This window comes from Bufo gargarizans, chromosome 3 (assembly GCF_014858855.1).
Source record: "Bufo gargarizans isolate SCDJY-AF-19 chromosome 3, ASM1485885v1, whole genome shotgun sequence".
NCBI classification, from domain to species: domain Eukaryota; kingdom Metazoa; phylum Chordata; class Amphibia; order Anura; family Bufonidae; genus Bufo; species Bufo gargarizans.
The window spans coordinates 27,107,430-27,168,377 of NC_058082.1; the positions used below are offsets into that span (position 1 = coordinate 27,107,430).

Below are 60,948 nucleotides of genomic sequence, written 5' to 3' on the forward strand. Positions count from 1 at the left end.
CGTGATAATTATGTTAACCATTGTGTACCATAATTATATCACAGGCAGAGGGGAGGATTCTATGTGGGTTGTAACCTTTGTGTTATTGGTTAATGTATATTTGTGGGTGTCTCCCTTGCATTGGAGCAGGGCATAAAATAAATTGTAGTTCTGAATGCCTTGTGTGGCTTCCAGTAAAGTCTTGTTCTAGCATAGCATTCAGCTTTGGCTCATGTATGGACTTATTTGGCGATACCAGCGATACTGGCGATACCGTAGATACCAGCGATACTAGCGATAATAGCGATTTATTGCTCTGTGGATTATTGGGCTGTGCTATTTCATGGGAAGAAGGGAATACTAGAAGGTGACACGGATGATACCGTCACAGCTCCAAAGGGAGAAGTGAAAAAATATCCACATACTTTCCTTGCCATATCCTATCCCTGACTCCTGCTTCAAATGCGCACCCAGGGGGCCCTCAAAACACACGTACACCTCCCCCCTCGCCGCATCATCCAACCATGGCCTGTCGCCTCCGCTGCCCGACTGCGTCTGCACCGACACCGAGCCCCCCGCCTCGACGCCCGAACTACCTGTCCCCCCACTACCTCCAGGCCCAATCCCCCATGCTTACAGGGGTGCTGCACCCGACACATCACCCCCAGACTCCACCCCAGCTAAACCACACAGTAACCGCCCCAACCCTCCAATCATTTCCTTCTGCCCCCTGCCAAAACCACTCAGCCCCGCACCTTGAGCCAGCGCAAGAAAGGCCCCCAATGCTGCCTCACCTGGCTGCCGGGTTGCTGTGAACCCCGCAGCTGAAACTCCGGAATCCTGACGCTGCGTCCCAGGTGTCATCGGAACGACCACTCCAGACGTCATCCTGCCGCTTGGCCCAGGCATCCCAGCATCCTCCATGCTGGACGCGCTGCGCGCCGAACCCCATTCGTCCTCCTCTTCCCCGTGGGCAGGTCCAGCTAGATGCAGTCCATCACTCTGCTGAGGCCTGTGCACCCTCCCCCTCTCCTGGTGCACAGCCTCGTGTCCTCTGCTGCTGCTGCCTCTCCCACGCCGAGCAGCCCTCCCCCCCCAACCGAGAGGGGGGAGCCTGCAGTACCTGCTCCTGCCACCAAACCGCCTGCTGCAGAGGACGGGCACTGGACACCCCGCCCCTCACTTGGCGCCGCCGAACCTTTGGATTCCTCCCGCGCCGGGAGGACCTGGAGGGAGTCTGCACACTGACCCCACGGCGCCGGACCCTGGGGGTTACATCCGGGCTCAGGCGCGCCGTGGCCATACCCCCCGCCCCCCCTGTAACAGGCTGGCTACCTGCTCCTGAAGCCAGTCCGGTCCCCTAGCGTCCGCTGTCGCCCTCAGCCACTGCAGCATCTCCTCCACAGCGTGGGACATCGCGCTGGTAAGTTCTTCTCCTCCTCAAAATGGCGCCGGCTCTCCCCTGGCCACCTCCTTTTAAAACCTAAATCCCGCTCCCCCTATCTCCCTAAACACCTCCTCTCCACCACTATTAACTCACTCCTGCCCTGGCCCTTCCTACCCAAACTTTTCATGTCGGCCTCCCCTTACCTTTCGTCGTCCAAGTCCGGTCTCTCTTAGTTGCTGCTCAAGTTCAGTAAACATGAGATGTTCTAGGAGACTGTTTAGACTGCAACCAAAATGCTGTGTGCCCTCACTGAGAGACTGCAACCAATACACTGTGTGTTCTTTAAGACAGGCTGTAACCAAAATGCTGTGTGCCCTATAATAGACTGTTCTGTTGCCACTAGTGACCAACAAGCTCTGTGCCTTTAATAGAATATGTAATTGCCAGGCCTTCCACCTATTTCGACTGTAACCATCAAGCACAGTGCCCTCTGTTTGAGTAAAGCTTGATCCGGCATTATGATCAAGGGCCACACACACACCTGACTCTCTTACAGAAGTCTTTTCTTTATATTTTCCATTCTTATGAATCTGCTATGTGCGACTCCAGCCTTAAAGGGGTTTGTTGTCCAACAAAATATGAGAGGGCGCTGGACAGTGTTTAAAACAAAAAGGCACTTACCATGTGACAGTCATACAGTTTTAGGCTCGTGACTCTCATCCCCATCGGATGACATTCCATATACAGTATACACACATGACTGGCCAATCAGTGGTCTCAGCAGTAAGGTGTACACGGGCCGCGCTTACTGCAGAGGCCATTGATTGTCCAGCAGCAGTACCACAAGAATGTCATCACTTCCGACGTGGCAGGATGAGGAGCCATGGTGGTGGAACCATCAAAAGGTGACCGCTTCTATGTTAGTGTTTTAAACCCTGTCCAGTCGCCCTCTCATTTTTTATGAATGACGGACAACCCCTTTAGACTTGGCTTAGCATAGAGCATGCATCAGAAAAGCACAATGTTTTTTGGAGGGGAAGAAAAAAAAAGCCCTTTTTTTTTTTGCCAAAGAGGCTCTTCGCTAAAAACAACAGAAAAAAACATATTTAAAAAAGTAATGAAGAGAAACTCCACAAACATAATACCAAGCAACCAGTTCTTCTACATCTTCATAATCTATATCTGGTATAAAGACTAGGGGAGACAGAAGTATGACTGCAGGATCATCCACTGAGGCGCAGGAGCATCAAGTTCCGACGCTCATCTTCGGTTTAGGCCTGTATTACACCAACAGATTATCTGATCAATATCCGAATAATCAGACCAAAAGATGTGTGTGTGTAATCGGCCATCTGACCAATGATTGGTTAAGAAATCTGTGAGATAAGGCTACAGGCGGGGATCAGCAAAAACGCTTCTGTCGTAATAATACAACCGTCTGCATCTGTTATGAACGGATCTGGTTCTATTATCTCTAAACTAGCCAAGACGGATCAGTCTCTAAAACCATTGTAAGTCAACGGATCCGTTTTATGGGGACGCAATCAAACTGAATAGAATGCATTATGGTGCACCCCGTTTCGTTCAGTTCTGTCCCCATTGACAATGAACAGGGACAAAACTGAAGCGTTCCCCCCTATTAAGACCCTATGAGAGATCTCAACAGCAGAAAGGGAAAGTGCAAGTGCCTCGGGGCTGCTTCACAAACAGTTATGTACCTGGCATTTTTGTCCAGACTTTGTCGGTCCCCCCCCCCCCCCCCCCCATATAGCGTGCTTTAGCACCTTGTGTTTGTTATTGGTGTTTTATGCACGCCTGTAACTTTTTTTTTTTTTTTTTTTTTTTTTTACTAGGAAAGTATGTGCCTCCCGTGAGGTCTGCTCATCTGTAGACCTATATTGGAAAAAAAAAAGCACTTAAAAAACACTGGACATGCCCTTGCTGAAGAAAAAAAAAAAAAAAACAACATTTGAGGTCTATAGGAGAAAAACACCATGCCCAGAAAATGCTGAGACTTGGCACAAAAGAAGGATCTCGAGGGTGAAAAAAAATGCCACTACAAACTATATGTTTCCGGGCAACATGCAAAGCTGGCTTTTTTGGGCTATAAAAATGCACCAAAAACCACAAAAAACAAAACAAAAAAAAAACATAGTGGTCGGTATTTCAGTAGGGGATGGTGGCTATCATACAGCCAGAACCCCACTGTGTATGGCGCAAGCTCAGCTTGTGAGCCTACTCCACACACTCCCCGATCGCGGACGTAGTACCTGCACGCCATTTTGAACAAAGGGGTTAAGACCTACTCCATTTCATTTTGGATTTTTTTAGGCTAAAGAAAACCCACCACTGACCATTATTTCAAAACTAATCTGGTCCACTGCCGAGGCTCCCATTCGTGGTCATGTCCCACTGCAGCAGCCATTCACTGGCCTCAGCAGTGACGTGTCCCCATGTGGCATGTGACCACAGAGGCTCAGTACTCCACATCAACATCACAACATGGACATCAGGAAACTGGAAGTGTTAATAGGATTGTGCAAGAATGAGGGGGATGTGGGGTGTTGGTAAACCCTCCCAGTTAACCAAGGGAAGCTTACTAACCTACTTCCTGGCGCTGACTCCCCGATCCTTCTCCTCCTGGCCTGCGATGCTCCTCTGGGCTCCCTTGCTTAAAACATCAGGTTTGACGAGGCTGCAGCAGTGACTGGATCCCCTTGTGTCATGTCCCCATTTGTCCTGATGTAAGGGGAGCCGGACACCTCTGCGGCCAGTGATTGACTGCAGCCATGTGAAACCCAATGTTTTCAACAAGGGAGCCCAGAGGAGCATCACAGCCCGGAAGGAGAAGGAGCGGGGAGCCAGCACCAAAACCCCTCATTCTTGCACAACCCTTTAAGGGTTGTTCAGGGTAATCATAAGGATCCCATTATAAAAGGGATGCAGGCAGGCGACATATTAGTCATCATGTATCATACGTGATGTATTGATGTGATTTTCTGCTGTGTGCAGCCCCCTGAAGTTTCCTCATACTCGTCATGATTCCCATACTATAGACACATATGCAATAAGCAGGACACCGGTACAGTGGGTCAGCTATGCAGTGGGTCAGTATATAAGTGTAGTAGTTTGTGACGCCAATTGCCGCTTGCGCAGGTACTGTAGCAGGGCCCTTTAAGATGTTATAACTCATATACCAGGTGAGGAATGCCAGAGGGGGATAATGTCTCTGTATAGCAGATATGGTAGTGTCAACGGTGTCTCCTACCTTGGTACGGCTGGACTTTATGGCAACAGATATCCATACGAGTTACAGCATAAGTCTTTTGGGTCCCAGCAGGTATTTGCAATATGTGGCAGGAATTTATATCTATTCTGCTTCTGATCATATGCCTAGTGAATCTGGCAGGTATTTGTCTTCTGCTCTGTCTGTCTTCTGCTTGTAATGGGCCTGACTAGCTGATGAGGAATTTGGCTTCTCCTGGACTCTGGATAAGTACTCACAGGACTGCTCGCATGGAATGGCATCCTGGAGATCTGAAGTTCTGGAGGTTGTTGCTTGCTCGTCACCAGCTGAGGTAGATGACTCAGGCTGGGAAGATGGATCTTTGGCCTCAGCCGAGGCTGGATCCTAGGTTGGGATCCCTGTAACTGGGAGCTCCTACTAACACAGTCTTCCCCAAGCAGGGGGCTGGTACACACTGACTAAACTTCCTCTCCTCCTCATGAGACAGGATATGGGAACATTCCACTTCTGCTTACACAGGGAAGGCTAGACTGGAATGGAATATTCCAGGCTAGATATACTAACTGGCTATGGTCTGCTACATATTGCTGCCACCTGCTGGCGGACAGGGAAATTACAGCAAATACATAATACAGGCCTGGAAAATACATATACAGGAAAATGCACAGTTTGACTACACAAGATGGCAATAAATACACTTGACATGTTGTAGCAGGGAGACAGAGTTTAGTAACATACTCTGGGATGTTACACACAGCATACAGAGGACCAGACATGTACACAGAAAGTGACAACTGCAAGGACGTTTATTACTGCCGGTGGATGGGGGCTAGGTCCAATAATCTGCTATTTCAAACAGGTAGTGGTACATGTCAGTGCGCCGGGCGATCTCATAAGCCGTCTCCCCCAACCTATTGGTCAGTTGGGGTTTGATGTAGAGATTCATGACGAGGTGCTCTAGGAGCCGGCAGCAGTCCCTGTTGGTGGCGGCCAGGTGCAGCGGTGTTAGGGAGCCCTTAGTCTGCGCGTTGATGTCTGCGCCGTGCTGGAGCAGGAAGGAGGCGACCACAGTGTTATTCCACTTGCAGGCGTTGTGCAGCGGGGTCCACCCATCTACTGTCACCGTGTGAACATCCGCCCCTTCGCGATCAGCTCCGGCACTATCGTCATGTGGCCGTTGTACGAGGCTCTGTGCAGCGGGGTGTAATGGTCTTCATCCGTCACGTTCACAAGATCTGGTTGGAGCAAAAGGATTCTTTGTGTGGTTTGTAGCTGTCAGGATAGAAGGACCAAAATATGAGTAAGGGTGCATTAACACGTCAGTATTTTTCTATATCCCGAATTTTGGTCCGTTTTTTGCGGATCCGTTGTTCCCGAAACTGTTTCCGTATGTCATCCGTTTTTTTCGGATCCATTGACTTTGTATTGTACCAGGAACCAATTTTTGCGGATAATAATAGGACAAGTTTTATATTTTATCGGACATGCGGAACGGAACAACGGAAATGGACAGCACACACTGTGCTGTCCGATTTTTTTCAGGACCCATTGAAAATGAATGGGTACGCAACTGGTCCGCATCCGTTCCACAAAAAAACGGAACGGATCCGGAAAGAAACAACGGACGTGTGAATGGACCCTAAGGGTGCATTCACACGACTGTAATTCTGGGTCTGCACCCATTCCGTAATTTTGCGGAATGGGTGCGGACCTATTCTTTTCAATGGGGCTGCAAAAGATGAGGACAGTACACCGTGCGCTGTCCGCATCCGTTGTTCCATTCCCACGCCAAAAAGATAGAGCATGTCCTATTCTTGTCTGCAATTGTGGACAAGAATAGGCATTTCCCACGAATCAGTCGGTCCTGTGTAAAGCATCCATGGCCTAACTGAAACATGGCATCAGTCATGTGACCCCAGGCAACAGTGTTACATGACATACATGTGCTGGGTCAGCACACGACACGTCCATGGGATACTACATAGGACTAAGGGAGTAACAACAACTACTTTACTGTATGCGTGATTACGTGGCTGCCTGTTTCCAGGTGATATGTAAAATGGCTGCCTGTCTCTAGGTAATGCTGTCATGTTGTTAATAAGTTAAGTTAACTATAAAAAAAAAAAACACAACACATACAGGGAGAACAATGTGAAATGTGCTTCTACATCGTCACTGACGGACATGATGAGAAGCTGCTGAAGGCAGTAATACTGAATGTATCTGTGCTCCATCTCAAATGGCTATTCACCTGTTAGATATCTGGACAGAATGCCAGCGGTCACATGACAGGATTGTGGGTCACATGACTGATGCCATTTTTAGTCCTATTCCTACAGTGCTTTTTAGAGGACTAAAATGGGCCGTACTGTTTTTTTAAATGATACAGTCCTGATCAAAAGTTGCTGACCACTTAAAAAGGGCAAAAAAATCATATTTAGCATGGCTGGATCTTAACAAGGTTCCAAGTGAAGCTTCAACATGCAACAAGAAGATATGGGAGTGAGACAAAACATTTTTTCAGCATTCAATGTGATGAAAACAACGAATAAACTGAAACAGGCTGTTTTTCAGCTGATCAAAAGTTTAGGACCACACCTCCACAAAAAAAAGAAACCCCCCCCAAAACAGAAATCCAACTTCCAAACATGAACTGAGTAGCCGTTATTGTTTATCACTTCAAAAAATTCGTTTCGGCATGCTTGATGCAAGCGTTTCCATGAGGTGAGTAGGAACATTTCTCCAAGTGGTGAAGACGGCCGCATGAAGGCAATCTACTGTCTGGAACTGTTGTCCATTTTTGTAAACTTCCCTTGCCATCCATCCCCAAGGGTTCTCAATTGCATTTAGATCAGGGGAACACGCAGGATGGGCCAAAAGAGTGATGCTATTCTCCTGGAAGAAGTCCCTTGTCCTGCGGGCATTGTGTACTGTAGCGTTGTCCTGTTGAAAAACCCAGTCGTTACCACACAGACGAGGGCCCTCAGTCATGAGGAATGCTCTCTGCAACATCTGGACATAGCCAGCGGCCGCTTGACGCCCCTGCACTTCCTGAAGCTCCATTGTTCCACTGAAGGAAAAAGCACCCCAGACCATTATGGCTGCAAAACTGTGCATTTTCCGATTTTTCCACGGACCAATTGAAAGTCAATGGGTCCGCGAAACAAAAACGGAAAACGGCCACGGATGCACACAACGGTCGTGTGCATGAGGCCTAACCCTCAGGATCATTTAAGAAATTCCAAATGACTGTCTTACTGCGTCCCACCTCAGCAGCGATGGCGCGCTGTGAGAGACCCTGCTTATGCAGTTCAACAACCCGGCCAGGTTCAAAAAGGGAGAGTTTTTTTGCCTTTGCCATCACATCGTGTGACTACCTGACAGAAAAGGACAATGAATCCACATGTTTGCACAGATTTGGCCTTTTAGAGGCATGTGGTCCTAAAATTTGGATCAGCTGAAAAACAGCCTGTTTCAGTTTAATTGTTATTTTCAATAATTGAATGCTCAAAAAATGTTTTGTCTCACTCCCATTTCTTCTTGTTGCATGTTGAAGCTCTACTTGGAACCTTGTTAAGATCCAACAATGTAAAATATGATTTTTTGCCATTTTTCAAGTGGTCTTAAACTTTTGATCAGGACTTATAATAAAGGCCCGAGAGCAAAAAGTTAACCCCTGCACAACAAGTCAGGTCTTTAAAAGATGGAGCCCATTCCGGAGTGGAGTGAGCGCCACAGCTAGTGGGTGCCTGCTGTTTCACACATGGCTGATGTCTGCAATGAGCGGTAATGCCGATCACGGCCATTTAACCTCTCAGATGCCGTGGTCAAATGTGACCACGGCATCTGAGAAGCTGAAAACCTGGAAGCGAACGCTTCACGTGCAGGAATGCCTAACGCCGGTGGATATCCCCCTAAAAATTAAATAAAAAAGTTATTTCCTACACTATATACCCCAAAATGGTTCCTAAAAAACCTACAACAAAAATCCCACAAAATAAAAAAAGAATTTAGAAGAAAAATGTCAAAGTTATGACTGCTGGAACACAAAGGGGGGAAATATTATTGGTCCTTAAAGGGCTCATCTCACTTCAGCAAATATAATTTATTATGTAGAGAAAGTTAATACAAGGCACTTCCTAATGTATTGTGATTGTCCATATTGCTTCCTTTGCTAACTGGATTCATTTTTCCATCACATTATACACTGCTCGTTTCCATTGTTACAACCACCCTGCAATCCATCAGCGGTGGTCGTGCTTGCACACTATAGGAAAAAGTGTTGGCCTCTCTAGTGGCCGAGATCGTGGAAGTGCACATAGGCTGGTGCCACAGGAATGAATCACAGCACAGCATTCATTTTGCAATCCGCTGCCGAAACATGAAAGCAGTGCTGCGATTGGTTGCCTTTGGTTGGTCTGCCGGGGATTAGGCCGCCATTTACCACTGTATGAACTTACTCTGTTATTTTCCGCTGCAAAAAGTATTAACTCCTTGTGGTTGTCCTTCAGGTTCTCCTCGTGGGTCTGGTACCACTCCTCAGTCCTTTCCTCCTCATCTTCCTCAGACTCCCCTGGCCAATGGCTCTGGGTTCCTGTAGGAATCAGATGTCGGTGGGTTTCCAGTAGATCCAGCTGGTTGAAGTCATCTGGAAAGTGGTCGAGTTTTTCTTGCAGTTCAATCTCATCCTCGGTGATGTTGTCAGTGCCCGGATCCTGTGGGGAAGCGTCCTTCTCCTGCAAGGTGGTCATCTGAAAGACACTAGACATAAGGACCGGCAACGGGTCCCCCCCCCCCCCTCCCCTCCCGGGCAACGACAGGTCTGGGAGCCAGCTCCAGAAGTTAAAGGGGTGACCCATAAGCAAAACCGATCCCGAGCCCCTCATGGATTCTAGCGTGCATTTTTAAAGGGGTATTTCATGGACAATCATAGCAAGCATGGATGGATCTAGGTTTGGGTTAGGGGCCCATTCCTGGGGGACACTAACCAACCAGATTTAAGCCTCATTCACACGTCCGTGTCCGTGCTCAAATCCGTGAGCAGGAGGTCAGTGATGCATCTGTGAACGTTCGGTGTTGGGTCTCGGTGTGCTTTTTTTGCTATCCGTGTGTCATCCGTGTTTCACTGACACTGAACAGCTGAAAAATTATTTTCAAAGCTTCTCTTCTTAATGATCCGTGAAACACAGATGCAACACCGATGGTAAAAACTGATCAAATACGGAAATCATACGGATATGTTTTGTGCAATAACGGAAGAGGACTTAAATCAGAGAAAAAAAAAACTCAGATACGGAACAAAGTATCAGTGAAAAACGGACGGTAAAACAACAACGGTGGTGTGCATGAGCCCTAACCGTGTGTCATCCACAGGTCCCCTGCCGTATTGCGGACCGCATTCACGGAACCGCAATATACGGGCGCCGTTCTGTGGGCATTCTGCATCACAGAATGGGACCCATTCACTTCAATGGGTCCGCAAATCTGTAGATGAGGAATGGAAGCACGGAACGGAACCCTACGAAAGCACTATGGAGTGCTTCCGTGGGGTTTCGTCCCTTACTTCCGTTCTGCAAAAAGATAGAACATGTCCTATCTTTTTGCAGAACAGCAGGATCACAGACCCATTAAAGTGAATCGATCTGCTGCGGCTGCCCCACGGTCGGTGTTCGTGCATTGCGGCCTGCAGCACGGCCACGGGGCAGACACGTTCGTGTGCAGGAGGCCAAAGTCATACGGTCATGTGCAAGAGGCCTAACAGTGTTAGAAAACAGTCCAGGACGTTACTCACCTCCCCGAGGTGATGATACCCAGACCGCGCTGCACTCCACCTCCTGCTTGTGTACCTGACATGGCAGTAAATGGATGGAAATGCCGTTCTGCCAGTTATTGGATGATGGGAGTCATTGCCGCAGCCAGTGATTGGTGGAGCGGCATTCCCATCTATTTCCTGCCGTGCTGAGTCCACAAGCAGGAAGTGGAGAGCAGCGGGGCCCAGGCACCGTCAGACCAGGAGCGACAAGGTAATAGAGTAATATCCTTTATTGTTCTCAGACATTCCCTGCCCATCGGGCCGGCTTTTAATGGCTCCGGAATACCCCTTTAGTTCCTTATTGAGGTCTTGTGGCTGCGCGGTTATAACGCTCTGTGTTAGGATGTCTGTGGATCTTTTCTATTACAGTATGAAATATTTATGGAGGAAAATGTCTTTAATCTACAATTGGATTTGGTGGGAAAATGATGGAAATTTTGCTGCATGTAAAAGTCACTTACCTGGGCAAACTCCAAAGACTCTTACAGCAATTTTCACGCCCCCTCGGAGCACCGCGCAGTTTTCTTCTGTCTTGATGTTTATGACAGAAGAAGCGGATGTTGGTCTTGTGCTCCTTTAAATGCAGTCCCTGCGGCACAGGGGACAGCGGGTGTTGTTCCGGAGCCACTGGTCGATGCAGGCCTGGTGGTAGATGTGGCCGCAGGGCAGTGATGTCACCTGCTCACCCCGGATGAAATCAGTGAGGCAGATGACACACGACTGTTTCTCCTCTGCATTGATGGTCCTTGCAGGGAGGTCTCCGATTTGCGCGGCCCTGGAGCTTGGTGGAGGCTGGTGGGGCACACCCAGTGGAGCCGGTGTTGGGGGCTCTGGCGGTGGTATGGCCTGAGGTCTCATGGTGCCCATCCCCTGCATTAAGATGTTAAATAGGCGTTCTGCAGGGTGTATGGGAGACCTCCTGGGTGGCTGCATCTCCCTGGTCCTGCGGCTCGGTGGTATGGGCCGAGGATGGCGGAACTCAGGGGTGGTGGTCTCAGCACTCTCCCGGCTGCTCTCCCCAGATGGTCGGGGGTCTTGGGCTGGCGCAGGTGTTATTGGAGAGCGGCTCCTCTCTCTGGCAGATGGTAATTGCCGAGGAGGAGCTCTGACTCCGGAGACATTACGATGTTGCCCGTCTCTCCCGGATGTTCGCTGAGCTGATCTTAATCGCTCTCGAAGGATAGTCTGACCTAAAAAAGTAAGAATGGAAGTATTTCTAGTATATGATTGATATAGAGCCCTACAGACCATAAACACAATGGTCAGGAGAGGACCTCACTGACTTCTATGGGAGAGTTTTCTAGGCATGCTTTTTAACCTGTGCAGAGGTCATTGTACAGGGAAAGAAGAGATAAGCTCTGACCATCACCTGGTGGATCCTGTGTTATCTGTCATCCTAATCCTGCCTGTAATGATATAATCTCTGTGTATAGATAAGCAGATAACTGCAGTAAAGTGATCTGGACAGACCAAGTAGCGGCGCCTATTATGAGGCTTAGTGGACAGGGCGAAAACTGCAGGAATTTATGGTTTTCATTTAAATATAAATCGTGACATAGAAAATTTAAAATATCACCAAAAATTCTTTAAAATGTTAAACAAAAAAACGTGATTTAAACAATAGGTCATTTTCTGGAGACACATTTCCTTTAGGTCCAACAGTTCTGTCTTGAGATGTTCCTCCACTTTCTGCACCTCCCCTTCCCTGGAGCGAGATTGAAGCATTTTTGGGACTGTTTATAAAGTCTCCAGTTGATGATTGTGGCTTAAATCCGTTAGACAGGCTAACCATACCACCCACTTTACATATCTTGAGTGAACGGTGTAAAAATGTAAAATGTCTCAAAATATGTGAGTAAAAAGCTACAAAAAGTCTCAGATCCCTATTTTTGACATTTTTAAAGCCATCGTCTCAATGTTCATCCCCTTTAACATATCAGTTATCACCAGATGACATAGTTGCCCCCATGTGTCCTGTTGGAGTTTAGACTGGTTGTCCCCACTACAGATAATGAAATCAAAGTCTGCCCAATTCTTCTTCAGAGTGTCACTTACCCTCATTCTCGGGGTGACGGAGCCAGGCGTCATTATCCGCATTCAGTTGTTGTAATTCCCGGGATCCCATCTCTGGTTTCCAGGGATGAACCTCTCTAAGTGAGGAAAATTGTGTCAAATGGCCCCGATATTATTGGGCCTTGAGATAAAAAATAAAAAAAATAACAGGAAGCAAATACTAGAATAAAATCCAGTTCTCTCTTCTGGAGCCAAAAAGCAGTTTACACCGAGGTGTGAACTCAAGAAAATGGCGCTGAGCTGACTGTGCAGAGGTGTCTTCTAGGTTCCTGGGCATTGTGATGTCATAGAGAGGAACCTGTTGTAGATCACTGCTCTGTGACATCACCACAGCCTGGCCGCCATGATGCTTCCTGCCAACTGCTCAGTATCTACAATGGTTGTTATCTCCTCTAGATTATTAGTCTCTTATTTTTCTATTTTCTGATATTTTATTAAACTTTTTCTTCTTTTTGGATCCCCTCCCGGCTTTGTCTGTAGAAAACCGTATCATGAAGTTTGTGTGTACAATAGTGGCGGAAAAAAGTCACAGATTGTTGCACATTCAGCATTTACACCATGTAATCCAGCTCCTAGATGGCGTAGAATTCAGTTCCTGGAGCGCAAAGATATCACTGATTAATTAAGAATCATCTTCCCCTTCATATATCTGGTCCATCTCACTCCGGGGCCCAGAAGATCAGGTCTGACGTAGGAATCTCCAGTCTGGCTGAATCCGGGCACAGAGTCCCTGCCGCTCAGGACTGTGCAGTGTAGGCCCTCATTGTGTCGCTGTATGGTGCTCTGTGGGGTCCATGTTACATAGAGAATACATTGGTTATATGGCACCCAGGGTAGCGTGCCGCCATTTAATTTCAGTGGATTGATTGGGCGACCCCTTTATGCCGCACACTGCAGGGCGCTGACATAGGAAATCCATCCCTCCCCCATCTCTTAGTGCAGCTCACCAGTTCTCGGTTTCCTGGTGCTCGCTCTCTCCAGTTGGTCGATGGTGTTTGGTCATGGAAGATTTTAAAGGAGAGCGACTTCTGTCCTTGCTGTCTTTTGGCGGCAGCAGAGAACCTCTGACTTGCCTCCCAGTGACATTATGATGACGTCTGTCTCTCTCAGGTCTTCTTTGGGAAGATCTCAATCTTTCCACAATACTGAGGCCACCTAATATAACCTAGTCTACAGAAAACCGAGAAATAGATGAGACGGCAAGTAATAATGAGGTTGTTATTATGGGGGCATTAGCTACCAAGATTTGGACTGGGTTACGTGAACTGCATCAGCACGATGTCGATTACCAGAGACCCGGCCACCCTCTATTTTCTGCTATGGAAGTTCCAAAAACAGCTCACCGCTGGCGTGGCTATTTCTGGAAGTCCCCTAACTTGCACAGCTTGCTCTTCTTGGCACTTCCAAAGTAGCCAAGCTCACTGGCTCGAATATTTTTGGAAGTTCTACAGCCATGAATGGCAAGAACTTTGCATTTGTGTGGTGCACTCTCCTTCGCTGCAGGTGCCCTGTTCTCGAGAGAGGTGCAGGTCCCACCTTCTTTCTGACATTTGCGGCATCTTAACGATGCGCCACATATGTTGAGCTGTTAAAATTCCATTTTTTAAGTAGCCAAGCTTGCCGTTGTGGATATTTTTGGAAGTCCCACAGCAGCAAATGGAGGGGACACTGCATTTGTGCCACGTGCGCCCTTTCACTTCAGATGCCCCCTTCTCAAAATAGGAGTTAGTCCCTGAGGTGAGGCCCCCACCCGTCTGACATTTTGGAGCATATCCTAGCCATGTGCCACAAATGTTGAGATGGGAAATGCCCCTTTAAATTTGCCTTTTTCGCCAGATTGACTAGAAAATTGACCCTTATGATCTTGATTAACTAACATGATTGTATCGGTGAAACTAAGCATGTGCAGCCATCTCAGTGAGCCGTACAAAGAAATAAGAAAGAGAACCAACAGCAGGTGGCGCTATACAGCTACATATTGTTGAATAACTTACTGGCTATGCTAAATTTTTAATTACATGCAATTGCGAAATTATTCATATCCAGGTGCTGGTTTGAAAACTTAGATTATTATTATTTTTTTATGGGACAACCCCTTAAGGTAGAGGTTTTAATGTATGTCCCCCAACCTTTGCTCAATATGTTTCATGAAATTGTCTCCTCTTCCCTACTAACCACCGGTCTTCGTACTTATAATGCATATTCCCCATTTCCCTTAAAGGGGTTGGCTCATCATTGATGGCATATTGCTGCCACAAGTGGAAGGGACTCGGCTGAATGCAGCCAGCCGCACTGTCTGGTCTCACCCATAATCTGTTATAGCTCACAAAACATATGATTTTTCCAATAGAGGCATCTCTTGGTGTTACTTTTATTCCATCAAAATTTCCAAATGTTTAGAGTGCAGCATTAAAATAAGCCACTTCTAGTGCATCAATTCTTACTGATTGGCCTCCACAACAGCAGGAATCAGTCGCTGCCCGTGCACAATGGGATCTAGGTGGTCTGACTTATTAGGTGTGCACTACCTCAGAACAGGGTTACTGCCAAAGGCCGATTGCTGTAATGTTATATTTAGAGATGAACGAATCGCAGTCCACGAAGTGGAATTTAATCTGAATTTCAGAAAAAAATAGGATTCACACCAAATCCGAATTTCCTCGCTCTTCGTGGTAACTAATCAAATTTTTTCCTAAAATGGCTGCTGCGCGTGCAGGACATGGAGCAAAGAAATCTGGAAACGAGGGATCACCCACAATGCCATGCATGCAGCCAATCAGCAGCCAGCAAGCCCTTGTGATGTCACAACCCTATAACTACCCTCAGCCATTTTGGATTCTGCCATTTTCCAGTGTGCTTAGTGCAGGGAGAGACATCAGCAGGAGCTAGGGACAGTGCTAGGAAAGACTTCATTGTGCTGAAAAAACAAATTACAAGTTCAGGGAAAGATTAGTCAAGGTGTAGGGAAAGGATAGGGAGGCATCAGCTACACTATAAAAGGAGAACAGGATCTAATAGGGGAGTGTACAGCCTGGGTAATAGGAGCGATTCTATTACTGTCACGGATGGTGTTGCAAAAAACTAAAAGAGACAAATAAAGATCCGACTGACTTGATCCCAAACTAAGGAACATAAGGGTGAGCCCTATAAAAGCCCTAGAGCTCTCCCTGACTGCTCAGCCCATGCAAAGATCTTTATGATAGATAATTGCATGCCCTCGTACCTAGACTGTGTGACACCTGAAAACCCTATAATAGTGAGGGGACACGACCACCGGCTCCCTACACTTAATACGGAGGGAGTCAGGGTAACCTAGGATCAAGCCAACAGGAAAACACCAATAAAGGAACAGACTTACTAAGGAACTAGCAGTTGCAGCATCTAGCAGTGAGCACAATCCAGGAAGTTGTATAAACCGCAAAGTGATGCAGTATGGGAGGGGATATAAAGGGATGCATTCAGTGCAACTAGATGACAGCTGAGAGAGGGAAACAAGATGACAAAACGAAACCAAAACAAAAGAACCTCAAGCAAGAGGTACTGAAGAACGTCTGTCAGAGCTTCTCAGAGATCTGGCAATGACAATTACACCTTGCTGCACTTATTTGGGATCCAAATTGGTGTTATACTGCTGCTTTTACTGTAGGTTGTTTGCACTATATGATACATCACTAATTCCAGCAATCTTGCCTGTGATTGGGGTGCAAGTTCTGTGTGATACAGCCATTTACGGGGTGTATTAATAGGATAGTCACCCACGTTGTCACCCACGTTCCATGATCAAATCACTTCGATGTAGCCAACTCCTTCGGGTTCAGCGGATCGTAAGGGATCCAAAGATACGTGATCTTAGACTGTCACAGATGTCCGATAAGTTTACCCGTAGAGGTTACCCTAAAAGGTTGGTCCAGAGACATCTAGATACTTTGGGGTATGGCCTCTCTGGGTCAAACAAGAAAGACACCACTGATAGGGTACCCTTCATTTCCACATTCACAGAGGGTAGTTACCAAGTAGCAGCGGTAATTCACCCCTTAGAGACCCATGACGTACCGGTACGGCATGGTTCCCGAGTCCTTAAGGACCCATGACGTACCGGTACGTAATGTATAGTTCCGATCACCGCCGCCCGGCTGGTGGTGATCGGAACCCGATGCCTGCACAAATCATTGAGCAGGCACCTCGGCTGAACGCATGGGGGGGTCCCGTGACCCCCCGTGTCGTTGATAGCCGCAAACCGCAGGTCAATTCAGACCTGCGGCTTATACCTGGTGCGGCGGCGTGGTGCCATCGCGTCCCCATGGGGCTGTGGTGGGGACATGGTGGCATGGAAGGCAGCGCGATCTCACAGGCCGGAAGCTGTATGAGTAATACACACAGTATTTGTCACCTTACATCACAAAAAGTGTCATCTCATCCCGCAAAAATCATACTCTACCCAAGGTAATCACCCAAAGAGCAAGAGCAACCAAAAATCATATGTACCCTAAACTAGTACCAACAATACTGCCACCCTATCCCGTAGTTTCTAAAATAGGGCCACTTTTTTGGAATTTCTACTCTAGGGGTGCATCAGGGGGGCTTCAAATGGGACATGGTGTCAAAAAAAAGCAGCAAAATCTGCCTTCCAAAAACTGTATGGCATTCCTTTCCTTCTGCGCCCTGCCGTGTGCCCGTACAGCTGTTTACGACCACATATGGGGTGTTTCTGTAAACTACAGAATCAGGGCCATAAATATTGAGTTTTGTTTGGCTGTTAACCCATGCTTTGGTACTGGGAAAAATGGATTAAAATGGAAAATTTGCCAAAAAATGGAAATTCAGAAATTTCATCTCCATTTGCCAATAACTCTTGTGGAACACAAAGGGTTATCGACGTTTGTAAAATCTGTTTTGAATACTTTAAGGGGTGTAAGTTCTTAGATGGGGTCACTTTTATGGAGTTTCTACTCTATGGTTGCATCAGGGGGCTTCAAATGGGACATGGTGTCAAAAAAAAACAGTCCAGCAAAATCTGCCTTCCAAAAACCGTATGGCATTCCTTTCCTTCTGCGCCCTGCTGTGTGCCCGTACAGCAGTTTACGACCACATATGGGGTGTTTCTGTAAACTACAGAATCAGGGCCATAAATATTGAGTTTGGTTTGGCTGTTAACCCTTGCTTTGTAGCTGGAAAAAAATTATTAAAATGGAAAATCTGCCATGAAAAAGGAAATTTTGAAATTGTATCTCTATTTTCCATTAATTCTTGTGGAACACCTAAAGAAACATAGAATGTGTCGGCAGATAAGAACCATTTGGTCCATCTAGTCTGCCCAATATACTAAGTACTATGGATAGCCCCTGGCCCTATCTTATATGAAGGATGGCCTTATGCCTATCCCATGCATGCTTAAACTCCTTCACTGTATTTGCAGCTACCACTTCTGCAGGAAGGCTATTCCATGCATCCACTACTCTCTCAGTAAAGTAATACTTCCTGATATTACTTTTAAACCTTTGCCCCGCTAATTTAAAACTATGTCCTCTTGTAGCAGTTTTTCTTCTTTTAAATATTCTCTCCTCTTTTACCTTGTTGATTCCCTTTATGTATTTAAAAGTTTCTATCATATCCCCTCTGTCTCGTCTTTCTTCCAAGCTATACATGTTAAGGTCCTTTAATTTTTCCTGGTAAGTTTTATCCTGCAATCCATGTACCAGTTTAGTAGCTCTTCTCTGAACTCTCTCCAAAGTATCAATATCCTTCTGGAGATATGGTCTCCAGTACTGAGCACAATACTCCAAATGAGGTCTCACTAGTGCTCTGTAGAGCGGCATGAGCACCTCCCTCTTTCTACTGGTAATGCCTCTCCCTATACACCCAAGCATTCTGCTAGCATTTCCTGCTGCTCTATGACATTGTCTACCTACCTTTAAGTCTTCTGAAATAATGATCCCTAAATCCCTTTCCTCAGATACTGAGGTTAGGACTGTGTCACTGATTTTATATTCTGCTCTTGGGTTTTTACGCCCCAGGTGCATTATCTTGCACTTATCAACATTAAATTTTAGTTGCCAGATTTTTGACTATTCCTCTAGTTTTCCTAAATCCTTTCCCATTCGGTGTATCCCTCCAGGAACATCAACCCTGTTACAAATCTTTGTGTCATCAGCAAAAAGACACACCTTACCATCGAGGCCTTCTGCAATTTCGCTGATAAAGATATTAAACAATATGGATCCCAGAACAGATCCCTGAGGTACCCCACTGGTAACAAGACCTTGGTCTGAATATACTCCATTGACTACAACCCTCTGTTGCCTGTCCCTCAGCCACTGCCTAATCCATTCAACAATATGGGAGTAAAGGGTTAGCAAAGTTTGTAAAAATCAGTTTTGAATACCTTGAGGGGTGTAGTTTCTTAGATGGGGTCACTTTTATGGAGTTTCTACTCTAGGGGTGCATCAGGGAGGCTTCAAATGGGACATGGTGTAAAAAAAAAAAAAAAGTCCAGCAAAATCTGCCTTCCAAGAACCATATGGCATTCCTTTCCTTCTGCGCCCTGCTGTGTGCCTGTACAGTAGTTTACAACCACATATGGGGTGTTTCTGTAAACTACAGAATCAGGGACATAAATATTGAGTTTGGTTTGGCTGTTAAACCTTGCTTTGTAACTGGAAAAAACATTATTAAAATGGAAAATCTGCCCAAAAACTGAAATTTTGAAATTGTATCTCAATTTTCCATTAATTCTTGTGGAACACCTAAAGTGTTAAAGTTTGTAAAATTTGTTTTGATAACCTTGAGGGGTGTAGTTTATAGAATGGGGTCATTTTTGGGTGGTTTCTATTATGTAAGCCTCGCAAAGTGACTTCAGACTTTTCGGAAAAATTTCAGGATTTGCTTCTAAACTTCTAAGCCTTGTAACATCCCCAAAAAATAAAATATCATTCCCAAAATGATCCAAACATGAAGTATACATATGTAATAACTATTTTTGAAGGTATTACTATGTATTATAGGAGTAGAGAAATTGAAACTTGAAAATTTGCAATTTTTTTACAGATTTTTGGTAAATTTTTTATTTTTTTTATAAATAAAAATGTTTTTTTTTTTACTTCATTTTACCAGTGTCATGAAGTACAATATGCGACGAAAAAACAATCTCAGAATGGCCTGGATAAGTCAAAGCGTTTTAAAGTTATCAGCACTTAAAGGGACAGTTTCTAACCCCCACTTTTAAAAATATTGTTCTGTCCATGGAGCCCTTGTGATTACTATTGTGGTGTTATAAGCTAAATCTGCTGGCTCGTTTTGATAAAAAAAAAGTTTTATCTAACCTGTCAGTCATATAGTTAAGGTGCCCAGGGCGGACTTTTCGGTTCAGCCTCATTGAGCGAAGTGCGCATGCGCGCGCACTTCGCTCAACCTCCTGATGACACGAACACTGCCGCACGCGCGGGATCTTAGAAAAGAAGGGGGGGGGGTGAGGGAGAGCCGGAGGCGTATCTCATGGTTTTCAGGCAGCGCTGACGAGAGCAGAGGAGAGCTGGGCACCAACGAGAGCTGGGCACCAACGAGAGCCGGAGGCGTATCTCATGGTTTTCAGGCAGCGCTGACGAGAGCAGAGGAGAGCTGGGCACCAACGAGAGCTGGGCACCAACGGCGGCGGCAGGCGGCATCTTCAGGCCATGAGAAACGCCCTGGGCACCTTAAAAAAAAGTTTTATCTAACCTGTCAGTCATATAGTTAAGGTGCCCAGGGCGGACTTTTCGGTTCAGCCTCATTGAGCGAAGTTTCTAACCCCCACTTTTAAAAATATTGTTCTGTCCATGGAGCCCTTGTGATTACTATTGTGGTGTTATAAGCTAAATCTGCTGGCTCGTTTTGATAAAAAAAAAGTTTTATCTAACCTGTCAGTCATATAGTTAAGGTGCCCAGGGCGGACTTTTCGGTTCAGCCTCATTGAGCGAAGTGCGCATGCGCGCGCACTTCGCTCAACCTCCTGATGACACGAACACTGCCGCACGCGCGGGATCTTAGAAAAGAAGGGGGGGGGGGTGAGGGAGAGCCGGAGGCGTATCTCATGGTTTTCAGGCAGCGCTGACGAGAGCAGAGGAGGAGCTGGGCACCAACGGCGGCGGCAGGCGGCATCTTCAGGCCATGAGAAACGCCCTGGGCACCTTAACTATATGACTGACAGGTTAGATAAAACTTTTTTTTTATCAAAACGAGCCAGCAGATTTAGCTTATAACACCACAATAGTAATCACAAGGGCTCCATGGACAGAACAATATTTTTAAAAGTGGGGGTTAGAAACTGGTGACAGAGTCCCTTCAAAGTGACATTAGTCAGATTTGCATAAAATGGCCAAGTTCTTAAAGGGCTTCTGTCACCCCACTAAACATTTTTATTTTTTTTGCTTACTTATAATCCCTACACTGCTCTTTATGCCTACATAATCTAATTAATCATTTTGGTCCAGTAGATTTTGTTTAAAACATGCTTTTAAAATATGTAAATTACCTTGCTACCTGCGCCGATGACGTCACATCTACATCCGGCGCAGGCGCATTGAGGATGGAGCGGCCGAGCGAGCGGCCGCCTCTCAGTGCTCCTGCGCCGATTGAAGACAGGTACAGCCGCGGCGCAGGCGCCAGATTTTAAATGCAAACAGGCAGGGCCAGCAGAGAACGATTCCGTTCCCTGGCCCTGTCAATCACAATGTGGAGGGGGCGTTTTTAGGATCGGAGGATGCGGCTGCTACCAGCAAGTAGCCGCCCTACTTGCTGGTAGCAAGGTAATTTGCATATTTTAAAAGCATGTTTTAAACAAAATCTACTGGACCAAAATGATTAATTAGATTATGTAGGCATAAATCGCAGTGTAGGGATTATAAGTAAGTAAAAAAAAAAGGTTTAGTGGGGTGACAGAAGCCCTTTAGGTGATATAGAGCCAAGTCTATCCCATTTTGTGGCTGTATTTTTATTTTTGAGGACTTTGTCCCAGTTAGGTAGGCCTATGGCCTCTCTTAGTTGGCTAAATGTAGCTTTTTTGAGGTTTGGTATTTTTGTTCCTCCCTGTAGAAACGCTCTTTTGAATGATAATTAGAAGGTTATTACTTTATGGTCACTATTTCCCAGGTGTCCCCCAACCTGCATGTCTGTTGTTCTGTCAGGCCTATTGGTTAATACTAAGCCCAGTATGGCCGTCCCTCTAGTCGGGTCCTAAACCAGTTGTGAGAGGTAATTGTCTTTAGTTATTGCCAAGAACCTGTTTCCTTTATGAGATATACAAGTTTCAGTTTCCCAGTCTATATCTGGGTAGTTGGTCCCCCTGGGTAGGTGGTTTATAGTAAACTCCTATTAGCAATTTATTAATGTTTTTAGCTCCATGTATCTCTACCCACAGTGACTCCACATGTTCATGTCCCTCACTTATATCTTCATGGAGTGTGGGCTTTAGACAAGACTTTACATAAAGGCAGACCCCTCCCCCTCTCCGGTTTTGACAATCCTTTCTAAACAAACCTTGTACATCAACTGCCCAATCATAGCTATCATCCAGCCATGTCTCAGTTATTCCCACTATGTTATAGTTCTCCTCACACATCACTAATTCCAGCTCCCCAATTTTATTAGTCAGGCTTCTGGCATTAATATATATACACATTTGGTAGGTTTTTGTATAATTTTTACCCTACACCTTTCTTTCTGAACTGTTCTAGTCCCTCCTTCCATTCCTCCAACAGTCCCACTACCTTGCTCCCGGTCTCTATCTGCACTATCTTCCCCTCCTATAATGTAATTTCCCTCCCCCCAGTCCCTAGTTCAAACACTCCTCCAACCTTCTAGCCATCTTTCTCCCCAGCACAGCTGCCCCTTCCCCATTGAGCCACCTAATTATTACCGGACAGAGATAACTAACAAAAAAATACTGACCAACAAGGAGCCAAAAATGTTGCCAAAAAATTGAACCATAATCTTCACAAAGTGAAAATCGATAAGCTTTATTGATAACACATAATTACATACATGATGGTAAAAGGCAGCACAAAGGTGGAACACAAAGATAAGGAACAGGACCCAAGGGGGGGCCGAGAGGTCAGCACACCAACAAGCAGGGAAAAGAATACAAGATGGTAAACACCAAGACACCTCAGAATAATAAGCCCCAAACAATGCTGCAATGGAGGCAAATATGAGGATGAAAAGACTTGGTGATTAAAAAAGATAATGAGCATACCCTAAATGGTGTTGTCGATCTCTCAGCCACCTCCTGACCCAACGCCGTTTCGCCAGTAAACTGGCTTCTTCCGGGGATATGGAACAATGGACAAACCCTCCCCTATTATAGTGCTCACACAGGTGTGTAGAGAGATAATTAAAAACCTAAATAACACCTCCACCAATGGGTATGGAGCTTCAAGTATTGTGGCCCAATCAGAAGTATCACATGCACAGGGCAGTGTAAGGGATCGCTGTACTTGGGGGGGGGGGGGGGTCATTCTCACAAGAATCATCTTAAACCGCAGCTTTCAGGGCCAAACATTGCATTTATTGGGACATTTTTCATACACTGAACAGTCCAGTTAATAATCACTGGGTATGATGAGGTTCCCACATACATTAAAAGAAAACAAATACCTGCCCGGCTGGGCTCTCACTACACCTGTTAATGTGGCCCTGACTCAGCTACAGAACCCTGTTCACACACGGAACCCATATGCGGCTTTTTCTCAGCCCGTAGTTCCCCAGCCTCTCTGGCTGTAATCAGTCCCGTACCTGTATGGGGAAGTGTGGCCCAACAGTCCTCCCAACTCCGGCCTTGTGACCCTTGAATCCCGGCGTCACGGCGTTCCCCAAACTTCAGGCTGTCAAAATGCCCTGGTCTCTCAGCCTGGCAAACAGACCACACACAGAGCCTCTGCTCTGGGTCTCTGTATCTCTCCCCAGACTGACCTACTCCGAGGCGCTTTATGCCAGCCTGATTACAGCAGGCCTCACCTGCGATCACTTCAGGTAGAAAGGAAAACCCCTACTGGAAGGGTGTGGACTGGCAACTCCCTCTACCAAGCCTAGCCACCAGTCCAAGTAAAATCCAGCCCAGAAAATGTATACAAAAATGTCTCAGCAAACTATGCTTTGCTGAGACTACTGCCACTCTCTTGATTTTATCTGTCTCACCTATCTGAGGTACAGTACAGACCAAAAGTTTGGACACACCTTCTTATTCAAAGAGTTTTCTTTATTTTCATGACTATGAAAATTGTAGATTCACACTGAAGGCATCAAAACTATGAATTAACACATGTGGAATTATATACATAACAAAAAAGTGTGAAACAACTGAAAATATGTCATATTCTAGGTTCTTCTATGTAGCCACCTTTTGCTTTGATTACTGCTTTGCACACTCTTGGCATTCTCTTGATGAGCTTCAAGAGGTAGTCACCTGAAATGGTCTTCCAACAGTCTTAAAGGAGTTCCCAGAGATGCTTAGCACTTGTTGGCCCTTTTGCCTTCACTCTGCGGTCCAGCTCACCCCAAACCATCTCGATTGGGTTCTGGTCCGGTGACTGTAGAGGCCAGGTCATCTGGCGCAGCACCGCATCACTCTCATTCATGGTCAAATAGCCCTTACACAGCCTGCAGGTGTGTTTGGGGTCCTTTTCCTGTTGAAAAATAAATGATGGTCCAACTAAACGCAAACCGGATGGAATAGCATGCCGCTGCAAGATGCTGTGATAGCCATGCTGGTTCAGTATGCCTTCAATTTTGAATAAATCCCCAACAGTGTCACCAGCAAAGCACCCTCACACCATCACACCTCCTCCTCCATGCTTCACGGTGGGAACCAGGCATGTAGAGTCCATCCGTTCACCTTTTCTGCGTCGCACAAAGACACGGTGGTTGGAACCAAAGATCTCAAATTTGGACTCATCAGACCAAAGCACAGATTTCCACTAGTCTCTTCTGCTTGTTGCCTGTCCTTAGCAGTGGTTTCCTAGCAGATATTCTACCATGAAGGCCTGATTCACACAGTCTCCTTAACAGTTGTTCTAGAGATGTGTCTGCTGCTAGAACTCTGTGTGGCAATGACCTGGTCTCTAATCTGAGCTGCTGTTAACCTGCGATTTCTGAGGCTGGTGACTCGGATGAACTTATCCTCCGCAGCAGAGGTGACTCTTGGTCTTCCTTTCCTGGGGCGGTCCGCATGTGAGCCAGTTTCTTTGTAGCGCTTGATGGTTTTTGTGACTGCACTTGGGGACACTTTCAAAGTTTTCCCAATTTTTCGGACTGACTGACCTTCATTTCTTAAAGTAATGATGGCCACTCGTTTTTCTTTACTTAGAATTTGTATTATGGCAAGAAAAAAGCAGTTAACAGTTTATTCAGTAGGACTATCAGCTGTGTATCCACCTGACTTCTCCACAACACAACTGATGGTCCCAACCCTATTTATAAGGCAAGAAATCCAACTTATTAAACCTGACAGGGCACACCTGTGAAGTGAAAACCATTTCAGGTGACTACCTCTTGAAGCTCATCAAGAGAATGCCAAGAGTGTGCAAAGCAGTAATCAAAGCAAAAGGTGGCTACTTTGAAGAACCTAGAATATGACATATTTTCAGTTGTTTCACACTTTTTTGTTATGTATATAATTCCACATGTGTTAATTCATAGTTTTGATGCCTTTAGTGTGAATCTACAATTTTTATAGTCATGAAAATATAGAAAACTCTTTGAATCAGAAGGTGTGTCCAAACTTTTGGTCTGTACTGTACCTGAAGTGGGACAACACACCTTCCATCACTGTTCACATTACCCCCTCCTCTGTTCAAACCCGTGGGGGTAAACACTTGTACTAACCGGATGCTTGTGACAGGGCATCCGCATTATCTTGCCATCGCCTGGCTTTTATTTTATCTTTCTCTCTCTTTGACTTACACAGCTGCTTCAGCCGAGCACGCTTCTTACGACTCGCCTCTTTTTGTCTCTATTTTAACAGCAGATCGTACATTTCTTTTTCCTTCACTCTTAGAATTTCGATGTCGGCTTCTGGAACTCCCTTCAGAATATATTTTTATGCAAACGACAGACTCTCTGTTTGACTTCGCTGGCTCTTGCAGATGCTTAGGCCTTTTCTTCTTGTCTTTGCGAAGCTCTGTCACCAGGGCTGGTTTGCCCCAGCTCGCTTCTTTTTCTGCAGTGGTTTTCTCAGATGGTGCCTCAGTTTCAGGGTCTTCTGCCTCTTCACTGGCTCTCTCCACTTCGGCTTTACCCTTGATCTCTGGAACATCCAAGGATTTCTCCCACTTCAAGAGCTCGGCCTTAGCTTCCTTGGCCTCTGTCTCTTTGTCGTCCTCCTTCACTTTATTAGCCTTCTTACCATTCAGGGACATGGCATCATATCCTTGCTTTCTTAACTCCTCCTCCCCTTTCGTATCAAGGTTGGAGGCACTGGGGACAACGGGATCTTCACTAGACTCGTCGTCTTCTGGCAATCCCTTTAGAGGTACTGTACACCCAGGATATTGTTCCCCATGAGACCCCTGGCTTTCTGGAAGGCATTGACGGCATAGGAGACAACTTTCATGCCCAGGCTCAGGCTGCTCACTGTCAGGAGCCTCTTGGCTTCTGTATCCACATCAGCCCCATCAACTGGTTCAGCCAATACCTTTTCCACCTTCTCTGCCTTGGCCAGCACCCCGGCACCACCATCTCCAGACCCACTCTTACCAGGCTCTGACTTCTTGGCTCCTTCCAGAGAATCTTCCTCTTCCAGTTTCTCATTTTCTTCCACCTGCTGTGCAGGAGCACGCATAGGCTTCTCCAACTCATAGATGTCATCTTTTGTGCACATGAGAGCTTCTAGGTCTTCTCTGAGTTGCTCGTTCAGCCTCTCTAATTCATTTCGCTCCTCAAGCACTTCTTCAATTGCTCTAGCCAAGGAGAGGGCCTTGGGACTCTTTCTTCAGAGCATCAGCTTCCGCTCGGTCACGTTCTTCGGCATACCGAGCCGATATGTATTTCTCTTCAGCCAGGAGCTGGCCAAACTTCTGTTCCTTCTTAGTTTTTCACACTAGCTTGTTGGAAGCGCCCCACTCTTGGGCCTCCTGTTCCAGTGGCTCTTTACTCTGTTCTGCTGCCGCATCAGACAAAGGAGTACCACCATTCTCCTTGAGACACTTTGTGGGATTTCCACCCAGGGACTCTTCAAGTCCATTGTCGATGTCTACTAGAGACTTCTGTGTCTTTCTGGAGCCTTTCCTCTTCTCCAGGACACCAGGCAGTAGACCCTTCAGTTTACTCATTTTGCGGGGTCTCTTCTTTTGACCCTTCTGCAGCTTTCTTCAATGTCTTTATGATGACAACTAGTCCCTTCTCTATCGTATCTAGGGACCATGTGGAGAGAGAGAAATCATCTTCATGATTGCAGCTGTACTGACAGGTCAGGTCATCTACCGCTGCCTGAATATGGGTCTCAGACACTAGGCTGGCGTCTCCCCACTCAACTCTAGTCACGTCAGGAACTATTATCGTCTGGTTGCTACCCGTAACTACGTAAATTTGGCAAGCCCTCGACATGGCAGCCTCTCTCTCTGAGTTGGCACATGTGTCACTTATATTACTTGTGTCATCATTATCAGTTCTGACCTCTAGGGGCACCGATGCGTTAGTCCCCACATTGGACACTTCCCCAGCAACCCAAAAACCCTGTGGGTACTGCATATCCACCTCTGGTACGTGTGGTACAGCCTCTGGGCTCACAACATTAACCAGCATTTTTGCATCACATATATTTTTACCAGGAGGGGACACCTCTCCTGATCACATCCTGAAAGGGAAAAGGCATGTCATCATCATATACTTCACATGACCTCACATTTTCATTTTTCACTTCAACTACATCACTGTTTTCAATGGTCCTTTCCCTTACACGTTCACTTAAAGGGGCAGGTACAAGTTCTGCACATCGTGTTCCTCAATTATTCCTACCATAAATCGGTGTGCCACCGTTACCGGCACTGGCGTCACGAATTTAAAGGGATCTTGCCACAGGCACATTAAACAAAACCTGCAACATCCAGGGCACCTCACCTACCATCAGGCCTGGTCCCTATACACAGAGTGCCCCAGAAGACCCCTGTGCCAGCCTCTCCATCACTGCTGTACGTCAGCCCAGGGTATATAAAAGACTGACTACTATAACCACCCTCGGATAAGTAATTACCCCTGTGACCTCACCATCGCTCCAAACCCTGCAGGGCTGCGTACTGCATAAGTGCCCCAATAGATGCCCCCAATCATGTGCCAGTAAGATGTGCCCCCATAGATGCCCCCAATCATGTGCCAGTAGCCAGAGCCCCCCATATCATGTGCCAGTAGCCCCCTATCATGTGCCAGTAGCCCCCCCTTATGTGCCAGTAGCCCCCCCTTATGTGCCAGTAGCCCCCCCTTATGTGCCAGTAGCCCCCCCTTATGTGCCAGTAGCCCCCCCTTATGTGCCAGTAGCCCCCCCTTATGTGCCAGTAGCCCCCCTTATGTGCCAGTAGCCCCCATTATGTGCCAGTAGCCCCCATTATGTGCCAGTAGCTGTCCCTTATCATATGCCAGTAGTCCCCCTTATCATGTCAGTAGCCGCCCCTTATGTGCCAGTAGCCCCCCTTATGTGCCAGCCCAGTAGTCCCCCCTTATGTGCCAGTATTGTACCTATATAAAAAAATTAAAATAGGACTGAGGACGGCGGAGATGAGCGCTTCCACAATGGAATCGCTCATCTCCTGCTGCTGTGCCTTGCCGCCCCCACTTGTCACCAGGGCCATGGCCTTGCGGCACTCAGGCCTGCCGGCCTAGCAGGAAATTTCCGGGATCCCAGCAGGCCGACCCTGCTAACAAGCCATGGAGGTCACCACGGCGGAGTTGTCATTGTTCACGGATGCGGCTGGTTCCACCGGTTTCGGAGCCGTATTTGGCTGCGAGTGGTGTGCCTCTCCGTGGCCGGAACAATGGCGCAACGCCGGCTTGTGCTCCAATATAACCCTCCTTGAGTTGTTTCCCATCATTGTAGCCATTAATCTATGGGGTCCCAAAGTCCAGAACAGACGCTTATGTTTTTAGTCTGATAACATGGCGGTAGTTCATTGCATTAATAAATTGACCTTCATCTCCTCCGGTACTGTCATTGTTCCATTTGGTCCTCCGTTGTTTAGAATTTAACATCTAGTTCCGGGCTCGCCCTGTACCGGGTGTTCAGAACTCCATGGCCGATTCTCTTTCTCGCTTTCGTTGGCAGGAATTCAGGGACCTGTTGCTGGGAGCGATCAGAGGGAATTCCCTGCCCACCGCAGCTCTGGGACTTGCCAATCAGCAGTTGACGGCTACGGTACAGGCTTCGGTGACGCCAGCTACTTGGTCCAGACATGGTAAGGCGTGGGCGGTGGCAGTGGCTACTGCGGATTGAGATTTAACGCCTGCTTGCTTGGAGGTGACCATTTCATATCTATTGGGCTTGCATGAGCAGGGGGTTACTTCAGTGATGGCGCAGCGGCGGCTAGGGGGAGTCGCTTTTCACCTTAAGTTGTGCGGCTGGCGAGATGTGACTAAGCATTTCTTAATCAGCCAGGTCATTAGAGGCTGGCTCAAGGAGGATGTCCGGTACGAATGTAGGCACCCAGTCTCCTATTCATTATTAACGCGACTCTGCAAGGTCCTTCCCTCTGTCTGTCCTTCATCCTATAAACTTGTGCTGTTTAGGGCTGCTTTTTGTTTGGCCTTTTTTGCCGCATTTAGGATAGGGAAATTGGTGTCAACTTCTCGGGCCCGTCCAGGCGGCCTAGGCACAGGCGAAGTGCTCCTTAGTGACTCAGCACTCCAAAACTGATGTTTATGCGCGCGGCGCATGGCTACCTCTACGTAAAGTGGACGGCCCAGTCTGCCCTCATGCCGCGGTTGCTCAGTTATTGTCAACCCGAGCCCAAGGTGCCCCTCTCCTTGCCGACGGTAGTCCGCTCACCCGTTTTCAGTTTAGGTCTGTGTTCCGTTGCTGCCTGGCAGCACTGGGCCTCCCCATGTCTGAGTTTGGTACACACTCATTCCAGATCGGGGCTGCTACGGAGGTGGCTCGGGCAGGCCTGCCGGAGTCTGAGGTGCAACGGATCGGCAGATGGAGATCTGCCTGTTTTGAGTCTTACATTTGTCCCCATTTATTGATTTAATTTTCTTTAAGACGCGGTTCAACCCACCGTTTGTTTCATCGGCCATTCTTACATCTTCTGGGCAGGAGAGCAGAAAACCGTCCGGGCGATGCCTCGGTTTTTGGAACATCTAAGTCATGTGGCGGGGTGTTCGGGGCCTACACTGGTCTCAAGTCCTTTTGGCTGTGGTTGAAATTAGTAGAGTGGTTCACGCCCCTGTTTTGTTTCTCCATGCCGGAGGCAACAACCTCTGCCTGTTAAAGATTGCAGAATTAATTAACTTTAATTAGGATTGATTTGGAATGGCTGCTGTCATTCTTTCATGAAGTAGTGATAGTCTGGTCTGAGATTATCCCCAGGGTCACATGGCAAGGTGCCAGGGATTCCAACACCCTAGAACGGGCCAGGCTCAGTCAACGCACGGATCTCCTGCTTCAACCAATCACATGCAGGGGTGGTAGTGAGACATAGGGAGCTGGAAGGGGACAATGTGCACCTTATGCAGCAGGACGGGGTCCATCTAAATGAGAGATCTAGACATTTTCCTGTCAGGGTTGCAAGATTGAGTTGAGCAGGCTTTGTTCTTGTTGGGTGGGGGTCAGAGTGCCGTGTAGGAGTACACAGGCTCTTCAGTGGAGGTCTGTGTTAAAAAGGATGGGGAAGACTTGCCCACAGAGTGATTTTGTGGGGCATACTGCTTCTTGAGACTCCAAGTTATTCACGGGTTGTTTGATATACAAAACTTGGTGGAAAGTTAAAGCTGTGACCGATTCCCAACCAAGAAGTGTCCGTGTGAGTTATTCCTAGCTGCAACAGGTAGCAGATTGGCGTTTATGGGCTTAATTCTCAGCAGTCTCTGCAACCCAGGCCTTGTGCTATATGGAGTGAGCAACCTCACTTCGGCAAACTGTCCACCTTACAGCCAGTAGAGGAGACTATCAGGGTCGGCTAACCCCTTAGGACCCATAAAAGAACCACACTGGACATACAAAACATTAAATGACCAGCACTAAATTAACAGCTCTGTGAGGCTGCAGATGTTTTATTATTTTGATTTGCTCTGAAAGCTTCCACCTAATGAAGCAGACCACCTGTATCCACCTGCAACAGAGATTCTGACTATTGTGAAACCCAGCTAATATGAATCCACGCTCTAGAAGTGGTTTCTTACAAAGACAAATTTGGTGAATGTTTTAAGGAATAAAAACAGCAAGGGGTGCCATAAACATGCAACATTAATATCTAGCGAGAGAACACATTTTAAGGACTCATGCACATGAACGCATTCTCCTTGTTCCTTTTTGCGGATCCATTAATTTCATGTGTGCATTCCACCAACACAATTTGTCCATTCAGCAAATTAGAACATCCTATTACTGTCCACATTACATACAAGGCTATGGGCCAGCTGTTCTACAAAATACAGAATGCACACGGTCATCTGTATTTTACAGTCCGTAGAATATATGTCACATGCTTGAGAGCAAAAATTAAAAAAAAAAAATTCTGTTGTGTGATCTAATGGACTTCTTGTTAAACTATGTGATCCAATTCAGGCACAACAGCACAGGCTATTTTCGGATTGGTTCATTTGTTTTTAAAAACTGGTTTGCCTAGGAGGAGCCATTTGTCTGCAAAAAGATTCTATGAACCATTTCAAAAAGGGATTTCAATACGATGAGCAAATTGGTTCTAAATGAGTAGACCCCATACCTAGCTGTGTTGATGGTAGTAGCCGTGGCAAGTTTGCATGTGTAGCAGATCCAGAGGTGGGGCCAAGGAGGCAAACAGTCATGTCAGTCTGATAAAAGTGGTGGAGAGCGAGGACCGAGATGGTGTCACAGAACCTGGGAGACTGATCAGGGTGAGGAGACCGGGCAATTGTCACAGAAGCAACGATCCAAGGCAATGCATGGCCATAAATTGGAAAGTAAGAAAAAAAAAAAATGTATAAAATATATATATATATATATATATATATATATATATATATATATATACACACACACACACACACACACACATCCTCAACTTGGTGATGCCTCTGATACTGCAGGAGCAGGCTCAAACATGCAAGACATGGTGGCTTTTCTCCAAAAGGCCGGCTCACAACCACAGCCTTGTGCGCAAGATGTGCAGTATTAAAATAAGCCGTAGGTGTTCAAACATACCATGGCTCTATTGCAGCCCATGAGATGCCATCATTCTAATTCTGTACAGAGCTCCTGTACTGTAACAAAGTTTTATGCGAATTGCCTTCAGATGTTTCATCCAAAGTCTATTTGCTCATTCCCTAATCAGATCCAATGGAAAAATTGAACTGGCTGTCCTTCTCCCTGGTCTTTGTAGCAGCTAGGCCACATCCCCAAGCAGTACTGCTTCTTCCCTCCAACAGAAGGTGGGCCCATGAGAAAAAAATAAAATAAGTCATGACCAGCGATTAGCTCCCACCTGCCCAAGTCGCTGGTAGTGCAAATTTGTGAGTAGAAACAAAAAAATTGAGAAGATTTCACACTTTGGCCTAATTGCTAAGACTGCATAGCTTGTCTGGGAATTGTCTATTCCCTATATCCAGCCTTAGTGAAGGCGATTTAGACATTACGTAGAGACTGCGCCTATTATTGCAAGTATGTATTAACTGCCGAGTTACTTCAGTAGACTCATTTTCAACTAAACCTGGCCTCAAATCATTGCACCACATCAAGGGACACCTGCCTTGCACCCCACACCAAGAAAAAAAAAAAAAAAAAAAGCCAAGTCAAGGAAAAGGTGGTTGCACCTAATTACACAGCCCAGGTAGTGCCAGAGTGAGGACTGTCACCACGAGTACAACTGTCACCACTCCTGTCCCCTACTCAGTTTCTGGGCCTGTTCCATATAGGTTAGGACACAATCATTGTGTTGTAGTAGTGCTGCACAATGTGGCCTGCAGAGAACCAGCACTTTCTCACGCCATGCACCATGTATAGGTCTATGCCATTTTGGAGTAAAAGACTCTGCACCCATTTCCAGGCAGAAGACAATGATTGCACCATGCCAGGTTTGTTTTTTTAGAAAAAGTTTTATTTCATTCTCAAAACAGTTAGCTGAAGATGGTCTTGATATTTACAGTCTTTTCTGTCACAGGTAACTTGCTGATCAGTAGAGACCTGGATTTCCGTTGTCTGTGCAGGGCCCAAGTCGTCAGGGTCAGAAGAACTACTGCCACAAACCCCATGGCTATGGCTGCTCCGTTTATCAGAGCCTGCGGCTGGGAAATTCTGAATCCGTAGATGTCTGAAGGACAACAAATCAATGTTAAAAAGGTCTGTTGAATGTCTCATAAACGCCAATCTAAAAAACTCATTAGGTTTTTGAAAGCATTTAAAAAATTTCCCCAGAGCAGTCATTATGCAGCAGGGCACATGTTCTTATAGCGGGGGCAAGGAATGGAGACATTGTAGTGTCATGCAATAAAGAAAAAAATAAGCATTGTCTGCAAGGATAGGACTGTTCTATTAGGGGCCAGCTGTTCAGCAAACTATGGAATACACATGACATCCTTATTTTATACAGATCCTTTTTTGCAGGCCACAAACTACATGGTGAGCATGAGCCCTCGAGTTGTAAGAAACAGCTACTCAGGATATCCCATCAGAAGACTCTGCTTTGCTGCACAGACTGGGACACAAGGGCAATTTAGATACAGAACAGGAAAGGTCCACCAGTTGCCAGAGTGGAAGTTGGAATACTGCAAAAAGTTTCATGTGGATTGTAACAGAAAAAATAAATACACAAAGAAAATATATATCCCCTATCCACAAGAGAGGATAAGCGATTAGTGGGGTTTAACTGCTTAATCTCCCCAATGAGTGAGGCCCATGATCTTCTATTAGAATGGACCAGCAGTCACATGTGGTTGTGCCATTCAGCTCTATGGGAGCTGCTGGAGATACCAGAGCACAAACTAAGGGATCAGCAACTTTTAGAACTCCAGCTGCTGTGAAACCAGCATGCTCCATGCATTTCTGAGGGGGTTCGGAGAAGAGCCAAGTATGCATACTGGGAGTTGTAGTTTCAGAACAGCTGGGATGCCAGAGGTTGCCTACCACTGCACTAGGGTTTAATAGACATCTGCTGCTCCAGTTAAATAGGAAACAACCCCCCCCTATGATTGTGAGCCTGACCACTGTGACCCCACCAGACACTTCCTTACATTGCAAATATGGGATATGTTGCCTTGTGTCGTCCCATCAAGGCAGTTTATAGCAGCCACTACTTAGGCCAGACCATTGTGTCCAGCTTGTGGTTGCACAGTCATGAACTGCAGTGTCACAAATGCTACTGTACACTACAGCGTGGTGAGGCAACGTGGTAGCATCGTGACCTGCCTCTAGCAAGTTCAAACCTGTAGAACTTCTGGCAACATAGGCAACCTGAATCACTATTTCATATCCACGTAGCTTTACCATACTGTGATTTTGGCCACGTGATGCGTTGCCATTAGGCCACAGCATTCAGTATAGAACACAGCGTTAACAACTCACCTTCCCTGTAATTCTGCATCTCTGGCAGAGAGTTGTCAAAGTAGATGGGAACATCTGATGATACCAGCACCACATCACTCTTATTGCTTAACATATAGACAGATCTTTTACCTAAAACAAGATGCAATAATTCAATTAAAGTATTACAGCTATATAGAGTAAATCCTCATACAATGAGCTCCCTCTAGTGGCAGCTGCAGGTAGACAGAATTTTATCATGTTACATGATCAGTGTGGAGAGAAGTAGGGGGTTTGGAGTTCTGCATAGGAAAAGATGATAGTTGAGGTAATCAGGTTGGGCATTTGTAGACTAAACTTACGTCTGTTACACACGGTAGCGCAGTTGTCACTTGGAGAGGGGACACAGGCAGAAGCGCTGCAGTGAATGTATACCTAGAACATAAGGGTTACATGAAGTCTCATGGTCCAGCAAAGGAATTTCCTAGAGTCACTGCCACATGTGGCCACACGAGGCAGTACAGAGCAGTGTTCTACCCATTTGTACAGTATTTGGGGTAGCTAGCCAATGAGCATCTCAGGTCATACCTGTCCTGCAAGAGGCATCTCTGTGTTCTGATCCACAAAGGTAAAAGTTTTCACATCAAACCGCGAGTAGTAAGAAGGGAAAGGTAAAGCAGAACCTGGAGCTACAGGAATCACATCAGACATGTAGTTGTCACCAGTGAATGGACACCTGGAAATAAAGCCAGAAACCTGTATAGAAGCAGTTCTAATACACACATCTCTGCTACATCTGTAGCCTTTACTGCCCTTTAAGCTTTCAAGTGTAATGGTAGTCTGGGATTAGACTACAACACAATTGTGAACCTCTAAGGATTTGTACTTACCCATCATTAAGTATTGGCCACTGGATGCTGCTCAGAGGGTCAGGAGATGGCGTGGACCAGCACTGGTGTAGGACAAGGACAAGATTCGGGTCCCTTCTCTGCAAGATTCTGACCTCCACATACACTGGATCCCTCAGGACTTTTACCACTGGATAATCAGAGCCCGTATAATAAGTGAAGTAGCTGGAATCTAGGACAGAAAATATTACACCAAATTGGTTCATGCGCTGCAGGCCTGATCGTTGTCCTGACTGAAGTTCAGAAATCTGAGACACCACAACCATTAATGAAGGTGTCCGAACCCTCCTTTTTCATGTAATGTGTATGGAGGCCTTCCAACGGCAAGTGTTTGGGAGGTAAGGATTGGGCAGTTAGATTGAAGAATTGGACATGTTGCAGAAGATGATCTGCTGCCAGGTACCCGTCAGTGGCTTCTTCCTCAATCAAGGCCTAGCATGTTCAGCCAAGCAGGCCTGCCTCTGTATGGGGGGGGGGGGGGAATTCAATGCAAATGGTCATCCATAGCCTGATTCTAGAGGAGACTTGGTGCCTCAGAAGAGTGCCTAGAGGACTAGAGTGTGGAATTGTAGGGGAGCTACTGTGAGCTAAAGCAAGAGCAAACAATTTTATGGAGATTTAGGCTCTGCACATATTTAATCCTTCTGGAGGAGATTTATACCCCTGTGGCTTGGGATGGCAATCCATAGGGGCATGTCCCAAAGTTTATACTTCACGGTATACAGTGTGGTGACCCCTGCTGTATAGGACAGCCAGATGTGCCATGCTAAAGCATACCAGCCTGATGTGAAGGACACCACCTCATTTGGGTAAATGAGGGTATATGGATACATTCAACAAACCAACAGCACCCGTATAGATTAAGTGCAGCGTTTAGATGCAGTGTGCACAGAGCCTGTAGAACACAATCATGTTGGCGTACACTTCCATATGCTCTTTTTGGAGTTGTTCGAAGAGTCAGGGAATTGCAGCTACTGAGAGATCATTCCTAGCCGACTGCCTGCTCTAGTATTGGAGTATGACAAAAATATTAAGGATGTATGCAGATTTTAGGGTCCATTAGCAAAATTTAGTAATGGGGTCCCCCTGCCCCTCTTAGCTTCACAGTATGCATGCAGCTAACAGTGTAGAATGCAAAGTGCAACTCCCCAAAGTTCTGATTTTATTATTTTTATATTAATATCTGTTGATTAATAACCCCTTTTAAAATGGTAATCATTCTGATCATATTTACATAAATACAATTTCACATAGATTGTATAAAGTAGCTTCCTGCAGCCACCAATAGGGGGAGCTCAATACATAGGAATTTATAGTTACTATTGACTAGAATCTCAGCTGTAAACGCTCTGCACTGAGCTCCCACAGTGGCGGCTGATTGAAGATGCAGCAAATCTGTCAGGACCAGAAGACATTTCCCATAACAATCCTCAGCTACTCCTGCTAGCAGATCAGACACCATGTAAAGTGACTTTAAGGAATTTCATTTATGCAACAATTCTTAACCAGTCATCACAATATCTTACCTAAACTGATTCTCAATTCAAAGTTAATAGGTCCTATACTTGACACAGGTGGTGGGGGTGGTAGGGTCACTACATCCACTTTCAATGGGAGTAAGCCGCTAACTGCAAAGCTACAGCGAACCAATAATCTGTGGAATAAAAGTACAAGTAAGATCCAGATACATTACTGCAGAGACTAGTCCTTACATTACAGTCTCTACCACCCGAGTCTCTCCCTTGCTGCCCCTCTAGTTTATGGAGAATTTGGCAGCAAGTATTTTATTTTCCTACAGTACCTCCGCAGGAGAAGTTGAGTACTGCAGTTAATGCACAGAGCAAGTCAAAAGATGCCGTCCTGAATACAGATCCTGTAATTCAGAATTCTCCAAAGACATCTGTAAATGGGCTCTTAATTGCCTGAAGAGAATCTCCAACCAAGGAGACCTCAACAGATGACATCCCACAGTTAAAGGGTTCATGCCAAGTTACCAAATTGTCTTCTCATCCATAGTATAGGGAATAACTGAGCTGCAGGCCACACATAGGAACCATTGCTCCATTCATTCTCTATGAGCTGGGGGGGGTTCAGGATCAGTGGGTGTCCCAGCACTTGAACCTCCACAGATCAGTTATTCCCCATCCTGTGGGCAAGGAGACAAATGTGCCACAACTCCTTGAGTCCACTATTCTAGGGACTACACTGGGTAGGAGCCACAGATAAATGCTAATAGATCCCACATTTCCAGGAGGAATATGACAAAGCCTAAGCAGAACCCCATTGAAGTATTTGCTGAGCCCAGCTGTGTCCATAGTTCAGTTACCTGAAGGTGGAGTCTCTGGTTATTGCTATGTTGTTCCAGGTACTCAAGGTTTTGGATGCCACGAGCTGGTTCTCATACACCGCCTGGTCCCCAACCAGCTACAAGATAGTAATTCAGCAGTTATCAAGTGTGACATTTATGGAATCCACAGAAATGCCCGGTGGTGTGGGTCTGACCTGAGGGCCCATCTCAAGGCTGTTGTGAGTAGACAGGTGGTCATGCATGTACCCCTCCATTCACTTCTATGGGAGTCACTATACACACACACACATCCCTTTGCTGTACCCTGCCTACAGTGATAAGTGGCGCCTATCTGACAGTCTGATGAGACCCGCACCTATATGGAGAACAGAGCTCTGAAAGTGGAGGGTGCACTGTACATGCACAGCTGCGCTCCATTCATTTTCTATGGGGCCCTCCAAAAATAGCTGGGCCCATAGAAGTGAATGGGCGCAGTGGCTGCTCATAGGGAGTGCACTTGGTAGTGACCGGACCAGTCCTCCACCCACCACCTTGCAGGGCACTATTACCCATTGTCTGAGATAAGAACCAGATGAGCACTGGTGCAGGCATTAATATACTGCAATTATACTCCTAAGAGAAAGCCAGTCCTGGCATTACCAATATCACTCAGCAGCATTTATTATACAGCACTTACTGCTTTTTGGTCACTGTACAGTGGTACCATTTGAGTACTGTATTGGAAAATTAGCATTGTACAGTATTTCAGTAGCGTGTGGAACTAGTATTAAAAGGCACAGTATTAGAAATACCATGGCTGCCCAAAAAAAAAAAAAAAAAAAAAAAAAAAAAAAAAGTTGTGTGAGGAACCATTTTTTTGGAAGACATTAGCTGTGCTTTTTTAAGGTAACCGCATGAATTCAATATCTGGGAGATTTACAGCATCATACTGGACGAGGCCAATTAGTCACCATATGTAGTTTGTGCACACACAGGTCACTCCATTGGTGACCACCCAGGACACCATTCAATTCAAGCCCTACCCGTCTGCAGTTCCCAGGAAGTAAGAATTAAAGGGGGAAAGTTCAGTGACAGACAGAAGGAAGTCTATGGTTTGAACAGCTCCATATGGATTTTCACAAAGGCATTAATATACCACGACTTACCTTGTAGGTGGTGCCACAAGCAGAAATTGGGAACTGGTAGAGGAGGAAATAGCCATTGCTAGCTGTTGGATTACATTCTGGGCCGCCATTTTGGAGCAGTCGCACAGATGTCAGGTTCAGCGGGGGCACAGTCAAGGTGTTTGGCAGGGCAATGGAGAAGAGGCCGTCTGATGTGCAGCGGGCAGTCACTGGGGAAGAGAAAAATAAAAATGATGTCTTAGGTAGCCAGCCATAGACACTCAACCTGTCAGGACCAACCCTGTCAAACAAGTCATTACACAAGATATCAGGACCAGCCTTCTGAGCAGTGAGGATGCATGTCCCCCCTCACAGTGCAAGAGGGGAAGTGGTGATCGGGGCCCAGTACTCCATGTGCAGTCTGATTAGAGACAAAAGTGACAGTGATTACACGCACACTTACCTTTGTTTCCATAGTAGCATGGAGTAATACTGTCAGCAGGATCGTAGCAGCAGCCCATAGTTGAACACGAGTCCTGAGAACTTGTACAGCTCAGTCTGTCTGGCCTTAAGACGGAATCACACTGGCTTGGAATTGGAGAGTCATGGTCTGCCCAAAAATATATATAAAATAGAATTAGTCCCAAATAGTGGATTTGAACATAAAATCCCCAAGAGCATCCATCAGGACTAATCCTATTAAGCCAGGCATGCTGGAGGAAATCTGTTAGTGTTTGGGGGGGGGGGGGGGCACACACCAATGGGCTAGGACCAACCCCACAGTGCACTGAAGCCCTCATTAGTATAAAAACTAAAGTATTCTCAGTAACACCAAAACTAATTGACATGATAAATGTTATTGTAATCAGCAGTATGCCTGGTTAATAGGGTCAATTCTGCAGAGGTTTTTTTTTGGGTTTTTTTTTTAGAGGTGTATTGTAATGGTATTTTTTTTAGTACTGATTGGTAATAAGGAACAGAATTTAAAAAAGGGACACAACCATTGTGTCATGATTTGCCTTGTAATCTAGTATCCATCCTCATTGTGCCGATAAGACAACATTCCTGAGTGATCTTAGAGACATGCGTGCTGCACACTCGAGGGGCTAAAAAAGGTTTAAACTCTGTGGCACACACACTTGGGAGACTCCTAGGTAGGATGCAAGTATTGATTTTCCCCATATTTTGTACACCCTGGGGATGTTGGTCATGTTATAATGTGGTAGACAGCCATGTGTTACAGCATGATCGATGGAGTCTCCACCCTGTTTAGGCTAGTGATGTATTATTCGCGTTGTTATATATTAACCACACTTAATAAATCTATGTATTCACTTAGCCTGCGTAAGCTTATTCTCTCAAATCTTTTAAATTCACATTATGAGGGTTGGAAGCAACCTTTCCCATCTCAAAAGAAGTATATTGCTGTGTGCTAAAGTCATACATAGGCCATGAGGCAGCTTATAAAGAGGCTGGAAAACACTAGTGAGTGAGGGCCAGAAATACACCTGCCATTTAGTCAGCTAGCAAGTGGAGGTACTAGTCAAATGGGCAATATACAAGAATAAAAAAAATGGCAACTTGTAAGTTAGGCATATTAATGCAATGCACAAGCCTGGTCCAAGAGACCCTTAAAGGGAAAGAGTAGTGTTTCTTATGCCAGTTTTAGCAGCAAACCCTGCTGGTGTCCAATACATTGGAAAGGGATATCCATGCCATGTAGCTCACTTGCCTATATGTGCACAGTACCACATATTTGGGGCATCTGCAACTAATATATACATACACACGCCAGAAGAGGTTTTCATGGCAGGAACAGGGCTAACCAACCCTCTTAGCAGGAATCAGGACCAACCCACTCCTGGCAAGCGGGAGAGTAAGAATAACTGCAGTGAGGGGAGCTTCTGCTCCTTGGACCAATACAGGATTCTCCAGAGAGACCACCATACAGCTCCAAGAAAAACACTTTAGAAGCTTAAGAAAGTGATCAGTAGAAAACCCATGTTAGACACTGCTGCAAGGTGAGGGACAACAGCTCAGACACCCATCACCCAAAAATGGCACTAGGCCAGATATAGTTCGTGTGAACCTGTCAGTTGACAGCTATACCCACAAGTGCTCATTTGCAGGTCATCCAAGCTGCCACCATACCTCAACTGGTGCCAGTAACTGTATTTAGAATTTGCTGCTACTGGATGTACCACCAGTTTATTTTGTATAAACTAAAAAGACTGCTATATCTTCACATATAGCTTCATTCTTCAAACTACATTTCCACTGCACTGCTCCTCAGTAGCCAAAGCCTGAGAATACACTTACAACCTCATCAGGGCCACTACCACTCCCATCTTCTGCACTGGCTCCTCAGGGGCTCACTGCATGTACTAGTTTACTGACAGTCATGTTAAGAGTCAGGCTGGAGTTCCCATCCACTTTTCCAAGTGGCAAGGAAGGTAAAAAGGAGCAAAAAGTTGCAGTTGACACAAACTGGTACAGAGTTTATGTATTCCCCAATTCGTCTGCTGGGAGCCCTCATAGCTAAGGCATATGCAGTTTATTCCCCTATTACATACAGAGTACCAGCTCTTCAATGTATGCTGGCAGAGTGAGCTACAGTGACCAGAGACAGCCAGCATATCTAGCACCAAGATATTGAAAGTAGCATCACTACAACTTCATTCCACAGTAGTATACATTTATGCTCCCAATTATAAAACAAACCAGGAGGTAACTGCAGATGTCCTATATTAACTGGTATCGCATGTCAACTGGTTTAGGTCCCATTCAGACAACTTTTGCATTTGCAGACCCTTTCATTTCAATGGGTCATCAAAAACGCAGACAGCTCACCATGTGCTGTATGCATTCATGTGTCCATTCTGCAAAAAACATGTCCTAGTCTTGTCCAACTACAACCAGAGTGCTTATTCACATCGAATAATCGCATATGCACAATACAAGATCACATCAGATAATTCCACGTTAACGATTCACTATGCGAATCCAACACTCATGTCGGAACTATCCTATGAGAGCGAATGTGCATCATGTGATGAGGGTGCCTTGGTCTGTAAGGTTATGTTCAGTTTTTTTCATGTGGATTCTATGCCAAATGCAGAGTTCTTCCTTATTGATTTTCACTAGGTGAGAAAGCTTGTAATCACTGACTGTTTTATACTATTTAGGTCACAGTAAAGTCAGACCCATTCCAAGCTTTGCTACAACTCCTTCCAATGTTGACACTCCCGCTTCCCATTTTTGGAAATAAGTGAAGTGTCTGAAGGACCTCCATCATCAGTAGCCTGGCTAGGATCCTGCACCCCTATAGGCAAAGCAACACTAATACAATTGCCACCTGTAGAAGTCAAGAAAACCAGGACTGGTCCATATTAGTTTATAGCTCATTCCTTATGTAGGGATGAGACAGTATCATTTGCATTAGATATTACTTCAGTCTAAAGCAAGGTTTGTACTCACAGATTCCCACAGCACAAGTCATCTCCTTCCTCACAGTGACTTTCTTTACACCATCTTGTTTCCTAGTGAGCCCAAGAGTCACCACAAAGTGGGTGTCCTGAAAATTGAAAGAAAAAAAAAAAAATATATATATTTTTTTTTAACATTCCAGACTGATGTCTGCATGCCATTATTTTACCAGCAAGGACCTACACATTTGCATTCCTAGTTCCATAGTCCATTAAGCAAGAGGAAACTTCCCCACACAAATTAAAGTTTAAGGACATGGCCAATACTAAAAAAAAAAAAAAAAAAAAAAAAGTTCTCCATTACTGAAGACTGCAGAATGCAAAAATCCTCAAGCAAAGCCATGTTCTGGAGCTTAGGCACCATATTCTGCTGCAGTGATGCTTCTAGAAGATACCGCCATAATGCTGTGGCACATGCCACTTTTGGAATTGGTGGCCCTTTCTGGTACCACGGAACTCCTCCATATACTTACAGTTTGAGACACATAGCAGCCATCATAAGAAATTCCAACAATTACAGAACCATCATATTTCTGGGTCACTAAGATACCACAAGATGGGTCATTTCTCAGAGGCTCCATTTTGCCATCTTTATCTAAATAAAGCAAGGGAAACATGGGTGAGTAGATGGAATCAACACTACAGGGAGATCTCCTGTGAAGCAATGCTGTAATGTCAGAATGGACCTGTGTTCTGGTGCTAAAATGCTTAGACCTGATTTAGTTCTTGCTTCTGCTATTGGGAAACTTCTTTCTAACCCCTCTATTGTGCCAGAGGTTCCACAGAGGATATCCAGGACAACCACTAGAGTACGGAGCAGCTTGACTAAAGGGACATGACAGACCCTCCAGTTGTCCAAAAGTTGGGGGCCAGTAATCAGACCAACAAATTTATAAACTATACCATGTATGAGCTAGCGATCATTTATTTCCAGAAACCCCCTGTAAGGGTCTAGTCACATACAAAATCATGATGTGATCGTGTTAACCAATGGGAAGGCCCATTACACAATTAAGAATATGGCCAACAAAACCACAAGTTTTGATTTGTATTTTTATAGCTGAGGGGTTGGCCATTTCCAGCTACTCTTGAGCAGTGTTTGTGAGACTACTACATGGCACCTAAAACACCAGTCTTAATAAAGCCCCTGCTCTGGCAGTGGTTCCCGCCAAAGTTTTGAAGAGGCACCGGCCTCTATATAACCTAGGAGCATCCAGCTTCCTAGCAGTCTAACATTTAGGTCATTTTCTACACCTAAACCAGGCATAGATGTGTCTGCTGGCCCATACCTGCCCACTTTAGACCTGGCACAAGCTAGGAAAAGTCAAATTGTTGATATTGTGTGCCATTTTCAAGGTATTCTTGATTGTTGGCCAAGTCTTTTGTGCGGTCCATACAATGGCTGCTGATTGAGGGTCACGTGACCAGCAAGATCACTCAGCCTCCTCCATTCAAATACACACCTGCACTAAATTCTCAACATTGCAAGTGCAGATGTGGTGTCTCAGTGGAGAAGACCAAGTGATGTGTCTGGAGTGTTTTCTGGTCACATGACCCTCCAGAGGACATCTTATGGACAGGTTTCCTGTGTGGACAGCAAAGATGATTTGCCCAACAAGGGGACATAAATAAAAGGAAAACACAGATAGAGGGTATAGTAGAAAGTGTTGTAGTCACCGTACACACATTTGTGAAGAGTAGCCAGGAAGTGGCCAACCCCTTTAAGAACCCTCATCTGTAAAACTGTGCCAGAAGACAGGAATTTCAGCGAGATGTGGTTTTTGCATCCTTAGGGCTCATTTACACAACATGCACCAGCCATTTATGAACCGCATCACCAATGCATTCACTTGAATGGGTCCACAATCAGGAAGGAGTGGTGTAGAATGGAGGCACGGAACCGCACAGAAGCACTATGGAGTGCTTTGTGGGTTTTCTGTCCGTGCCTCTGCACAAAAAAAAAAAAAAAAAAAAAGTATATATATTTCTTCCTATCAACCCCCAAGTAACGAACAGGGAGGGAAATACGGGCCGTCGGTGATCTCATGGAAAATGAATTACCGGTAAGTACTAATTCCGGCTTTCCATAGCATCACCACGACGGCCATACAAGGAGGTATATCAAATATGAATTTAAAGGGGTTGTCCAGGTTCAGAGCTGAACCTGGACATCCCTCCATTTTCACCCCGGCAGCCCCCCTGACATGAGCATCGGAGCAGGCATTTTTCTGAGTTCCGGTGACATACCGGGCTCTCTATGGGGCTGACAGGCAGCCCGGTGACGTCACCGGCACTGATGGGCGGGATTTGGCTCTGCCCTAGCCAGTAAAACGGCTAGGGCAGAGCTAAAGCCCGCCCCTCAGAGCCAGTGACATCACCGAACACACTGCTGGGCGGAAGTTACCGCCTGGCAGTGTGTTATTGAAAACACAAGAGCCTGTGCCCTGCGCGATCTAGCGCAGGGCACGGGAGCGCATCGGAGCATGAGATGCTCCGATGCCAGGCTCAGGAGGGCTGCCGGGGTGAAAATAAGGGTATGTCCGGGTTCAGCTCTGAACCCGGACAACCCCTTTAAGGGGGGGGGGGGGGGGAGAACAGGCTGAAGGACTTTGTCCAAAAGACATTTCAGTCTTTTGGAAAAGGTCCAATCTATAATGCTTGGCGAAAGTATGGGTGCTGGACCAAGTGGCTGCCTTACAGATCTCCTCAAGGGAGACACCCACTCTTTCTGCTTGAGAAGACGACATTGCCCTAGTAAAGTGGGCTCCGATTATCAGGGCAAGAGATTCTGTAAGGAACAAGAAGCGATGGTAGTTTTAATCCATCTGGCAATGGAGGACTTAGAAACTTTCTGACCCCTGTTTCTTCCTCCAAACTGGATAAAGAGGCAGTCCAACTTCCTAAAGTCTTTTGCAGTTTCTAAGTAATCAAGTACTGCCCGTCTAACATCAAGCAAATGAAGGGTAGATTCCCAATCATTAGATTGTTTTAACAACCCATGACGGTAGAGTGATCTCCTGGTCTTTATGAAACTTTGAGACTACTTTCGGTAGAAAACACTGATCTAGTTTTAGAATTATCCTGTTGTCCAGGACCTGTAGGTAGGGCTCTCTAATTGGTAGTGCTCGTAGCTCACCGATTCTTCTGGCTGAGGTGATGGCAACCAGGAAAGCAGTTTTGTAGGATTTTAGTTTCAAAGAGCAGTCACTCAGAGGCTCAAATGGAGGATGTGATAGTCCAAGGACAATGTTTAAATCCCAGGTAGGGATCTGAGACCTTCGAGTCGGACGTAACCTTGTTATTGCCTTATCCACCTATGGTTCACCAGTTCGGTGTTGAAAAAGCAACTGAGGGCTGATACCTGTACCTTGAGTGTGGATGGTCTCAATCCCATGTCAAATCCTTTTTGTAAAAAGTCCAGAATCATTTGGCTGTTTGGAGCTGAGGTATTTGGCGAGGGCGAACCTGACCACGAGCAGAACAGTTTCCAAATCTTCAGGTATATTGAAAAGGTGACTTTCTGGAAGCTTTTAGGGTGGAAATTACTGCATCCAATAGTCCCTGATGCTTTAGAATTTGGGTCTCAGGATCCAGGCTGCTAGGTTGAGGAAGTCCGGGTGTAGAATCGGACCTTGGTGAAGGATGTCTCGTCTCTTTGGTAGAATCCAAGGATCCTCGCTGGCAAGGTTCAACAAGATTGGGAACCAGCTCTTTGGCCAGTAGGGTGTTACTAGTATGACTGAAGTACTGTCCTGTATGATTTTCTGTACCACCCTCGGTATTAGCGGAAGAGGAGGGAACGCATAATGAAGACCTCGGTTCCATCTGAAAGAGAAAGAGTCCAGAAATCTCGGGCTGTCTCTGGGATCTAGGGAACAAAAAAAAAAAAAATACTGGTTTAGTTTACCGGTAAATCCTTTTCCAGGAGTCCGACATGACAGCACCCATGGAGGTTGTCCTATTGGTCTCTGTAGGGACAGGAAGCGAGAGAGATTAAAAGGCCCCCACCCCTCCCACTCTCCAGTGTTTTACCAAATTACTACACCGGATAGGATCCAACACCTTTATTAATACAATGTTATATTCACACTGCTTACAAGGCTGGAACCAGCATAACGGGGAGGGTAGTACAGGGTGCTGTCATGTCGGACTCCTGGAAAAGGATTTACCGGTAAACTAAACCAGTATTTCCAGGACGTCCCTCCATGACAGCACCCATGGAGAACTAACAACTGAATCTCCTAGGGGGGGGGGGGGACTACTGCCTGAAGGACTTTCCGCCCAAAGGCCAAGTCCTGTCCGGCCAAAACGTCTAGCCTGTAATGTTTGGCAAAAGTCAGGAAGCTAGACCAGGTTGCCGCTTTGCAAATCTGGTCAATTGTAGCGTCGGCCCTTTCGGCCCAGGAAGTTGCCATTGCTCTCATGGAATGTGCCTTCAGATTTAAGGGGCAGGCTATTTCTTGCAGCCTGTATGTTTCTCTGATGGTGTCCTTAATCCACCGAGCCAGCGTCTGTTTTGAGGCCTTCAAGCCTCTATTCTTCCCACCGAACTGGATGAACAGATTACTTGATCTTCTCCAGGAACTGGTTCTGTCCAGATAGGCCAGGATTGCTCTTCTAACGTCCAGCCTCTGGAATCTTTCCTCCTGTATATTTTTGGGGAGGGAACAAAATGAAGGGAGTGTTAGCTCTTGTTCTCTATGGAAAGCAGAGACCACCTTAGGTAGAAAGGCTGGGTCTGGCTTCAAGATTATGCGGTCATCCAAAATCCTTAAGTAAGGTTGTTTAATTGACAAGGCTTGGATTTCCCCTATCCTGCGGGCTGTGGTTATAGCCAGAAGAAACACTGCTTTGAGAGACAGAAATTTTTCGGATATCTGCCCAATCGGCTCAAACGGAGGATCGCATAATCCTTCTAGAACTACGTTCAGACTCCAGGGGGGAACCGACTGTCTTAAAGTGGGCCTCAATCTGGAAGCTGCTTTTAGAAAGCTTCTAATCCACCTATGATCTGCAAGGGGAGTATCGAGACAACAGCTGAGTGCCGAGACCTGTACTTTGAGTGTGCTGGGTTTCAGACCTGCATCAAACCCCTCCTGAAGGAACTCTAAAATGCAACCCACCGTGGGGGATCTGGCATCTGCCTGGTTCTGTGACAACCAGGATGAGAACTTTTTCCAAATCTTGTTGTATATTGCTCTTGTAATAGGTTTGCGGCAGCTCTGTAAAGTTGAAATTACCTTGTCCGAGAGTCCCTTGTTCCTTAAGGTTTGCCTCTCAGGATCCACGCTGTAAGGTTCAGTTTGTCCAGGTTGGGGTGAAACAGAGGACCTTGTGATAGTAGGTCTTGTCTTCTTGGAAGGGTTATTGGTTCCCTGATGGACATGGTCTTTAGAACCGAAAACCAGGCTCTCTTGGGCCAAGCTGGAGCTACCAAGATCAGCGTGGATGAGCACCCTCTCAATTTCTTCAGGATTAGCGGTATGAGGAGAAGTGGGGGAAAAGCGTAGGCTAGGCTCATATCCCAAGGTTGGGAAAGAGCATCCACCGCCAGTGGTCCTCCTCTTGGGTCTAGCGAGAAGAAATAGTCCAGCTGAGTATTTCTGCTGGACGCAAATAAATCCACTTGAGGTCTCCCCCACTGTTGGCAAATCATTTGGAATACCTCCTGGTTCAACTTCCATTCCCCTGGCCTGACTAATTGTCGGCTGAGAAAGTCCGCTGTGTAATTGAGAGATCCCTTCAGGTGTGTGGCTGAAATGGACAAGATCTTCTCCTCTGACCAGCTGAAGATGAGATTCGCTAGGTCCTGGAGATGAGGATTCTTCGTCCCTCCTTGTCTTTTTATGTAGCAAACTGTTGTTACGTTGTCCGATAGCACTCGGACATGATGACCTATGAGGAGATGTTCTGCCGCTCTTAGGGACTCCCAGACCGCTTTCAATTCCCTGTAGTTTGAGGATCTTAGGGCGTCTGCGTCGGACCAACTGCCCTGAAAGAACTGGTCCCCCTGGGCGCCGCCATCTTTCTTTCGCCCATGTGACCCGCACTTCCGGTCACATGGGCTGCACGCCGAACGGGAGGAGCGCCGAGCGCAGGAGCCGCAGCCGATCCCAGAGCTCCCGAACCCGGAAGAAGCGGCCTCGGCTCCCTGATACCGCGGCCACCACACAGCGCTCCCGACCGCTTTCAGCTCCTCGCCGATGCGGCCAGAAAAGAAGGTATCTGGGGAAGCCAGGGGACCTCTACCCAGAGAGGTGCTAGCTTTTAGGGCCCCCGAAGCCTGAAGAGGAGAGGGAGACCCCCCCGACCAGGCTCGGCCCCATATAGATTCCCAGGGCAGGGAAAAGATTCTCTCGGCTCCCATCCCTGTAGGGACAGGAAGAACACTGGAGAGTGGGAGGGGTGGGGGCCTTTTAATCTCTCTCGCTTCCTGTCCCTACAGAGACCAATAGGACAACCTCCATGGGTGCTGTCATGGAGGGACATCCTGGAAAAAAAAGGCAATTTTGAGTTTAACCAAGTGGCAAAGAGATCTATTGTTGGTCTCCCCCACTTCTCTGATATCAGGAAGACTTCCTCGTTTAAGGACCATTCTGAGTGGTCTCTCTTTGCCTGGCTGAGGTAGTCTGCTTCCACATTTAGGGACCCCTTTAGGTGGACTGCAGACACTGAATGAACATTTTCTTCTGCCCAGGTGTATCTTTGCCGACAAATCCAGCAGGCTGCTCGATCCCGTGCCTCCCTGATGATTCAAATATCTTATCACTGTTGTATTGTCTGACAGGACTTTTACGTGATGGCCTTGAAGATTAATTTTGGCTCGCTTTAGTTTCCCAGACTGCCATCAATTCTTGAAAATTTGACGACTGGAGACTGAATGATTTTGGCCAGACTCCTTGGTAGTAAACATCTCCGACCTTCGCTCCCCAACCGTACTGGCTTGCATCCGTGGTGATCTGGGCATAAGAATTCTTTGACCACATCACCCCCTTGGAGATATTGAGCCTGTTTTTTTTCCACCAAAGGAGGGAGGTTTTTATCCTTTGAGGGATGATCACCTTTTGGTCTAGGGAAGATTCCCTTCTGTACCAGACCCTGAGGATCCACATCTGCAGGGTTCGGAAATGGATCTGGCACCACTGAACGGATGGTATGCAGGATGTGAGGATCCTCAAGAGACTCATTGGGCCAGATTTATCATTAGCTCAGGTCAGAATAATGGAGTGAAAAAGTCCCAAACACTAAAACTGCGCACAAATTTGCGACTTTTCTGCTCTGCACTATGCTCGCCAGTTTTCTTATGTAAATCAATCTCTAGACAGATTTACTATTGGGACTATTTAAAAAGTTGCAAAAAAGTCACAATTTCACTCCAGTGAGGACCATGCTTATCTTATGAGACTTTAATAGAACATGTGACTTTCATAAAAAGTTGCGACTTTTGTAAAGCTGCTTACTGACGGATAAACTGCTACCGTCAAACCACATTTATTACAGTCTTAAAGGGCCGATCATAAATCTGACTTGGCTAAAACTGACTTTAGCCATATGTTAAAGTGGAGTGAGCTGTCAGAGTCATGATAAATCTGGCCCATTGAGTCTGATGGAGTAGAACATCTTGAGTTGAAGATGGAGATTCTCTTTTGGATGTCCGGTATCTTGCTTAGGAGGCAAACAGGTTATCTGTCTATGGGAATCCAGAATAACCCCCAGGAACTGGATCTTTGTTGTCAGTTCTAATAATCCCTCTAGGGTCTGACGGAAGAAAATTCTGATCTCTCTGAAGAGCTGAACTGTTTGAGATCTAAGTATGGAAAAACTGTCAGACCTTCCTTAGATAGGCAACTACCTTGATCATTAGTTTTGTAAAAACTCAAGGGGCTGAGGATATGCCGAAGGGGAGAGAGGTGAATTGATAATGGAGAATTCTGCCCAGATGGTCTCTGACCGCAAACCTTAGGAACCGTTGAGAGCTGGGATGTATCGACCGAGCACATTACTGAATTGTTCTGGAGCAGAGGAACTATGGATCTTAGGTAATGTACTTGTTCAGGCGCTTTAAGTCTATTATTGTGCGATAGGATTCGAATAGAACCCCTTTGCCTGTTCGGACCGTGGTACTTCCGCCACTATCCCTTTTGCGATTAGTTCTCGAATGCCCACTGTTATGGGGGGGGACCGTGGATGGCACTGTTATGGGGGGGGACCGTGGATGGCACTGTTATGGGGGGGGACCGTGGATGGCACTGTTATGGGGGGGGACCGTGGATGGCACATAAATAGCATTTTACGCTATGAGTCCACAGACCCCCATAACAGTGCCATCCATAGAATGACCCCCAATAGGGATGAGGGGCCGGCATCCAGCTCTGTAATTACAGCGGGCCCGGTGCAGTCACTGTATTCTGCTACACCGGGCCCGGTAGGAATCCTAACTGCAGGCAATGCTAACAGTAGTCTTTTATGCAGCCTGTACTTACGATACTAACTTTCCGGCAGGCAGCGGGCAGGAGGCTGAACTGGTGGGCGGGCGCTTACAACGTAACTCACTATGTCACGCGCCGGCTCCCCCTTCTTCATTCATAAAGTGGGCGGAGCCGGCACGTGACATAGTGAGTTACGTTGTAAGCGCCCGCCCACCAGTTCAGCCTCCTGCCCGCCGGAAAGTTAGTATCGTAAGTACAGGCTGCATAAAAGACTGTTAGCATTGCCTGCAGTTAGGATTCCTACAGTGAGCGGGCCCGGTGTAGCAGAATACAGTGACTGCACCGGGCCCGCTGTAGTCAGACCTGGATGCCGGCCCCTCCTCCCTCATCCATGCCCACTAATACACCCGCCACCGCGCTGCGCAGCATGCGGTATACAAACTCAAGTATTCGCCACATAAGACGCACTGCCCTTCCCCCCCCCCCCCCAATTTTGGGGGGGAAAAAGTGCGTCTTATAGGGCGAAAAATACGGTAGATCTGGCGGCTATGTTTGATTTAAGCGTGAACATGGCCGCCTCCCAGGACCTTCTTAATAGGCCGTCAGCCTTCCTATCCAACGGATCTTTGAGCTGAGAGGCATCTTCAAATGGTAGGCCTTTTTTTTTTTTTATTGACCCTAGCTACCTGGGCGTCAATTTTAGGGATGGTATTAAAGGTCCTAGCCTCTTCCTGATCAAAAAGAAGCCGGTTTTGGAAGGATCTTGTACTGATGGAATAGAAGGCACCTCTTCTACCCCATAGTAGCCCTGACGGCTTTTAAAAGCTTGAGCATATCCTCAGAAGAGAAATAGAATTTCCTTCTGTTCTCTGGAAATTCTCAGAGAGCCTATCTTCATCCTCCATATAGCTAGAAGAGGAAGCTGAACCACCATAAACTTCAGAAATCGGATGAAACATAATCGTCTGATTTGTGGCGTTTGGTTCCGTAACAACGGGTTTCTCTGTTTGAAGTGTAGAAAAGGCCGCAAAGGAGGATTTAATCTCTTCCTGCATCATAGATCTAATTTAGTCCATGAGGGACGGCTGTTCCTCACGGACAATTTTAGAAATGCAGTCCCCGCACAACTTCTTAGGGTGGTCATCAGGTAATCGTTTAAAGCATGAAATAGCCCAAGAAGTCCTCAAAGTGTTTCTCAGAGGATCTTTAGCAGTCTGGAACAGCCAAGAAAAAAAAAAAAATTAAATCTAGGGAAAATATCCACAATAGTGTGCCCAGGTGAGCGGAAGAAAAAAATAAAATAAATAATCCCCTATGGGGAACTTACAGACGGCAGGGTAGAGGCCTCAGCGTGCTCAGACGCAGACATCCTGAAGGATAGCCAGAGAAGGTAAGCACTCACCGCAGGAGGATACATTTGAATTCTCCCGCCTCCCGAAGCCGTCCGCGTGACTTCCGGAAACGTCACAGCTAATTGGAAGTGACGAACTTGTATAGGGCTGCATGGCGCTGGGCGCGCAAACCGGCATGGCTTTAGTGAACCAGCGGGCGTTCTGTGCTCTGGGAGCAGGCCCCAGATCAGCCGTAGGTAAATATCTCCCTTTCCCCCCTGCCCGGCGTTAGTACGAGACCGCGGGCTGACAGGGGGGGGGGTCCCGCCGAAGCAGGTACCCGACTCCAAATCCACTTCAGGACCTTCATCTCCACGGCGGCTGCACATGGAGACCTTTCTCCGCCCCTGTAGGGACAGGAAAACACTGGTGTGGGGGGGGGGGGGGGTGGTATTTAAACCTCTCTGCTTCCTGCCCCTACAGAGGTCAGGGGTCAATCTCCTTGTATGGCCGTCGTGGTGATGCTATGGAAAAAAAAACGCATTCTATTTTTTTGCAGTGCAGACAGAAAATGGACCCATTCAAGTTAAAGAGTCTGCATTCATCTGCGCCAGCCATGTAGACAGTGCCCATAATTTGAATTCCCCAATGCACAGGTAGTACATGTTCATGAGCCCTTAGGTCATGTCCAGATGGCATGGCAAGTCATACTGCCAGCTAAACCACCTGGCCATATCTAGGGTACAGCCAGAGAGTCAGGTTTTTTTAATGCCGTTTTTTGAAGCCAGAACAAGGCGTGGATAACAAACAACCTAACCTTTTATATTCTACTGTAGCCGTGCCCCAAGAGGACATGCACATTGTAGTGTAATTCATACCTCCCAACTTCTTGTACATTCAAAGATGGATACTTGTTCATTGTGTGAAAGATCTATTTTTCCTGCATATCTAAACACTTAGTTCTTATTAAATGCAAAAATTATCTGAGCATAGAAGTTTCTAAAATTCAAGTTATAAATGAAATAAGATATGGGAACCAGACAAACACTTTCTGGATCAATATTGCAACTGCAATAATGAAAGTCCATACCTCAGATCAAAGAGGGACATTTATAAAGCAAAGAGGGATTTAGAATTGAGGGACACCGGGGGGGGTCTGGTGTAGTTCATGCAGATTGAGATTTTGTCATTGATTTTCCCCGAATCTCACCCAGCAAAATCTGCACTGAAAGTATGAATAGCACACTCATGGGAGAGGAAGCTTGTGAAGCACGAGTACTGTGACACAGCACTGTTCAGTGGGTCTGTATGATCAGTGGCCACACGGTATTGAAGATTCTACACAGCCATTAACACTTCAGACCCACTGAACAGGGCAGCCTCAGTATAGAGCTTGCTGTGGCCCATACAGCTGCACAGTACTCCAACACAGCGTTGCATGCACCACATTTATATGTGCCCCGATTTTCATCCACAGGCAACATTTAGGTGCACCTGTGAGGCTTGGGCCTTGTCAGTCTTGGGTGGGACTAACAGCTTCCTCCCATTGCAAGCATGTCTGCATGCTGGAGATAACGGAGTTTGCTGTGAGGCGGACCTTACGCTGCTGTAATTTGCCCACTGCCTCCTGGTACTACCCATACGGCACAGGTAGTTTAGAGTTAAGTTCCGAGCTACCTTGGCACGGTGCTCAGGCTCAGATATGTCCTTCATATAAGGATATATTGGCTAAATTCTCGATTTAACACCAGTTTGAGGGTTTAGTCAGACTTGTTTGCTTGCCTCCACAGTAGTGCACCTTCCTTATTAATGTTTACACTGGTCTTACCCAAAGATCCCCAAAAAACTAAAGAGACGCACACAACATGGAACAGGCCGAATCTCATTACCAGTGTCTCTTCCCCATACAATGTTACTGTACATGTCAATAAAAAAAAAAAGTGATAGGGCTCCATAAATATGTCCTGGATGAACATCTACCCTATAGTTGCCGGCTATACAGGGAGTGGGATAGCGGGAGGTTTGGGCACATTGTGCCTAGAGCAGATGACGCAGCCTCCTAGGCTCCACACACTGACAGCTTCTCAGAGGGTTATGCAGGGACTTGGTTTCTGAGGGATTACAATAGTCTTCCCTTTACAGAAGACAACTCAAAATTCAGGTGTGTGTAAAATATGATTGCACCACAAAACAGACATTGATAAATGACACTGACGTGGTGGTTTACAGAGACCATTTTTTTGTTTATGATGAGCCAGGCGCCCCTTTAGCAGGCCATACGCCTAGTGGAAAAACAAGCTCCTGGCTAAAGTAGTTTTTAGTCTACATTTAGACCCGTTTCCAGGCGTAAACTGTGTCACACCCCCTCCTAAACACTCCTTTTAGTCAAACAGCACAAACACACCCATGCAACAAAATAGTCACAAAAAGAGGGTCACACAAACTGGCATAAAAATGTTCATAAATGACCCAAGTGTCCTTGATACTTACACTGTACTAAGCAGAAAACGAAAAACAAAAAAATTTATTAGTGGCAATTTTGGAGGAGCTGCTCAACCCCAGACACAGTAGCGTGTCCTCAATCAGGGGGAGCAACCCGACCGCATGTGGACCGCGATAATCGACTAACCCCAGCAAAATATGCATACAATGGAGGACGTCGGCGCGGTCCACATGCACCACAAGAGCAAACTACACAAAATGTAGCAATCATATGAAACACTGTACACTGTACTAAGGCCTAACATAACACTGCTAAACATGGTGGCACCATCACATCAGGGGGTTGACCAGTGTGTATGCAAGATGAAAATATGGTACTTGATAATATAGCCTTTGTTGGAATTCTGGGTCTTAATATATTTCATGAGGTATTACCCCTTGTTGGCCAAGTCTTTTGTGCTGTCCACACGATGGCCACTGATGGCGATTTGCCTGGTCACATGACGCTCCATGTTAGGTCTTCTCTGTTCAAATACACTGCCCCTGCCATCTGCTCTTGAAATGGTGGGACTGTAATGCAGGTGCAATGTTTGAATAGATAAACCACATGGAGGCAATTTCCTGGTCACATGACCTACCATCAGTAGCCATCTTATGGATATCACAAAAGATTTACCCAACAAGGGGACACAGCTTATGAAGTACAGGAAATGACAATATTAACAATGGCTATAATAGCAATTGCAATGCAGTCATCTTACATACACATTGGTCACCAGTAGCCAATAAGTGGCCAACCCCTTTAAGAGGTTACATTCAGACCCTCACTGTACAATAACTATTACAAGCCCTGTGGTTGGGTGGACAACGGACCATCAAGGTGTGGGACCTGGTTACCTCTGGTACCCCTACAAATACATCAACAATCTTCTGTGGTAACTGGGGGTTTCACCTCTCTCCCATCCCAGTCTATAGGTCACCCACAAAGGGAGTACAGACCAGTACAAGTCAGCAGGTCATCACAGCCTCCTAACACAACATGCATTAGACACACCAAACACTTACTTAAAACCTTCATCTTGGAATCTTGCTTCAGGTGCTGGGGCACAATGATCTGCATGTTCTCCTCCCCACATTGCACCTCTGGAAGTTCTTGGAGGCCATGGCTGTTGTCAGCTAAAGCCCTCAGTATCTGAGCAGCTATGACCACCAACTTCCACCACTCCATCCTGACCTCATGCCTAACCACCTATCATGAACTCTTATATAGTGATGGGATCAGCCTCAGCCCCGCCTGTGCGTCCATTAACCCTTTCATAGTTGTCTCATCTAAGGCAAAGACAGAGTTCAGCTGCGGCTTCACCTTTTTTTTTTTTCATTCACCTCTATACAAATACATTTGGATATTCAAGGGAATTTAAATATATTTTTGGCAGTTGCCATATATTTTGGTCATGGGACCCCCATGGGGATACATTAGGTGTAATATCACCTCACCATATTATGCCAAGGCCCCATGTCGCCTGCGATAAGTGTGGTGGTTGGGGGCACTGCATGCGTACGTGATACAATGAATTAATATTATGGGGGAGATTTACCAAAACTGGTGTAAAGTAGAACTGGCTTAGTTGCCCATAGCAACTAATCAGATTCCAGCTTTGATTTTTCATAGCTCCTTTGGAAAATGAAAGGTGGAATCTGATTGGTTGCTTTGGGCAACTAAGCCAGTTTTCCTTTACACCAGTTTTGGTTAATATCCCCCATAAAGTTTTTCGTAATGTTTTTCCCTCCCCACAGTCCCTAAATGCAAGTTTGTGCCGAGTTCTTCCATGAGATTGCGTCACAAACCATGTCATTGTGGACTCCAGCACGTGAGGCCTCGTTCATATTTCAGTTTGATGTCCACGGAAAAATCCCCCCGTGTTTCATCCGTGAAGGATCCATGTTTGGTCCATAGGTCATCCATATTCCGCAGACACTGCTCAGTTGAAAATTTATTTCCAGATCATCTCCCACCAGTGATCATCGAAAAACAGACCAAAGAAAGATGCCGTCCGTGTTGTGTCAGGGGCTTTTCACTGACCTAGGATGATATCCGTGTGCATTCCGTATTTTGCAAAATGGAAAAGCTGGCCCCTAATAGAACCGCCCTATCCTTGTCCGTAATGTGGACAATAATAGGACATGTTCTATTTGTTTGCGGAACGGACGTACAGAAACAGAATGCACATGGAGTAACTTCCTTTTTTTTTTTGCAAACGATCCGCAAAAAAAGTGTAATGACACAGAAAGAAAATACGTTTGTGTGCATGAGCCCCTATAGACTTCAATGCGCATCACAGACCAAAGAAGTGCACATCTCCTTGTTTTTTTTCACTTAGGCCTCTTTCACACGAGCGAGTTTTCCGCATGGGTGCCGTGCATGACGTGAACGCACAGAACCCGCACTGAATCCTGATCCATTTATTTCAATGGGTCTGTGAACATGAGCGTTGTTTTTCACCCATCATTTCTGAGTTGCGTGAAAATGACAGCATGTTCTATATTCAGCGTTTTTCACGCAGACCTGGCCCCATAGAAGTGAATGGATAAGCCCCCCAGAGCGCCTAGCTTGGGGGAGACATGGGGGCACATACACATATAGGGTTAAGTTATATTAGTTTTGGGGTGTTGGTGTCTTTCTCTCCCCCCCCCCCCCCTTTTTTTATTTCATCAGGTAAATCTACCTCAGGAAGAATTTTACCTGAGACCGGCTTGTGCTGGATTAAATTGGTCCTAAGGAAGAATCCAGGTCCCTCCTGATTGGCTGTCTGCGGTTGCTGGGGGAGAAATCCAGCAACTTGATTTGTTGGGGAGCGTAGCGGCGGGAAACTGGCACCTTTATATTGCGGTGAGGTGCCAGTTTGAAGAGGATCGTGACCTGCGCCCGCCTTCCCTTGAAATAAAGTTTTTTCTATTGTCATTGTCGTATGCTTTATTAGTGGGATTTATCACTCAGCACACTACAGCTGAGGGGATTGTGGTTTTTGAAGGGAATCATGTAGAAGCTTCTTAGGCACTACTCCCAGATGTTTCCCCCAAATATGGAAGTTCCGCTTTTTGCTCTATTTGCCTGTAGGATAGAACGTGTTGATCTATGATAGGTTGAATAAATAACTTACTTTGATATGCTAATATGGGGGCGTAAACCCCTCTATATAATGTGTGTGTACTAATAATAAATATTAGAGCGTTCATTCAGTACATCATTGTTGTGTCTGTTATTCCCTACCCCCCCCCCCCCCCCCCAGAGCGTATAGCTTGGGGGGCACATGGTGGCAGGGGCACTGGAGTCATTTTATTAAAATTCAAGGTTTTGGGTTAAAAAAGATGTTTTTTTGGTGGGTTTTCTCTCCCCCCCCCCTGTTTCTTTTATTTCAAATTCTAGGACTCTCCTGACAGGAATCCGGTTTGGGCTGGTTCCCTTAGTGATCTGCCTGGATACGGGATGCTGGGAACAGTTGTCAGGATTGGCCAGCTGTTTCTGAGGCGGGAAATGCTGAACAGCTGATTGGCAGCTGTCAGTTTTGAGCGGGAATCAGCGTGGATAAAATGACAGCGCACAGGTGCCCAGCTGTCAGTTCAAGTGGAGCAACCTGAAAGGAGCAGCGCCCCGCCCTCCCTCCCCTTTTATTGTCGTGTTGCATATTTTGGGGGTGATCGGTCACCCAGCTCGTGCTGGGTGGACTTAATGGTCCATAAAGAGTTAATGAGTTTTAAAGTATTTATTCAATTATTTATATTTTATGGTTGGTTTATTTATTGGTATTTATTGATTCAATATTTGGTTAATTTGGTATGATAAATTGGTAAACCCCAAATAAAGCAACACGGCCTATTTATCCCAAACTGATTTGTCGCGTGTTTAATTATTTAAGTGGTAAAGTTATAAGTTTTCAGTAAAATGTGTCCTCTGCCACCCATGAGTGAAGCGCTCTCCTGACGTCAGAACAAGACTCAAACCAAACCGATACTAGAAGTTCGGTACCAGGGGTACCAAGTGGGACGTTGAGATTTCCTATCAGTTTTAATGGTTAATGGACTGATTTTTAATGGTTAATTATGTATTTATTTATGCTAATTTATTGAGTGAGTAATGAATATTATGGTAATTTAATGGGTAACTCATAAAGCATTGCGGCCTTTTCATCCAACTTTGAGCCTGCTGTGTTTTATTTTCTTATTAAGTGTTGATAAGTTATGGTTTGGGTTATTGTGTGTAGTGTGCCTCCATGGGGTTTCAGTGAAAAACGCATTTCATCCCAATGTAAGGCCTCATGCACACGACAGTATTTTTTCACGGTCCGCAAAACGGGGTTCCGTCGTTCCGCGATCCGTGTCCGTTTTTTCTTCCGTGTGTCTTCCTTGATTTTTGGAGGATCACCAGACCACAAAAGTGAAAAAAAAATCTAAGTCAAGTTTGCCTTGAAAATTATAGGAAAAAAACGGACACGGATCAGGAAATCGGATGACAAACTTGTGTGCCTCCCTATTTTTTCACGGACCCATTGAGTAAAAAAAATAGGATAGAACGCGGATGACAAATGGTGCATTTTCCGAGTTTTCAACGGACCCATTGAAAGTCAATGGGTTCGCAGAAAATCACGGAAAACCGAACAACGCACTCGGATGCACACAACGGTCGTGTGCATGAGGCCTAACCTGGATAAGGTTTTTCACTGAATGGTTTTTCACTGAAGGTTGCTAGAAGATGTTGTTTGTAATTCTTCAGTTTTTTTCACGCGAGTGAAAAACCCATCAAAACTGATTGCACCCGCATGGAAAAAACTGAAACACTGAACGGAATAGCAGACAAAACTGACTGAACTTGTTTGCAAAATGGTGCGAGTTTTACTGAATGCATCCTGAGAGAATCCATAAGCGGGAAAAGTTGCGGGTGCGTTGCGGGAACATGCGCGATTTTTCAGCACTAGTGCAAAACATTGTAATACGTTTTGCACGCGCGGGAGAAAAATCGGCATGTTTGGTACCCAAACCCGAACTTCTTCACAGATCGGGGTTGTGTAGATTGTATTATTTTGCGTTTTTCACTGAAGGTTGCTAGAAGATGTTTGTAATTCTTCAGTTTTTTTCACGCGAGTGAAAAACCCATCAAAACTGATTGCACCCGCATGGAAAAAACTGAAACACTGAACGGAATAGCAGACAAAACTGACTGAACTTGTTTGCGAAATGGTGCGAGTTTCACTGAATGCATCCTGAGAGAATCCATAACGCTCGTGTGAAAGAGGCCTTAAGGTCTCTTTCACACGGGCGTAGCGGGAAAAGGTGCGGGTGCGTTGCGGGAACATGCGCGATTTTTCAGCGCGAATGCAAAACATTGTAATGCGTTTTGCACGCGCGTGAGAAAAATCGGCATGTTTGGTACCCAAACCCGAACTTCTTCACAGAAGTTTGGGCTTGGGATCGGTGTTCTGTAGATTGTATTATTTTCCCTTATAACATGGTTATAAGGGAAAATAATAGCATTCTGAATACAGAATGCATAGTACAATAGCGCTGAAGGGGTTAAAAATAAAAATTTAACTCACCTTAATCCACTTGATCGTGCAGCCCGGCATCTCTTCTGTCTGTCTTCTGTGCTGTGTGCAGGAAAAGGACCTGTGGTGACGTCACTCCGGTCATCACATGGTCCATCACATGATCTTTTACCATGGTGATGGATCATGTGATGTCCGGAGTGACGTCACCACAGGTCCTTTTCCTGCACACAACACAGAAGACAGACAGAAGAGAAGCCGGGCTGCGCGATCAAGTGGATTAAGGTGAGTTAAATATTTTTTTTATTTTTTTTTAACCCCTCCAGCGCTATTGTACTATGCATTCTGTATTCAGAATGCTATTATTTTCTCTTATAACCATGTTATAAGGGAAAATAATAATGATCGGGTCTCCATCCCGATCGTCTCCTACCAACCGTGCGTGAAAATCGCACCGCATCCGCACTTGCTTGCGGATGCTTGCGATTTTCACGCAGCCCCATTCACTTCTTTGGGGCCTGCGTTGCGTGGAAAACGCACAATATAGAGCATGCTGCGATTTTCACGCAACGCACAAGTGATACGTGAAAATCACCGGTCATGTGCACAGCCCCATAGAAATGAATGGGTCCCGATTCAGTGCAAGTGCAATGCGTTCAACTCACGCATCGCATCCGTGCGGAATACTAGCCCGTGTGAAAGGGGCCTAAGGGTAGGTTCACATCACTGTTTCGTTAAAAACAGGTCTTTTAGGCTACATGCACACGAACGTTAGGGCTCCGTGCTGCGGACTGCAAATTGTGGGCACAGACCGTGGGGCATACGCATGCGGACCTATTCGCTTGAATAGGGTCCGCGATCCGCATCCGACGGCCCGCACCGCAAAAAAGTAGTGCATGCGCTACTTTTTTGCGGTGCAGAGGCAGGGCCAGTGCTACCATAAGGCAGACCAAGCGGCCGCCTTAGGGCGCACCCTGGGGGAGGGCGGAAAAATGTGACATGGAGGGGGAGAAATGTGACATGGGGGTCTGATGGCTGGGGGATGATGTCTGAAATGGGGTTCTGATCTAAGGTCTGATTAACATTGGGGGTCTGATTGGGGCTGTGAGCTGAGGTTTGATTAACATTGGGGGTCTGATTGCTGGTCTGACGTGAGGTGTAATGGAAAATATTTTTTTCTTATTATCCTCCTCTAAAACCTAGGTGCGTCTTAGAGGGCGAAAAATATGGTCCTTAAACC

At 46.1% G+C, this 60,948-nt stretch overlaps 1 protein-coding gene and 1 pseudogene across 1 annotated transcript; both read right to left on the reverse strand.

Moving 5' to 3' along the window:
• Window positions 1-5,442: 5,442 nt before the first annotated feature.
• LOC122931335 lies at window positions 5,443-9,364 on the reverse strand (annotated as a pseudogene).
• A 23,396-nt stretch (window positions 9,365-32,760) lies between these two features.
• LOC122931336 (zona pellucida sperm-binding protein 4-like) lies at window positions 32,761-55,396 on the reverse strand. Its single transcript, XM_044285400.1, has 10 exons — window positions 55,234-55,396; window positions 38,945-39,091; window positions 38,524-38,711; window positions 37,397-37,494; window positions 36,597-36,724; window positions 35,053-35,242; window positions 34,751-34,898; window positions 34,525-34,597; window positions 34,205-34,315; window positions 32,761-32,954 (listed from the first exon to the last, which is right to left on the reverse strand). The coding sequence occupies exons 1-10, from the start codon at window positions 55,394-55,396 to the stop codon at window positions 32,761-32,763; spliced, it is 1,440 nt and encodes a 479-aa protein (XP_044141335.1).
• Window positions 55,397-60,948: the final 5,552 nt, after the last annotated feature.

Bases quoted from the DNA above. Each gene is read 5' to 3' on its own strand.
- LOC122931336 (XM_044285400.1), bottom strand. From the start codon at position 55,396: ATGGAGTGGTGGAAGTTGGTGGTCATAGCTGCTCAGATACTGAGGGCT. The intron at 34,598-34,750 runs GTATGACCTGAG...CTTATGTTCTAG, and splicing joins AGATGCCTCTTGCAGGACAG to GTATACATTCACTGCAGCGC. The intron at 34,316-34,524 runs GTAAGTTTAGTC...ATCTTGTTTTAG, and splicing joins CGCTACCGTGTGTAACAGAC to GTAAAAGATCTGTCTATATG.